This window comes from Callospermophilus lateralis, chromosome 5 (assembly GCF_048772815.1).
Source record: "Callospermophilus lateralis isolate mCalLat2 chromosome 5, mCalLat2.hap1, whole genome shotgun sequence".
Lineage (NCBI taxonomy): Eukaryota > Metazoa > Chordata > Mammalia > Rodentia > Sciuridae > Callospermophilus > Callospermophilus lateralis.
Window position 1 is genome coordinate 63,119,096 of NC_135309.1, and position 72,089 is coordinate 63,191,184.

The following is a 72,089-nucleotide window of genomic DNA, read 5'->3' on the forward strand; positions in this document are numbered from 1 at the left end:
CTGAGGCTCAAAGCGGGCTCACGCATGCCAGGCAAGTGCGCTACCGCTTGAGCCACATCCCCAGCCCCTGAACCAAGTTTCAAACATTTTCCTTCTTTCACACTCCTCACCCCCTCCCCACCTTATTGAGTCTTGAACCAGTAAAAGCTTCATTTTTTTTTTTCTTCTAAAGGCAGTCTCATGGCTAACTAGAGCCTACCTTTCCGGTGGGGATTATTTGCTATGGGAATCAATTAGGTAAAATATTGCTCCAAACAGGTGAAAACTAAATATATGGAGTAAATATTACCTTAAAAATGCTGGCTGAGGCAGGGCAAGTCACTGATTTGGGACAATAATTGGATTATGATTTGCAAACCTACGCACAGACAAATGTATGCACTAGAAGGGCATGGAATGTGTTGCCTCTGCAACTTTGGGAGCCCCGAAGCCAGGAGGTTTATAAGCCCAGGCAATGTGGATGGCAGCCAATGCCCGCGGCCAGAAAGTCTCACAGAGTATTACCTGCCCCAAGGGGACATGCCAACTCCCTGCACAGGTGGAGCCCCAGAGGGCCAGGCCTGCAAAATGAAAGGGAAAAATGATACATAGATCAAAGGCGAGGATGCCACGGGTGGAATTTTGCGTCCCGAGAGTGCACAGATGAAGAGCAAGGACACAACTTGGCTGAGTTTTCCTTTAGTCCCTTCCATCATGATGGCCTTCCTGGTGAGCCTCAGCCTCACACCCCTACCTCCCCACCCCCGCTCCCCATGCTCCCAAGCAGGCAAAGAAGGAAGACAACTAGCCTTTATTAATTCTACAACACTCCGCTACATTTTTTCTTTTTACTTCCTCAATTAAAAGCTGAATTTGAACCAGCAACCCTCTGCCTATAACCCTTATGCCAAATACTCCCTCTTGAAATCTGATTCTCCGCAGGGGTTAACAAAGTGTAAATCACTGTCTTACCAACAGGTTCTATTAAGGAATTTTCTCATTCTCTCCCACTCTTTGAATAATTTAATTATCTATCCAAAATTAAACAAAGGATTTGAAGGTTTAATTATACTTTTTAATGGATTATTTTTTTTGCCAGGGGTAAATCTGGCAATTTTTAGGTTAAGAAGCTGGCAATGTGAAATATTTTATTTCAGTATTCTTGTAATTGTCAGATCACAAACCTGGCTTAGCTATCAAAGCAGACCTGCCTTATAATTAAATTAAATAAAAATTTAATTAACTGTGCTTTAAATTCCTAAGCAAGTTAAATCAAATAAAAGCTTTAATAAGTATGTGTACCACTTCTTACAACCTTTTGAGCTCCACTTACAAAAGTTATTAAATTTTTTTCTTTTTGTTTGTCTGATTTGTAAATGTGTATATACAATGGTTATATTTACATTTTGACTACATTACAAGATATCAAAATTGGCATAAATTAATGAGAGCACTCATAATTTAAAATTAAAATAAAAAATGGATCTAAATGCCTTTAATTCATGTGATTTACTAAGGTTTAATTTAAACTGGATAATCATATGAAAATAAATATGCCTTTAAAATAATTAATGCAATTTTTCCAGCTGGTTAAATATTTAATATAGTTGCTTTAATTTCTTTAATATTTAAAACTTATGTCCATTTACTTCTAACAATCTTCTTCAACAGGAAAGATAACTAATATTGTTATCTACATTTGCTTGATGTCCTAAATTTTACAGTTAAGAATAAGTAAATTAAATTTAAGGCAAATGGAATTAATTATATAAATATTACAGGATATACTTATTTAACGGGAGCAATTGCCAGCATCTCATTGTGGGGGGTTCTTATTTCTGCCAAGAAGGGTGTAAGCCACTCTAAAACTTAAAGTCTCAAATAATTAGTGAAGAACAAAACACAAATATTCAGAAATATATTTATAAAAGCGAAGACCCTGATAGATCTAGTCCACATGGTGCTGGAACTAGACACAGAAAAGATGGCTCTGGTGGTTTATTTAAGGGAGTATATCAAAGGCAGGGGTAAGGTTTCAAGGGCAGAGTCCTGCTTCCTGATGTCTTGCATTCAGCAGGTTGATTGACATCTTGGCAGGTCACACCCATCTCAGGTGCTGTGTTGGCCACCACAGAGTGGGATAGAAATTCACACTGTCCCTGGGAAATTGACCAGAGAAAATGTCCACTGGTAATTCCTAGACACCAGTTGTTTCTTCCACTAGACTTCAGTGCACAGTGACCCACATGCAACCCATGGATGGCTCATGACATTAATTGATCTACAAAGTTAAAATGCTGATAAATAGAACATTAAATCTCTTAACTTCTTGAATTCCAGTGGGTAACATACTTAAACATTATTGGTGTTTTCATAAATTGTTTAAAAAAAAAGAAGAAAGATTTAAAATTGCATTACATCATCACTGAAAACAAGGTTAATAAGAGTTAAGTCCCAACAGGTATAATTCTGTATACAAAGGGGTCCAAAGTTTTAACTGCATTTCAATTACAGATTTCATCGTATTGAAATGAAGTAATGTGTCTAAATTCAGAAATTTACAAAGGTTGTTTCAGAATGTGAACAAAAAGAGGGGTCAACAGATAGGAAAGGGGCCCAAAGTTTTAACTGCATTTCAATTACAGTATTTCATCTTATTGAAATGAAGTAATGTGTCTAAATTCAGAAATTTATAAGGGTTGTTTCAGAATATGAACAAAAAGAGGGGTCAACAGATAGTAAAAAGGAATTAGAAGGTTCTAGGTATAAAACTATATTTAGTAGAAGGAAAAAGACAGTGTTTATGGATTAAAACTTTTAGTGTGGTGAAATACAAAGTTTGAGTGCTAACAACATGGTATAAATAAAGAACTAAGTTGATTTTATATATATAAACAACCAGTTAAAGCTACTTTCTCTAAGATCAAATATTGATGTGCTGATGGGAACCAAAGTTGAATCTATGCACTGAAATGAAAGGACTTCTTAAAACATTAAACTACTCACAACATTGTGTCTGTTAAGTTTTATTCTTTAGAACAATTAGTCTTAAAGAAATTAAGGCTTATTCAAATTTGATTAAACAATAACTATTATTTTAAAGTACCACCTTAACATTCCAGATTTTAAATTTTTCTTTAAAAGCTAAACTTGATTAATATGAAAATATCTATGTAATTACAACAATTATTAAGTTGTTATATATCAATTGTATCTCTTATTTCCCAAATATATGTCTTTAAAGTATATGACATAAAAGAACATTTTACCAAGCTGATGCTCTCCAAACTAAAGTTTTTACAACAATGATCTGTTACCAACTTATATAATAATAACAAATTAATTGAAAATTTAATTATGTCATTTAATATTTTATAATTAAATAAATATGTTATAAAATTTTATGTTGCTCTATACTCTGAGAAGTAAACTTAACTATATTTCTAAAAGGCAATTAAGAGACACTAACTTATTTAAAGATTAGCAATATAAAATTTAAAAATGTTTTGACACCTTCCCTCAAGAGAGGGTTAAAAGTTCTCTTGTCTGTTTAATGTTTCAAATATAATATTAAATTCTGTTAACTAATTTATATTGATCAAAAAATTAATTATATATAAAAATGTATAGAATAATATTCAAATAAGAAACTAAGATTAGTTTCAAAATTAAAACACCTAACTTTTGTCAAGAGACCCATTTAGAAAGATTAAGAAGTATACATAGAATCTCTTAAAATTCTACTATTCATAGATAACTACTATTAACATCTAGCACATAGCCTTTTCTATTCATGTATTTGTTTTCTATGCATGTATTTACAGATACGCATATTTTATGAATATAGAATCATATTAATATTACTTTCAAAACTCATAAAATTATTTAAATTACACATAATTAATATTATTTTACAATATCATTGTCAATGCCAGATTTTTTATCATATAGTTCATTTGTCCAAAACCCTATGATGAGTATTTAAATTATTTTTCCTACCTAAAAACAGCTATTAATAATATTCATACAGGGCTGGGGATGTGGCTCAAGTGGTAGTGCATTCACCTGGCATGCATGTGGCCCAGGTTCAATCCTCAGCACCACATACAAACAAAGATGTTGTGTCCGCCGAAAACTAAGAAATAAATATTTAAAAAATTATCTCTCTTTCCCTCTCTCTCTCTCTCTCTCTCTCTCTCTCTCTCTCTCTCTCTTTAAAAAAAAAATAATATTCATACAGCTTTATCTCTATACATAAAAAAAATCTTAGCATAAACTTCTTAAAATATCATTGCTAAATCAATGGCATATAAAGTTCTAAAGCTTTTTAAATAATTTACTAATTACTGTCCTATATTTGAGTATTTGAAGTTGCTCATTCCCCATACTTGGATCAACACTATATTTGGTGAAAATGGAAATTTTACTTAAATGGTAGGTAAAAAGCTACTTATTCTTTTATTTCATTTTATTATTATTACTAATATGCCGCAGGCTGGCTGCAGCAAAATAACCGGGGGGGGGGGGGGGGGGGTGACGAACAACTTGTGTACATTGATACAGCAGGAGTGGGAGCCGTTTATTGTAGGACAGGAGGGGTATATATACATTCCACACAGCTTATCTTAATTAACATAAACTAGATACAGCAGTCAACCAATAAGGAATCTCCACACTTAATGGCTTGCTGGCATTACTTCACAAACCACTCCCCCTGGCAAAATGCCAGGCGCCATCTTGACTTGTTTACAGACCCTATCACTAATAGATGGAAGATTTTTTTCCTGTGCTCCCTAAACATATGTAGTTATTATTTTTTTTTCATGGTATCTATTCATATCTTTTGTGTTCCTTATAAAAATCACCTCTCTTCAAAGTCTACCTCTTATCTCATTCCAGGTTGAGATAATCATTCAAGTTCATTTAAAGTTGAGTTCAAAAGATAAATTTTTATTATACAACTTGCTGTATTACTCATATTAAAAAATACTATATATAACTAATTAAAGATTTAAAATTATACAAATTTATATTCTTTAATACATAGCTATTATAATAATTAAATATATTTTACTCTTGTTAATTTTATATTTTCCTTACAAACCTTACAACTATTGTTTGTTAATGCCTTTGTGCCAGTTCTAATATAACAAGTTAATTTAAGATAATAAGGCTATTACCAATAAGACAAACAAGTTGTAAAACTGACTTTCAATATCTATAATGACCCCATTTTATAATTCTGTTGCTACTAGAGACAAAATCAAATCATACATTTGGTAAAAACTAGGCTTTCTTTTACTATAATGCCCTCTTCAGCTTAATAACATTGACTTTAATGATCTCACATGCTTACCAAGTAATTTTACTAATTTTTTTGTCCAATTAAAAATATTTACTAAGTCACTTTTTATTGTTTAAATACTTGTAGGATATTAGGTTAATTAGGAATTTAAGGCTAATGATGCTCCTACTTATATCTTTTTTTCTTCAATTTTAAATAATAATAAAAAACAGAACCATATATATCCCCAATACATTTCACAAAATTTTTTCAATTAAATATCACAAAATTATTTTTGAAGAATTTTTTACATTGTGATATTAAAAGTCTCACTGCTGGACTGGAGCTGTAGCTCAGTGGTGGAGCGCTTGCCTCATGTGTGTGAGGCACTGGGTTTGATCCTCAGAACCACACAAAAATACATTAATAAAATAAAAGTACAGTGTCCATCTACAACTTTAAAAACAAGTCTCACTGCTGCTGAGCAACACATGGAACAATAGAATAAACCAGATTCCATAATACTGCAGAGTAGAGGCTATACTTATATATTTTCAGAAAAACCAACCTATCATTGTGGAGACAACTGAAGAACTAACACTTCAGACTGAAGAGATAGCTCAACAACAGGGAGGTAATAAGACTCCAACGATGATGTTTACAGACATGCTGACTTTGAGCTGTCAGGTAAGTAGAGGCAATGAAGAGACTCACTGGACTCATTGGACCCATTTCCCAGATCCACCTTTAATGCACCCAGCAATGCTGGCTGGGAAATCCATCCCAGTATTAATGATACTTACATGATGAGATATTTCATAGGTAAACATATTACACTTATTTATGCTGCCAGATTTAATTATACTAGCTACAGTGGAAATGTAACCTATATATTGGTCCCATTTTAAACATGTTGGCTATTTAAAGGTAACTTTTGAGGAAAAGACAGCATAGGGAGGATCTAATCCATCCAATCATTACTGGCCTTTGGAACTTGAGATTATATGTCCAGACAGTTATTCAAATAAAATTTTCCCATAATAAGCCAGTCATTTCCATGGAATATCCACCAATATGTTACTACCCTAATCATTCTGCAATAGAATTTGGCACCTTTCCTGAATGGATGAAATGTGCAAACACCTTGCCCGTGCAACATAAATTCTCTAGAAGTGGTGGATAAGATTTGGATTGATCTTCAAAAATTGGTAAAACACAATTATATCAAGATGTTGCTTCCTACAGAAAGTCCAAAGCCAGGGGGGCTTAACATGGCAGCACTGCCACTAAATGTGTTTTGCTTTTACTTTCTCTTGAAAAGAATTTGCAGGCAACCATGTTTAATTTGAATTTTTAATATAGTAGGAGATCTAAGAAGCTAGGAAAATAATTGAGTTATCTAGAACCATTTTCAAAATACTTTTGGAAAAATAAGATTATATATACAATCATTCTAATTTTTTGAAACTCCATGTGATTCAGACTATTCCCTATTGTTTGGCTATTACTTTGCTCTACTAATAACCATGTAAAGGAGACCAAATTAGAGCCCAGCAAAGTGATTGATGTTACTCTAGAAAGATTGGTAATTTATCTTTGGATTTATAGCAGCTATTTCTTATTTGATAATTCAGGTTCTATATAAATGTATTCTTTTAGGCTTGTATCTATTCCCATATTCACTATATCTATGGATATAATCCATTCTTTCTCGATGCTGTGACCCCTGGAAGTTTTGTTGGTAATTTTCTAACTTTCAGGGAGAATGATATTCAAAAAGATTTCTGGCATTTAATTGTTGCCTCAGATTTTCTCCATCTTACAGATGGCCCCTTACCTAACTTTATAGGCAGGAACTACAAGAAGGGTTCCTGCTGTAGCCTGCAACATTCAATCCTCTTATGCTTTAATTACTGGAAATGTAAGTGTAAGAAAAAAATGATAGATATTGTGTAAATTGCAAGAAATGTAATCTAACTAAGCTCATTTCTTAATAATTTGGCTCAAAATATTTCCAAAGCCCTATACAGTTATGTAAGTATAGATAAAAAGATTGAAACTAAATGAAATGTTTTAAGAGCTACTGTTACAAATATTGGTAATGAATTTTTTACCCTCTAATTTGAGCAAAGGTTTAAATGCCATGCTGACTTATAAGTATGTTTGTGTTACTGTAGCCAAATATCATGCTTCCCAGTGGGATTGGGAAAAAATTTAAAATCATCTAATGGGCATGTGGTATAATGATAATAATATCTTCAACTTTATAGAGATACATCATAGCACCCAGGATATTCAGAAAAGCAGCATCTATCTTATGGACCCTGCATCTCTGGCTGATAAAATACTTTGTGAATTAATTGGCTTTGATCATGGAAACATATTGAAACATTCTGCATGGTACATTATTGGAATAATATTTTTGCTACTAATTATTTTTTATATAATGATAATAGGTTGTCATACCCTCAGAAAAAGGATCTGGGAACTCAAAATAACAGCCCATTACTTGCATTTAAAAAATAAAGAAGATGGATGTGTGGGAAGCCATTCTTGAACTGTGCATGAACTAAAATGATGTTGAATCAATTGGACAGAAAAGCCTGGTATCGGAAACTCCCAGCAGCAATCCTGCTGGTTTGAGAATGCCTGGTTCATGTGGCTTTCTGCACAAATGGGGCTCCATCACAAGTTCAGCACAGCACCAGAGATGGGGTGACCCACTGGAGTCACACACTCTCTTAGAGATGGGTGTGGCTTGCCAAAATGCCAATTAACCTATTTACTGCAAGACCCCTCCTACACCAAGAAGCAAGCTCCCAAGACTCCTCCTGCTGAAACATTATCCCTGACAAAGAATTGGTGCCCTTCTTTAGTTGTTCAGTTCTAGCTCCTATCAGAAGTGGAAAACCTATCAGGCACTCCCTGCTTTATATTTAATTTTTGGCTCTGTCTCTATTTCTTATTAATTGTTTCAGAGTTTTTGTTTCCAAGGAGGCTCACACCTCCTGAGCAGGAACCTATCTGGCAGGGTGCTGGCCACCTCGCACCTTCACTCTTGTTTTTGATGTTTTTGTGAGAAGTCTGTTAAGTCTGAAAGGCTATTTGAGAGTTAAATTGATATTACTAGCTTTCTAGAAGGTGTAGTAATTAATTCCATTGAGAAAATAATCATAGATGATTTTCAAACTCAGAAATCTAATTGAAAAAGTACATGATGAGTATTTTTATAACTATTGATTCCAATTGGTGGGTGGTACATGGGCTTCTATATCTACACATACACACAACTCTCCCTCACCCTCCCCTCCTTCTCTCTCTCTCTCTCTCTCTCTCTCTCTCTCTCTCTCTCTCTCTCTCCTTTTTCTCTCCTTTCTCTCTCTCACACACATACACACACACACACACACACACACACACACACACACATTCCCATATGGATTATTTTACTGAACTCCTCTCCTTATTGGCAGAGTACTTTCTTGCCAAAATCCACATGTTCAAAAAGGCGTTCTGATAGTTATTCATAGGGTGGACAGTATTATTAATTTGTTTGGGACCATCCCCATTCTACTAATGAAAGTTTTGTGACCCAGAAAGCCCCTCCCATGATAAAAAAGGTTCCAGTTTTCAGAGACAGGTATAGAAATTTTGGAGAAAAGTATAAAACTGGCATAGTATAATGACAACACTTTTAAAAATCTTAAATGGATATATAGATTATATGGGCTTTTAGGCATATAATTAATTCCTATTTAAATTGTTACTGTTTTCCTCTGATCATTAATGTTAGTAATCATGATTTTTAGTTGAATAATGAGTACTCTGTTACAGTATCATTTTAGCTGACATGATTAAAGTATGCAAATTAAATGCATTGAAGTTGTGAGCTTTACCCATTCATCCAACTTTTCCTGTGATTATTATTATTTATCTAGAAAACATATTTGAAAATATTTTTTAAAAAATTATTCAAATTCTTTGAACGTTTTTTTTTTTTGGTGCGTTTAGTTATACCCAACATTAGAATTCATTTTGACAGAGCAATTCAGTCACCAATGCTTTCCCTCCTGCCTCTACTGTTAGTATCTTCTGGAAATACATTGCACCACACACACATACACCAAAAAAAAAATTATCTGAATTTGATAAACTACAAACCCATAAGAAGCTCAATGAACCCCAAGCATAACAATTATGAGAAACATTGCAATGAAAGATATCATATCAGATTGTTGAAAATTAGTGATAGAAAAAGGAATTAAGGAAAATGAAAAAAAAATATGTAAAGGAAAATGGAAGGATAAGGATGATAACAAACTGAATGTTTTTTAAAGTTTTATTGATTTTTTTAAAATACAAGACAGCAGAATGCACTACAATTCTTATTACACATATAGCGTACAATTTTTCATATCTTTGTATATAGAGTATATTCATACTAATTCATGCCTTTATACATGTACTTTGATTTTTTTTGCATTACAACTCTTATTACACATATATACCACAATTTTTCATATCTCTGTTTCTATATAAAGTGTGTTACACCCAAATCAAGTCTTCATACATGTACTTTGGATAATGATGTCCATCACATTCCACTGCCATTGCTAATCTTCTGCTCTCTTCCTTTCCCTCCTACCCCTCTTCCCTATCTAGAACTCATCTAATCCTCCCATGCTCACCCTCTGTACCCCACTATGAGTCACCCTCTTATATCAGAGAAAACAATTGGCATTTGTTTTTTGGGGATTGGCTAACTTCACTTAGCATTATCTTCTCCAACACAATCATGTATCTGCAAATGCCATGATTTTGTTCTCTTTTAATGCTGTGTAAAATTCCATCGTGTATATATGCCACATTTTTTAAAATCCATTCATCCACTGAAGGTCATCTAGGTTGGCTCCACAGTTTAGCTATTGTGAATTGTGCTGCTATAAACACTGATGTGGCTGTGTTCTTGTAGTATGCTGTTTTTAAGTCCTTTGGGTATAGTCTGAGAAGAGGGATAGCTGGGTGAAATGGTGGTTCCATTCCCAGATTTCCAAGGAATCTCCATAGAGCTTTCCATATTGGCTGTACCAATTTTCAGTCTCAGGAGCAATGTCTGAGTGTACCTTTTCCCCCACATCCTCTCCAACACTTATTGATGTTTGTCTTCATAATAGCTGCCATTCTGACTGGAATGAGATGATAGCTTAGAGTAGTTTTGATTTGCATTTCTCTGATTGCTAGAGATGATGAGCATTTTTTTCATATATTTGTTGATTGATTGTATATCCTCTTCTGAGAAGTGTCTGTTCAGATCCTTGGCCCATTTGTTGATTGCATTATTTGTTTTTTTGGTGCTTAGCTTTTTGAGTTCCTTATGTATCCTAGAGATTAATGCTCTATCTGATGTGTGAGGGGTAAAAGTTTGCTCCCAGAATGTGGGCTCTCTGTTCACCTCACAGATTGTTTCTTTTGCTGAGAAGAAACCTTTTAGTTTTATTCCATCTCATGTATTGATTCTTGGTTTTAATTCTTGTGCTATAGGAGTCTTATTAAGGAATTTGGGGCCAACTCCCACATGATGAAGATTAGGGCCTACTTTTTCTTCTATTAGATGCAGAGTCTCTGGTCTAATTCCTAGGTTCTTGATCCATTTTGAGTTAAGTTTTGTGCATGGTGAGAGATAGGTGCTTAATTTCATTCTGTTGCATACGGATTTCCAGTTTCCCCGGCGCCATTTGTTGAAGTGGCTATCTTTTCTCCAGGGCATGTTTTTGGCACCTTTGTCTAGTATAAGATAAATGTAATTTTTGTGGGTTAGTCTCTGTGTCCTCTATTCTGTACCATTGGTCTACCAGTCTGTTTTGGTGCCAATACCATGCTGCTTTTGTTCCTATTGCTCTGGAGTATAGTTCAAGGTCTGGTGTAGCGATGCCACCTGCTTCACTCTTCCTGGTTAGAATTGCTTTAGCTATTCTGGGTCTCTTATTTTTCCAGATGAATTTTATAATTGCCTTTTCTATTTCTATGAGGAATGCCATTGGGATTTTGATTGGAATTGCATTAAATCTGTATAGTGCTTTTGGAAGTATGGTCATTTTGATAATATTGATTCTGCCTATCCAAGAGCAAGGTAGATCTTTCCATCTTTTATTGAAATCTTTGATTTCTCTCTTTAGGGTTCTGTAGTTTTCATTGTATAGATCTTTCACCTCTTTTGTTAAGTTGATTCCCAAGTATCTTATTTTTTTTTTTTGAGGTTATTGTGAATGGGGTAGTTCTCCTCATTTCCTTCTCAGAGGCTTTGTCACTGATATACAGAAATGCCATTGATTTATGGGTGTTGATTTGATATCCTGCTATTTTGCTGAATTCATTTACTAGTTCTTGAAATTTTCTGGTGGGGTTTTTTGGGTCTTCTAGGTGTAGAATCATATCATCAGCAAATAGTGCTAAATTAAGTTCTTCTTTTCCTATATATATCCCATTGATTTCTTTCATCTGTCTAATTGTTCTGGCCAGTGTTTCATAAACTATGTTGAACAGAAGTGGTGAAAGAGGGCATCCCTGCCTTGTTCCAGTTTTTTCTTGCTTCAATTTTTCTCCATTTAAAATGATGTTGGCCTGAGGCTTAGCATAGATAGCTTTTATGATGTTGAGATATGTTCCCGTTATCCCTAGTTTTTCTAGTGTTTTGAACATAAAGGGGTGCTGTATTTTGTCAAATGCTTTTACTGCATCTATTGGGATGATCATATGATTCTTATCTTTAAGTCTATTGATGTGTTGAATTACATTTATTGATTTCCATATGTTGAACCAACCTTGCATCCCTGAGATGAATCCCACTTGATCATGGTGCACAATCTTTTTGATATGTTTTTGTATTTGATTTGCCAGAATTTTATTAAGAATTTTTGCATCTATGTTCATTAGAGATATTGGCCTGAAGTTTTCTTTCTTTGATGGATCTCTGTCTGGTTTTGGGATCAGGGTGATATTGGTCTCATAGAATGATTTTGGAATTACTGTCTCTTTTTCTATTTTCTGAAATAAATTGAAGAGTATTGGTAATAGTTCTTCTTTAAAGGATTTGTAGAGCTCAGCTGTGTATCCATTCAGTCCTGGACTTTTCTTGGTTGGTAAGCTTTTCATGGCTTCTTCTATTTCCTCACTTGATATTGGTGTGTTTAAATTGTGTATATCTTCCTGACTCAATCTGGGCAAATCGTATGACTTAAGAAATTTGTCAATGCCTTCAATGTCTTGTATTTTATTGGAGTATAGGATTTCAAAATAATTTCTAATTATCCTCTGTATTTCTGTAGTGTCTGTTGTGATATTACCTTTTCCATCATGTATGCTGGTTATTTGAGTTCTCTCTCTCCTTTTTGTTAGCATGGCTAAGGGTCTGTCAATTTTATTTATTTTTTCAAAGAACCAACTTTTAGTTTTGTCAATTTTTTTCAGTTGTTTCTTTTGTTTTGATTTCTTTGATTTCAGCTCTGATCTTAATCAGTTCTTGCCTTCTACTGCTTTTGCTGCTGACTTGTTCTTCTTTTTCTAGGGCTTTGAGATGTAATGTGAGGTCATTTATTTGTTGACTTTTGCTTCTTTTAAGGTATGAACTCCACGCAATGAATTTTCTTCTTAGTACTGCCTTCATAGTGTCCCAGAGATTTCCATATGTTGTGTCTATGTTCTCAGTTACCTCTAAGAATTTTTTAATCTCCTCCTGGATGTCTTCTGTGACCCATTGTTCATTCAGTAGCATATTGTATAGTCTCCAGGTGATGGAGAAATTTTTATTTTGTCATTGATTTCCAATTTCATTCCATTGTGACCTGATAAAATGCATGGTAGTATCTCTACATTTTTGTATTTGCTAAGAGTTGCTTTGTGGCGTAGTATATGGTCTATTTTAGAGAAGGATCCATGTGCTGCTGAGAAGAGTGTGTATCTGCTTGATGCAGGTTGAAATATTGTATATATGTCAGTTAAGTCTAAGTTATTGACTGTGTTATTGAGTCCTATAGTTTCTTTCTTCACCTTTTGATTGGAAGATCTATCCAGTGGAGAGAGAGGTGTGTTAAAGTCAGCCAAGATTATTGTGTTGTGGTTCATGGTTCAAAGACTCTTGAAATTGAGAAGAGTTTGTTTGGTGAATGTAGCTGCACCATTGTTTGGGGCATATATATTTATGATTGTTATGTCTTGTTGGTGTATGGTTCCAGTATGTAATGTCCATCTTGAGCAGTATGTAATGTCCATCTTTATTCCTTTTGATTAACCTTGGCTTGAAGTCTACTTTATTTGATATGAGTATGGAAACCCCTGCTTGCTTCCACAGTTCATGTGAGTCGTATGACTTTTCTCAAGCTTTCACCTTCAGATCTGTGTATGTCTTTTCCTATCAGATGAGTCTCCTGGAGGTAGCATATTGTTGGGTCTTGTTTTAATCCAATCTGCTAGCCTATGTCCTTTGATTGGTGAGTTTAAGCCAGTAACATTTAGGGTTACTATTGACACCTGGTTTGTATTTACAGCCATAGTTGTTTATTTTTGTTATTTTACTTGAATTGGTTTTCCTCTTTGATTAGTTTTTCCTTTAGTGTACTACCTCCCTCTGTTGATTTTCATTGCTGTTTTTCATTTCCTCTCCATGAAATATCTTGCCAAGGATGTTTTGTAGTGCCAGTTTTCTAGCTATAAGCTTTTTAACTTTTGCTTATTGTGGAAGGTTTTTATTTTATCTTCAAATATAAAGCTTAATTTGGCTAGATACAAGATTCTTGGTTGGCACCCATTATCTTTCAGAGCTTGAAATATGTTGTTCCAGGATCTTCTAGCTTTCAGGGTCTGTGTTGAAAAATCTGCCGTTATCCTAATTGATTTTCCCCTATATGTAATCAGATTCCTTTCTCTTGTGGCTTTTAAAATTCTCTCTTTATTCTGTATGTCGGGCATTTTCATTATAATGTGCCTTGGTATGGGTCTGTTGTTATTTTGTACATTCAGCATCCTGTAGGCCTCTTGAATTTGGATTTCTAATTCATTCTTCATGTTTGGAAAGTTTTCTGATATTATTTCATTGAATAGATTGTTCATTCCTTGGGTTTGGACCTCTATGCCTCCCTCTATCCAAATAACTCTGAAATTTGGTCTTTTTATGCTATCCCATATTTCTTGAATGTTCTGCTCATGGTTTCTTATCATTTTTGCTGTGTCTTCTATGTTCTTTTCAAGATGATTTATTTGATCTTCATTGTCTGATGTCCTATCTTCTAAGTGGTCTATTCTGTTGGTGATGCTTTCATTTGAGTTTTTGATTTGGTTTATTATTTCTTTCATTTCAAGGATTTCTGTTTGTTTGTTTTTAGAACCTCTATCTCCCTGTTGAGGTGATCTTTTGCTTCTTGAATTTTTTTATGTAGCTCATTGTGGAAGTGATCTTTCACTGTCTTTATTTGTTCTCTTTTGTCTTCTTTGAGATCCCAAAACATTTTAACCATGTATATCCTGAAATCTTTCTCTGTGCTTTTTTCTGTTCTAGCTGCCAATCCTTCTAATGATGTGTTGTTTTGGTTTGTTTGTGGTACTTTCTTCCCTTGTCTTTTCATGTTGTTCATGTGTCTTCCTTTCCAGCTCTGTGGATCTGGTTTGTTATTGTTTTTACCCTATAGATTTGTAGTGCTCTTGTAGGGATCTTAGATTTCTCCTTTGTGGGGAAAGACAATGTTAATAGATCCCAATATCAACAATACTTCACCCTTGAACAAATTGTTATTAAGACATTTACAGTTTAGTTTCGATGTCCAGAAATGTTTGATTCAATTATTATTTAAAATATAATCAGGGCAGGCCCCAGCCCGGCCCGCGGCAGCGGCTCCAGCTCCAGGCCTCGGGTGCCGCAGCCATGGCCCTGGTGACCCTGCAGCGCTCGCCCACACCCAGCGCCGCCTCCTCCTCGGCCAGCAACAGCGAGTTGGAGGCCGGCAGCGATGAAGACCGAAAGTTAAACCTCAGCCAGCCTCTGGTGAGCCTGAGCGCCATGCCGCCCCCGGGGCAGGACGCCCTGCTTCCTCGCCCTGCTTCCTCGCCCTGCGGTGCAACCCCGGGGCCGGGGAAGAGATCCTCGCGGTGGGCTTCCTGAGCTCGGTGAGGAACATGGAGGTGTACGTGGGAGAGGAGTACTGTGGCACCGGCCAGGGCCAGGGCGCCCGCCGTCCTGGAGGGCAGGAAAATGTTATTTTCTACAAAAAACATCTAAAATTGGAAACTTCCACATATGCTTGTAAAATAAAGTTGCTGTCCTTTGGTGAAAAACAGTGTGTGTTCATCAGTAAGGTTGTGGTACACATGAAACCAGTTTCAGGAAATTCTTCACCAAGCTCTCCTGCTCTAGGATCAAGGATAGACCTTGACAAGGTCCAAACCATAATGGAGTCCATGGGGTCAAAGTTATCACCTGGAGCTCAGCAGCTAATGAGCATGGTTAGGTTTCCACAGCAGAACTGTATTCCCATTGGAGAGCAGCTTCAGTCAGTTTGGGGAACTACCGGGTACAAGCATTTGATTGCACTCCAGCCATCGTCCACTTCAGGAGCCTTGGACAAGTCATCCTCCACACCTTTCCCTTTTAGAACTGGATTGACATCTGCAAACAGGACTGAACCCTTACAGGCTTTCATCGATAAAAACACCAGGCCACCTGGGGAAGGAAATTCCACCAGCCGCGACAGGTGTAAAATTGTGCCACAAAACCATTCCCTTCTTTTCTTTTTTTTTTTTTTTTTTTTAATTTAAAAAGCCATCAGTTTTTTTTTTTTTTATTTAGTTTATTTTTTTATTTATTTTTTTTTTGCTCATAGAACTTTTATTTATTTATTTACTTTTTTTTTTTTTTAATTAATTTTTATTGTAGGTTGTTCAAAACATTACGTAGTTTTTGATATATCATAATTCACACTTTGATTCAAGTGGGATATGAATTCCCATTTTTACCCCATATACAGATTGCAGAATCACATCAGTTGCACATTGATTTACATATTGCCATTCTGGAGTCTGTTGTATTCTGCTGCCTTTCCCATCCTCCGCTATCCCCCCTCCCCCCTCCCCTCCCCTCTTCTCTCTCTACCCCCTCTACTGTAATTCATTTCTCCCCCTTATATTTTCCCTCCTTTCCCCTCACTTCCTCTTGTATGTAATTTTGTATACCCCTGAGGGTCTCCTTCCATTTACATGCAATTTCCCTTCTCTCTCCCTTTCCCTCCCACCTCTCATCCCTGTTTAATGTTAATCTTCTTCTCATGCTCTTCTTCCCTACTCTGTTCTTAGTAACTCTCCTTATATCAAAGAAGACATTTGGCATTTGTTTTTAAGGGATTGGCTAGCTTCACTTAGCATAATCTGCTCTAATGCCATCCATTTCCCTCCAAATTCTATGATTTTGTCATTTCTTAATGCAGAGTAATACTCCATTGTGTATAAATGCCACATTTTTTTTATCCATTCGTCTATTGAAGGGCATCTAGGTTGGTTCCACAGTCTTGCTATTGTGAATTGTGCTGCTATGAACATGGATGTAGCAGTGTCCCTATAGTGTGCTCTTTTTAGGTCTTTAGGGAATAGACCGAGTAGTGGAATAGCTGGATCAAATGGTGGTTCCATTCCGAGCTTTCCAAGAAATCTCCATACTGCTTTCCAAATTGGCCGCACCAATTTGCAGTCCCACCAGCAATGTACAAGAGTACCCTTTTCTCCACATCCTCGCCAGCACTTGTTGCTGTTTGACTTCCTAATGGCTGCCAATCTTACTGGAGTGAGATGGTATCTTAGGGTGGTTTTGATTTGCATTTCTCTGACTGCTAGAGATGGTGAGCATTTTTTCATATACTTGTTGATTGATTGTATGTCCTCCTCTGAGAAATTTCTGTTCAGGTCCTTGGCCCATTTGTTGATTGGGTTATTCGTTATCTCATTGTCTAATTTTTTTAGTTCTTTGTATATTCTGGATATTAGGGCTCTGTCTGAAGTGTGAGGAGTAAAGATTTGTTCCCAGGACGTAGGCTCCCTATTCACCTCTCTTATTGTTTCTTTTGCTGAGAAAAAACTTTTTAGTTTTAGTAAGTCCCATTTGTTGATTCTAGTTATTAACTGTTGTGCTATGGGTGTCCTATTGAGGAATTTGGAGCCCGACCCCACAGTATGTAGATCATAGCCAACTTTTTCTTCTATCAGACGCCATGTCTCTGATTTGATATCAAGTTCCTTGATCCACTTTGAGTTAACTTTTGTGCATGGCGAGAGAAAGGGATTCAGTTTCATTTTGTTGCATATGGATTTCCAGTTTTCCCAACACCATTTGTTGAAGATGCTATCCTTCTTCCATTTCATGCTTTTAGCCCCTTTATCAAATATAAGATAGTTGTAGTTTTGTGGATTGGTTTCTGTGTCCTCTATTCTGTACCATTGGTCCACCTGCCTGTTTTGGTACCAGTACCATGCTGTTTTTGTTACTATTGCTCTGTAGTATAGTTTGAAGTCTGGTATAGCTATGCCGCCTGATTCACATTTCCTGCTTAGAATTGTTTTTGCTATTCTGGGTCTTTTATTTTTCCATATGAATTTCATGATTGCTTTCTCTATTTCTACAAGAAATGCCGTTGGGATTTTGATTGGCATTGCATTAAACCTATAGAGAACTTTTGGTAATATCGCCATTTTGATGATGTTACTTCTACCTAACCATGAACAGGGTATATTTTTCCATCTTCTAAGATCTTCTTCTATTTCTCTCTTTAGGGTTCTGTAGTTTTCATTGTATAAGTCTTTCACCTCTTTTGTTAGGTTGATTCCCAAGTATTTTATTTTCTTTGAGGATATTGTGAATGGGGTGGTTGTCCTCATTTCCATTTCAGAGGATTTGTCGCTGATATACAGGAATGCCTTTGATTTATGCGTGTTGATCTTATAGCCTGCCACTTTGCTGAATTCATTTATTAGCTCTAATAGTTTCTTTGTAGACCCTTTTGGGTCTGCTAGGTATAGAATCATGTCATCTGCAAATAGTGATAATTTGAGTTCTTCTTTTCCTATTTTTATGCCTTTAATTTCTTTCGTCTGTCTAATTGCTCTGGCCAGTGATTCGAGAACTATGTTGAACAGAAGTGGTGAGAGAGGGCATCCCTGTCTTGTTCCAGATTTTAGAGGGAACGCCTTCAGTTTTTCTCCATTCAGAATGATGCTAGCCTGAGGCTTAGCATAGATTGCTTTTACAATGTTGAGGTATGTTCCTGTTATCCCTAGTTTTTCTAGAGTTTTGAACATAAAGGGATGCTGTACTTTGTCGAATGCTTTTTCCGCATCTATCGAGATGACCATATGGTTCTTATTTTTAAGCCTGTTGATGTGGTGAATAACATTTATTGATTTCCGTATATTGAACCAACCTTGCATCCCAGGGATAAATCCTACCTGATCATGGTGCACAATTTTTTTGATATGTTTTTGTATCCGGTTCGCAAGAAGTTTATTGAGGATTTTTGCATCTAGGTTCATTAGAGATATTGGTCTGTAGTTTTCTTTCTTTGAAGTGTCTTTGTCTGGTTTAGGAATCAGGGTGATGTTGGCCTCATAGAATGAATTTGGAAGTTCTCCCTCTTTTTCTATTTCCTTAAATAGCTTGAAAAGTATTGGTGTTAATTCCTCTTTAAAGGTTTTGAAAAACTCTGCTGTATACCCATCCGGTCCTGGGCTTTTCTTAGTTGGTAGTCTTTTGATGGTATCTTCTATTTCCTCAATTGATATTGGTCTGTTTAGGTTGTCAATATCCTCTTGGCTCAATCTGGGCAAATCATATGACTTAAGAAATTTATCGATGCCTTCACTATCTTCTATTTTATTGGAGTATAAGGATTCAAAATAATTTCTGATAATCTTCTGTATTTCTGAAGTGTCTGTTGTGATATTGCCTTTTTCATCCCGTATGCTGGTAATTTGAGTTCTCTCTCTTCTTCTCTTTGTTAGCGTGGCTAAGGGTCTGTCGATTTTATTTATTTTTTCAAAGAACCAACTTTTAGTTTTGTCAATTTTTTCAATTGTTTCTTTCGTTTCGATTTCATTAATTTCAGCTCTGATTTTAATTATTTCTTGTCTTCTACTTCTTTTGCTGTTTTTTTGCTCTTCTTTTTCTAGGATTTTGAGTTGAAGTATTAGATCATTTATTTGTTGGTTTTTTCTTTTTTTAAGGAATGAACTCCAAGCAATAAATTTTCCTCTTAGAACTGCTTTCAATGTGTCCCATAGATTCCGATATGTTGTGTCTGTGTTTTCATTTATCTCTAAGAATTTTTTAATTTCCTCCTTGATGTCTTCTATAACCCATTGATCATTCAGTAACCTATTGTTCATTCTCCAAGTGATGCATGATTTTTCCTTACTTCTTTTATTGTTGATTTTCAATTTCATTCCATTATGATCAGATAATATGCATGGTATTATCTCTACTCCTTTATATTGTCTAATAGTTGCCCTGTGACATAATATATGATCTATTTTTGAGAAGGATCCATGTGCTGCTGAGAAAAAAGTGTAACTGCTTGATGTTGGGTGGTATATTCTATATATGTCAATTAAGTCTAGGTTATTAATTGTGTTATTGAGCTCTATAGTTTCCTTATTCAACTTTTGTTTGGAAGATCTGTCCAGTGGTGAGAGAGGTGTGTTGAAGTCTCCCATGATTATTGTATGGTGGTCTATTAGACTCTTGAACTTGAGAAGAGTTTGTTTGATGAACATAGCTGCACCATTGTTTGGGGCATATATATTTATAATTGTTATGTCTTGTTGGTGTATGGTTCCCTTGAGAAGTATGTAGTGTCCCTCTTCATCCCTTTTGATTAACTTTGGCTTGAAATCTATTTTATTTGAAATGAGTATGGACACTCCTGCTTGTTTGCGAAGTCCATATGAGTGATATGATTTTTCCCAACCTTTCACCTTCAGTCTATGTATGTCTTTTCCTATCAGATGTGTCTCCTGAAGGCAGCATATTGTTGGGTCTTGTTTAGTGATCCATTCTGCTAGCCTGTGTCTCTTAATTGGTGAGTTTAAGCCATTAACATTTAGAGTTATTATTGAGATATGGTTTGTTCTTCCAGCCATATTTGTTTATTTATGTTACTAAACATGGTTTGTTTTCCTCTTTGATTATTCCCCCCCACCTTTACTGTACTACCTCCCGCTGTTGGTTTTCATTGATATTTTCCATTTCCTCTTCCTGTAATATTTTGCCGAGGATGTTTTGAAGAGCTGGTTTTCTAGCTGCAAATTCTTTTAACTTTTGTTTATCATGGAAGGTTTTAATTTCATCTTCCATCCTGAAGCTTAATATCGCGGGATACACAATTCTTGGTTGGAACCCCTTTTCTTTCAACGTTTGAAATATGTTATTCCAGGATCTTCTAGCTTTCAGAGTCTGTGTTGAAAGATCAGCTGTTATCCTGATTGGTTTACCCCTAAATGTAATCTGCTTCCTTTCTCTTGTAGCTTTTAAAATTCTCTCCTTATTCTGTATGTTGGGCATCTTCATTATAATGTGTCTAGGTGTGGCTCTCTTATGATTTTGCACATTCGGCGTCCTGTAGGCTTCTAGGATTTGGGATTCTGTCTCATTCTTCAAGTCTGGGAAGTTTTCTCGTATTATTTCGTTGAATAGATTGGTCATTCCTTTGGTTTGGACCTCAATACCTTCCTGTATCCCCATGACCCTTAAGTTGGGTCTCTTTATGTTATCCCATATTTCTTAACCATTCCCTTCTTGAGAATGATCTTAAAAATGCAGTATCTTCTTTCTTACCAAAGAAAGCGAGTGACGGCTCATTGCCCAACTCTGAGTTGCTGCCCTTTCTCCAAAATCTGTGCAGTCAAGTTAACCATCTTCGCGTGGGACATAACGCCAAGTGGCAGGAAAACGTCTCCAAGCCCCGTGAGGGCATTGTTGGTGTTGCAGTGGAAGAACAGCCTATTTGCTCCTACTTGGAAAAGATTCTTTCTAAAAATATGGAACTGATGGAAAAGAAACTTGTGGACTACATTGATCGGCGAATACTCCAACTCCAGGAGCACATAGATGATAAGATTACCTTGTTAATGGACTTCCTGCAGAATCCCAACTCCCCGCCCAATGGGCTGCCTTTGAGACATTATGACTCTAGAGAAAGACTTTCCAATGGAGAAAGATATGCTCTCAGCATACGATGGCCTGCAGATATTTATTACCTATTTATTACAAAGCCCAAACCTAAAAACGTTTATGAAAAGCAGTATCTGATGTCCTCCGAAGGATCATCGGCTTACATAAAGTGACCTCAGTGTCCATTTTTACTGCCCTTGTTATTGTAAATCCAGTACTGTACACCAAGAGGTGACCCCATTGTCCTAAGTTATTCTTATTTGCAGTGTTTTTCACTTACAGATTTTTAATGTATTCTTGTGTGTTAAATGTTTAAATGATTATGGATTTCTAATGCAGTTCATTGGTTTGTATTGTATGTTTTTGAAGTACTATTTTAATTTGTACAAAGACCTTATTTAATAGTTGAAGAGTATGAAAAAATGCTTACTTGACTTTTTTCCCCCTAATTGATTGTTCTTGGAAAACCAGGTGTTTTGACCTGAAACATTTAATTTCAGATCACCAACATATATTTTATGTTGTTTACTTCACATTTCAAAAATGGATGTCATGTATGGTAAATGAAAGATCATTTCTCATTGGGGCCATTGATTTTATGCTCTGTCACATTTTAACAGCAGATAGGAAAGTGAAAAATGAAAACTGGCCCATTCTTTGTTAGGATTGTTACTTGGATGCAGTGTTTGATGTAAAATGGAAGAAGTTGTCTTGTCTTACCTCAGTAACCCAGAACACATAATGAAGCCTGCTTTTCCAGCTGATACAGGTTCTTTTTCCCAGGCCTTCCTAGCTTATGTTGAGTATGAACTGCTGAGGGTCTGCATTGAAGTATTAGAGCACATGAGTCCACTTCTGTCTGGTAGACTTGATTCTTCAGAAACTAGCTGGGCATAGTGGTGCTCACCTGTAATCCCAGAGACTCTGGAGGCTGAGGCAGGAGGATTGCAAGTTTAAAGCCAGCCTCAGCAACTTAATGAGGCCCTAAGCAACTTAGCAAAGACCTAGCCTCAAAAAAATAAATAAATAAATAAAAGGGCTGGGGGTGTGGCTCAGTGGTAAAGCACCCCTGGGTAAATCCTCAGTGCCAAAAAACAAAACAAAAAACAGATACAAATGTATATATGTTGAAGAGTGATATATTTGAATGTAAAAATAAATGCATTCACTCTGGAAGCTACTTGTTTGGAATAAATAGAAGAATTTTCTTTTTATTTAAAAAAAATTAAAAATAATAAAATATAATCAGTAGTTTCATAAAAATGTTTATAGATTCTGGCGGTGGACAATGAACTGCTGGTCAAGTGTAGGGCAATAAGATGTTCAAATAGGGGCTGGGGATGTGGCTCAAGCGGTAGCGCGCTTGCCTGGCATGCGTGTGGCCCGGGTTCGATCCTCAGCACCACATACAAAGATGTTGTGTCTGCCGATAACTAAAAAAGAAATATTAAAATTCTTTAAAAAAAAAAAAAAAGATGCTCAAATAGTGATCTGATCTGATCTGATAGCCACACCCACCAAAAATGATGAGGAAGCTTTTCCAAGATGAAGTTGGTCTGCTTCCATCACAGGGTGTCTGATGAGGTGGGGTGTTGTGGGCGATGGCCTTGTACTGTGGATAGGCAGCATCTGAGTGACATGCATGGGAACAGAGCCCCAAACTGAATGTTTTTAAATAATCAAAACCAATTTTCAATCTAAACTGGATTTCTTTCTTCTTCTTTTTTTTTTTTAGTATCTTTTATATTCTGGATTTTAATCCCTTGTGAGTATAATAATTTGCAAATATTTTCTCCCCTTTTTCAGGTTGTCTCTTCATGGTTAGGTTGATTGTGTTCTCTGTTGCAAAGAAGCTTCTTGTTTTTAACAATTTCATTTCACTGTCTATGCTTTTAGGTTATTACTCAAAAAAAAAATCATTGCCTATACTTATGTTCTAAAATGTTTGCCCTGTATTTTATTTTAGTAGTTTCATGGTTTCAGGTCTTATATTTAGGTCTTTGATTCATTTTGAGGTTATTTTTTATATGATGCGATAGGGTCAATTTTCATCGTTGCCTATCACTATCCAATTTTCCCAGTACCACCTATTGAAGAGGCTGTCCTCTCTGCCATGTATGTTTTTGGTTTCTTTGCTGAGAATGGCTGTGATGTGTGGATTTATTCCTGATGTCTATTCTGTTTCACTGGTCTTGTTTCACTTTTTATGCCAATACCATGATGTCTTGGTTACTATCTTCCTTTAGTATATCCTAACATTGGATATTGTTCTTCAGCTTTGTTCTCTTTGCTCAAGATTACTTTGGCTGTTTGGGGTCTTTTGTGCTACCATATGAATTTTAGGATTTTTTTTCTAGTTTTATGGAAAATGTAATTGATATTTTGGTGGGGATTCTACTGAACCTGTAAATATCTTTGTGTAGTGTGGATTTTTTAAACAACCCTAATTCTTCTGATCCATATTCATAGGTCACATTTTTTATATACTTTCTTTTTTTAATATTTTTTAGTGGTAGATAGACACAATATATTTATTTTTATTTATTTATTTTTGTGTGGTGCTGGGGATAAAACTCGGGTCTCATGCTTGAGAGGCAAGTGCTCTACCACAGAGTTACAACCCCAGCCCTCACGTACTTTCTTCAACTTTTTTCATTGGGTTTTGTAATTCATTATAGAGGTAATTCACTTCCTTCATTTTTCTTCTATTTTTTTCTCCTGCTTTCCCTTGTTACTGGGAATTGAACCCAGGGGTACTTTGCCACTGAGCTACATTTCCAGCCCAATTTTATTTTTTATTTTTTCAGGGTCTCATGAAGTTGCCCATTCTGTGCTTGCACTTGCTATCATCCTGGTCAGCCTCCCAAATCACTGGGTTTACAGGCATGCAACACATGCCCAGTTGTCATTCACTTCTTTAAGTTTATTCCTAGGTACTTTTTTTTACAACTATTGTGAATAAATTTTTTGTGATTTCTTTCTCAGCAAGTTCATTATTGGTGTTCAAATGTAATTGATTTTTGTGTGTCAATTTCAAATCCTGAAACTTTGCTGACTTACTTTATCAGTAAAATCAAACAGTATTTGAAGGAGTGTGTAAGTTTCTTTATACATACAATTATGTTGTCTGTGAACAAAATCAAATTGACTTTGTCCCTGCTTATTTGTAGGCTTGTTATCTGCTTCTCTTGCCTAATTGTTCTAGGTAAGACTTCAAGTACTATATTAAATAGAAATTGTGAAAGTGGTTATCTTTGTCTTGTTACAGATAGTAGAGAAAATGATCTCAGCTTTTTCTTTATTTGGCGTGCTGCTGGCTGTGTTGTTGTTGTTCATATTCTTTGCTATGTTCCGGTATGCTTCTTATATACCGGAATTGTTCAGAATTTTTGTTACAAAGATATATTGAATTTTATCAAATAGTTTTTATGCTTCTAAGAGATAATCATCTGACTTTTGTCCTTCATTCTGCTGGTGTGATATGTATTGTGTTTATTGTTTGATTTTTCTATGTTGAACCATTCATACATCTCCAGGACAAATCCTGCTTGATTGTGGTGAATGATCTTTTTAATATCCTGTAGGATTCGTTTGCTAGTAGTATTTTGTTGATCATTTTTGCATATTCATCACAGATACTATTTAATAGCTTTCTTTTTGTTTTTGTGTCCCACTTTTAATAACAAGGTAATTCTGGCCTCATACAATGAATTTGGAAGAGCACTTTGCCTTTCAGTTATTTATAATAATTTGAGAAGAACTGGTACTTGTTCTTAAAGTTTAGTTGAATCTGCAGTGAAGCCATATGGTCCTGGATTTTTCTTCTTTTTTCTTTTTTTTTAAATATTTATTTTTTAGTTGTAGTTGAATACAATACCTCTATTTTGTTTATTTGTTTTTATGTGGTGCTGAGGGTCACACCCAGTGCCTCACACATGCCAGGCAAGTGCTCTGCCACTGAGCCACAGCCCCAGATCCCTGGACTTTTCTTTGATGGGAAAGTTTTTCTTATTGATTCAATATCATTGTTATCAGTCTACTCAATGATTTTCTATGTCTTCATGATTCAGTGTTTGTAGTTTATATGTGTTTTTAAATCCATCTATTTCTTCTAGTTTTCTAATTTGTTAGCATATAGTTTTTCAAAATAGTCCTGAATTATCCTTTGCATTTCTGTGCTATCAGTTGTAATTTCTCCTTCTTCATCTATGATTTTATTTATTTGGATATTCTTTCTTTCTTTATTAATCTAACTATAAAGATTTGTTGATTTTGTTTGTCTATTCCAATCAAAAACACAGTCCTTCACTTTATTGATCTTTGCATTTTTATTAGTCTCTATTTCATTTATTTCTGCTTTGATATTTATAATTTCTCTTGTATGTTGCAGTTTAGATTGTTCTTGTTTTTCTAGTTTCTGGAGGTTTATGTTAGATTATTTCTTTGAAGTCTCTTTTTATGTAAGCACATATTGCTATAAAACTCTCCTAGTGCTGATTTTGCTGTATCTTCTAAGGTTTAGTGTGTTGTGTTGCCATTTTATTTGTTTCTAGAAATTTATAAATCTTCCTTTTTCAATGACCCATTGTTGATTTGATATTATGTTGTTTAGCCTTCATGAATTAGTGCAAAAGTTTCTTTCATTATTGATTTCTAGTTTTACTCATTTGTGGTCAAAGAAGATATATTAAGTTGCCGAGATTTAGTTTGTGGCTTAATGGTCTGTCTTAGAAAGTGCTCCATATGCAGACGAGAGGGATGTATATTTTTTAACTGTTAGATGAAATATTCTGTAAATGTTTTGTCAGTCCATTTGTTAATAGTATAGTTTAACTCTCATGTTTTTGATGAATCTTTGTTTATATGACCTGTTCATTAGTGAAAGAGGGGTCTTGAAATCCTCAGCTGTTATTATATTGTAGCCTATCTCTCCTTTAGCTCCAATGTTTGCCTTATGAACTTGGATGCTGTGGCATTAGATGCATATATATATATACATTTACAATTATTATATTCTCTTGATGTATTGATCCTTTGATCATTCTATAGTGCCCTTTCTCTCTTTTTACACTTTTTTCTTGGTCTATCTTATCTAAATATGGGTACTCCTGTTTGCTTCTGTTTCTGTTTTGTGGGATATCTTTCTCCACTCCTTAATTTTTAGTTTGTATATGTCTTTGTGAGTAAAGTGAGTTTCTTTGGGGCAGCATATTGTTGGGTCTTTTGTTTTAATTCATCCTGCCATTCCATAAGTTTTAATTGGGGACCTTAATTTGTTCATATGCAGGGTTACTATTGATATGTAAAGACTTATTACTGTCATTTTATCATTTTTATTCTTCTTATTTGCACATCCTTTGTCCTTTTCTTCTTAGTGTTATCTTTGTGGTTTGGTGGTTTTGTGTATTGAAAAGCTTTGATTCTCTTGTCTGCTTTTGTGTTTTCTCTTTTGTGTGCCTGCTCTTTTGTATTGTTTTATCTTTTATCTTTATCTTTTGTGTTTTTTTTCTTTTGTGTGTTTTTTCTCTTTTGTGTGTCTGTTCTTCTAGGTGAGTTTTATAACTTCACATGTTTTCATATTAACAGTTATCTTCCTTCCTCTTTTAGATATAGGACTCCATTAAACATTGTTTATAAAGCCAGTCTGGTGCTAATGAATTCCCTCTGGTTTTTGTTTTGGCAATGGGATTGAACCCAGGGCACTCTACCGCTGACAATTTTATGTTTTATTTAGAGACACGGTCTTGCTAAGTTGCTTAGGGCCTCACTAATTTGCTGAGGCTGGCTATGAACTTGCAATCCTCCTGCCTCAGACTCCCAAGCAGTTTGGATTACAAGCATGTGCCACCATGCCCCGCAATCCTCTCTGGTTTTTCTTGTCTTGAAAAGTATTTTCTGAAGGATAGCCTTACTGGGCATAATTTTCTTAGTTGGCGTGTTTTTTTCTTATTAAACATTTTAAATTTATTATTATTAACTTTCAATATATCATTCCATTATCTTCCAGCTGGTAATGTTTCTACTAAGAAATTTACTCTTCATCTAGTGGGGGGGTTCCCTTAAATGTGACTTGGCACTTTACTTTTACTGTTTTCATAATTCCTTCTTTGTCTTGGGTTTTTGAGAAAGTTTTAGGATATATGCTCAGATAAGACCATTTTTGGTCAACTCTATTTTGTGTCCTTTGAGCCTCCTGGCCCGGGATATCCTTGTCTTTCCTGTGTTTTAAGACTTTTTTGTGTGTATCATTGCATAGGATTTTTATGCCTTTTTCCTTCCCTTGGCCTTCTATAAACCTCAAAATTCAGATATTTGGCCTTTTCATAGTGTTCCATAAGTCTTAGAGGCTTTCTTCATTTCTAAGCATATTTATTTTCTTTTTCCCTGTGTCTGATCAAGTAATTTCAGAAGACTTGTTTTCAAGTTCAGAAATACTTTCTTCCACTCCATTTAGTCCTGTTGTTAAGGCTCTTGATTATGTTTTTTTTTATTTGCCTTATTGAGTTTTTTACTTGCCAGATTTTTGGGTATTTTTATGATCTCTATCTCCTTTTAAACTTTCTCATTTATAACATAAATTGTGTTCCTGATTGTGTAATTCTCTTGATTCTCATTGAACTTCCTTAGGATTGTTCTTTTAAATTCTTTTTCAGGAATTTTGTCCATTTCCTTTTCTTTGGGGCCTGTTGCTAGAGTATTATTATGTTTCATTTTCACCTGCTATTTTATAATTTTGGGTCCCTACTTTGATATTTGTTTATCTCATAGATCAGTTGTTTCTACCAATTTTATAGGGTGCTGTTAGTAGTAAAATTGCTTTCTACTGAAAAAGTCACAGGGTATATTGGTTTGTAGGCTACAATGACTTTGGTTCTGGTTGCATGGCATAGTATAGATTCCATGTATTTTCTTCTGCTATAATTAAGGATTTTTTAGGCTTATTGAATGTGACAACCAGGTCAGAAAACCTGGGTGTCTTTGCATGACATATGGGAAGGGGCACTCTAGCTTAAGAAGGTGTGGTGCCCACAGAAGTGAGGTTGGGCACTTGCTTTGTGACCACTTCAGTGGAATCAGGCAGAGGCAGCACAGTATGCATGCATGGTGGCAGGACTGAGCCTGTCAGTTTTTGTGCGCCACATAAGTTGGGGGTCACTCCTACATCCTTGGGTATGTGTGGTGATGTAGTACAAACATTCAGTAACAAGAAGTACCACTGAGTCTCCAGGACAATGGGGCATGGATACTCCAGGAGACCCTGGAGAGGTATGATTTAGCTTATGTGACAGTGTGACTAGGGTGCCTGTGCAACATGGCATATAATTGTGAGTCTCTAGAAGCTGTGTTGGTATTATAGTTTGAATCTTCGGTGTCCCCAGAAAATATCATGTGTTAGGCAATCTGGGAATATTCAGAGATGAAATGATTATATGAGAGCTATAACCTCATTGGTGGAGTAAGCCTATTATTATTATTATTATTATTATTATTATTATTATTATTATTTCTTTGAATGGATAAACAGGAGGATGTGCCCTTAGTCTAATTGGAAATCCACCTGTTTCTTAAATATATCTCTTTGAGGAGAACTTCAGCATCATCAGACACTGTTTTAAGGTAAAATATATATATATATATATATATATATATATATATATATATATATCGTAATGTAACTTAGTGGTAAAGTGCTGGTAAAAGGCCCTGGGTTCTACCCCTAGTAATGCAAAAAAAAAAAAAAAAAAAAAAAAAAAGTAAAGTCATAGTCTAATGTAAAGACCAGAGCAAGAACACACCCACACACCCATTAGTTGAACAGAACATCTTCAAATATTTCAAAAGTATTTTTGGAGATTTTCAACAAACTTTGGAATTGTTCCAAAGGAACATGCAAATTCTCAGCCACAATCTGCAAGGATGCGTCATCCCAAACCAAAAGGTCTCAATAGTAGTTGAAGCCTGCCTTCAGCTTCTCCACATCATTTGTCACTGGTGATGCCCTCCACAGGCAAGGTGGCCAATATTTTAGACTTCAATTCTTCTAGCCAGGTAAACTGCTTCAGAAAATACCGGTTTCTTAAAATAGCCCTATCAATAATCTTCAGCAGGGAAAGCATAAAATCGCGGTGCTTTTGAACAAGCAGATCCTTTAGGAGCTTGTCTTTCAAGATCAGGAAATCATACTTAGAAGGATCACAATTGGATATCAAAAACATTTGTGGTTTATCCATGTTATTACTCTTAAAATTTATCACACACTCCTCTCGGATCTGCTGCAGGACTTTTTCTCTGTCAAAGGTAGTTGGCTTAGATATCTCTGCATTTTTTAAATCACAGTCTACCTCGGTTCTCACAAAGTAAAAATCCTTCTTCTTAATTTTGATTGTCTTGGCCAGGTTCAAATCATTTTTCTTGAAGCGTATAGCAGAAACAATAATGAAGAAGTCATACTCCCTAAATTTTATGTTCTCCAGATAATGTTTTGGCTGGAACTTAGTGATTCCAATCCCAGGCAGGTCCCAGATTATCACATTGGGAAAATCTGGGTGTATGTATGGAGTTCTCTTCATGGTCATCTCCACCACCCCAATAAGAGCTGCATCTTTTTCTTCATGACCAATCCCTCTCAGGGCATTGACGAAACTTGACTTCCCTGCCCCAGACTCCCCTGTTACAGCAATGTTGAGTTGGGCATTATTATTTTTTTCCAATACACTGTTGATTGCAAAGGTTGCCTCCACAATGTTCCCTTTTTTAGTTGCAACTCTATCAAACTGATGGTTTCCTGAGAAATGATTTTGTTTTCTACCTCCAAGTTCTTCAAATGTGCAGTAAAGCTGGAGGCCAAATCATGGTGCTGATCATGAGCAGGAGTACCACAGAACTGTTGACCCATGACTGTGTACAAGTAAAGTAACTGAAAGAAAGAGGAAATTTGAAAGGGTTACTATGCCAGAAGAATGCCTTTGAGCTTTGGTCTTACCCAAAGTGCTGCAAACTCTGCCATTTCCCTCAATTATGCCCTGAAACAGATCAATTTTCATATCTTTCTGGTTTTTTCTTATTTGAACTCTTTACTATGGAAATATTTAAACTTAAAGTTAAGAAGTCTTTTAGAATCAATTTGCCAAAACATGGCTTAATCATCATTCATCTAATCCTACTAGAGGATGCAACCTAATCCAAGACATCACATCATTCCATGCATAAATACTTCAGTACATTTCTTCAAACTATAAAGAATTTTGATTATCAAATTTCATAACATTACCACACATTACCACATAATCATCATCAGAACACAACCAGTTTCAAATTCCTTAATAACCATGTAGAATTTTTTTAGTGCTTATTGTTTTACACCATTGGCTTAAATCAAAATGTCAGTAAAGGCCAGATGCTATATTGGGTTGATAAAATTGTAAAGTTGCATTGGTTATCTTTTCATGGGTCCTTTTCTTGTCTTTGTTCATGAATCATTATTAACTTGCAATAATATGAGGCTTCCTCATTCTTCAGGTCCAAGTTTAAGCCCATTAACTCAATGTTTCAGCATTTTGAGCTTTTATTTTAGTACCCTGTTTTCTTTTAAATGTCTTATTTTATAAAAGTAATTTAATTGTACAAAGTCTTTTAGGAAAATTAGAATTTGGGAAGAGCTTCAGAAAAACTCACAAGCTGCTATACTTAATGATATGAAGGTCATTTCTTTCAACAAGTTTATTGAGATGCCACTTGCATATAACAACTACATGTTAAGTTGTACAGCTTCATGTTCTGATATATGAATACATGATGACCTGATAATCACAATCCACCTAGCACAGCCATCACCTCTATGTTGTTACCATTTGTGAGTGTGCCTCTATGTGTGTATTTTTTTGTGTTATTGTTTTGTGTAGAAAGAATGCCTAGTATCTATTCTCTTAGCAAATTTCATGTGTACAATACAGTATTTCCATTATCATAATCACGCTGTACATTAGATCTCCAGAACTTTGTTCATCTTGTGAAACTAAAATTGTGTATCTTTTGCCCAACATTTTCCTTCCTCCCAGCTCCTGGCAACCATTCTCTGCTTCTATGTGTTTGACTACTCAAGATTCCACATGTAAGTGAGATAAGGAAGATCATTTTCTATGTGGTTAGCAGAACAGACCAGAGCTTCTAATGTGACCTTTGTGACTTTAGCATTATTGAACTAACACTAAAGCCTCTTGATATTGCTCAGTATGCATTAAAAAAAGTATTTAAGGAACATATAGTTTCAGAGGTTCATAATATTTTGCAAGAGCCAAAGTGAATCTTATATATGTGGTTGGGACTAAGCCATCTCAATTAACTAAGCCCAAGCAAACTTTCTGCTAAAATGAGGCCACAGGAAAGGACAGGGAGAGTGAACCATTGGAATCCATTGGTAATTCATCAACTGCTTTCGAGAACAGAGCCATTGTAAGAAGTCTCAACCTGCTTGTCATTACAAAAAGACACAGATTTTGGAAACTGGTCCTAAAGGTCACCAGCATTGATTTCAAACATCACAGTTAAGACCCGTGGACAAACATAAAATAATATTTTGGGAAGGAAGAATGGAGAAAATTGTGAAGCAAGAGTAAAACATCTAAATATACTCTCCTTGTCCACTGCAGATCAAATGTTTAGGCAAGGAAGTACAGTTTACTCAGTACTTTGATGCATTGATTTATGGATATGTATCAGACTTCTGTTTAAACACACAAATAGAAACACAAATGGTATAATGGCCAAAAATAATATTTGGATTGGGGAAAAGAAACCTAATAGAAGAGGCTTAAAGAATATGAATAAAATAAAAAATAAATTTCTTCCTAGTTTGTAGCCTGTTGCATCTAACTTGTTCAACAAACTGGCAATATTTCTTTGAGATATTTTCCTGAGGAAAAACCCTACCTATTGAAATTTTGAATGGTAAAAGAAGATTGTGCTTAGTTATTTGCCTGGATCACATCTCCTGACTTGAGGATAGCAAAACAAGCATTTCTTGACAACATCTTTCTTGACATACTGATACAGGTTCTTTGTCCCTTGACAGAAGAAAAACAGGAAGAGATGAGCACTTATTGTTTTATCACATTGGCAAACAGGTTTAATTAAGCCAGTTCTGGTACCTTTCAATTCTGATTATTGCTTGGACTTCCTGAACGCTCTGGGAAGAAGCAGTACAAGATAGATATAGGCATTATTGACAATTTTTAACAAATGAAGCAAATATAAAACTCTTAGTCTCTTGGAATTCTAGTCTCACCTCTTTGGCTTTAGAAAGAAGCAAAGTCACCCAAGTGTTAAAAGGTATTTCAACTTCAAGGAAAGTTTACACATATGGTGATGAGGAGGTAGTCACAAGACTTGGGTTCAGCTCCCCAGCAAAATTTATTGCATGGGCTTAGAATTCATTCTCAGGCACAGTGAGAATTGGGGTTCCTCCTTGTGTGTTGTTAGAAGATGGGAGAAAGACTGTTTTTAGAAGATGGGAGAAAGGCTCTTTTGAGACACTGAAGGTGAGGATGAGATTACAAATCTCCATAGTTTCAAATTTCTCTTCAGTGAATGTCTTTATGGGATGGTCTTCCAGTTACTCTTCCTCCATATAAGCATGGAAATATGAGGGTAGAAGTAGACCTGGATCCCTAATAGGAAGATGAGTTTACATTTGTGAATTGATATGTTAAAATTGAACAATTTCTGGGATACTCTGTGACATTTTGATACATGTACACACTATGAAATGATCAAGTCAGGGTAAGCATATCTATCTCCTCAAACATTTGTCATTTCTTTGTGAGTAAGCATTACAAATGCTTTTTGCATTATATGGTACATTAACACTATCTGTCCTGATTGTGCAATAGAACACCAGATATTATCATTCCCATCTAACTGTAAAGTACCACTTGACCAACCTGCTGGAAGCAGTCCAACTCCATCTTCGAAAACCTTCTTCACCATTTTTTGTGGGTGTGGCTATCAGATCAAATCACCATTTGAGCAGCATATCATCCTATACTTGACCCCCAGTTCATTGTCCACCGCCAGAACCTATAAACATTTTTATGAAACTACTGATTATATTTTAAATAATAATTGAATCAAACATTTCTGGATATCTAAACTAAACTGTAAATGTCTTAATAATAATTTGTGCAAGGGTGAAGTATTGTTGATATTGGGATCTATTAACATTGTCTTTCCCCACAAAGGAGAAATCTAAGATCCCTACAAGAGCACTACAAATCTATAGGGTAAAAACAATAACAAACCAGATCCACAGAGCTGGAAAGGAAGACACATGAACAACATGAAAAGACAAGGGAAGAAAGTACCACAAACAAACCAAAACAACACATCATTAGAAGGATTGGCAGCTAGAACAGAAAAAAGCACAGAGAAAGATTTCAGGATATACATGGTTAAAATGTTTTGGGATCTCAAAGAAGACATAAGAGAACAAATAAAGACAGTGAAAGATCACTTCCACAATGAGCTACATAAAAAAATTCAAGAAGCAAAAGATCACCTCAACAGGGAGATACAGGTTCTAAAAACAAACAAACAAACAAACAAACAGAAATCCTTGAAATGAAAGAAATAATAAACCAAATTAAAAACTCAAATGAAAGCATCACCAACAGAATAGACCACTTAGAAGATAGGACATCAGACAATGAAGATCAAATAAATCATCTTGAAAAGAACATAGAAGACACAGCAAAAATGATAAGAAACCATGAGCAGAACATTCAAGAAATATGGGATAGCATAAAAAGACCAAATTTCAGAGTTATTTGGATAGAGGGAGGCATAGAAGTCCAAACCCAAGGAATGAACAATCTATTCGATGAAATAATATCAGAAAACTTTCCAAACATGAAGAATGAATTAGAAATCCAAATTCAAGAGGCCTACAGGATGCTGAATGTACAAAATAACAACAGACCCATACCAAGGCACATTATAATGAAAATGCCCGACATACAGAATAAAGAGAGAATTTTAAAAGCCACAAGAGAAAGGAATCTGATTACATATAGGGGAAAATCAGTTAGGATAACGGCAGATTTTTCAACACAGACCCTGAAAGCTAGAAGATCCTGGAACAACATATTTCAAGCTCTGAAAGATAATGGGTGCCAACCAAGAATCTTGTATCTAGCCAAATTAAGCTTTATATTTGAAGATAAAATAAAAACCTTCCACAATAAGCAAAAGTTAAAAAGCTTATAGCTAGAAAACTGGCACTACAAAACATCCTTGGCAAGATATTTCATGGAGAGGAAATGAAAAACAGCAATGAAAATCAACAGAGGGAGGTAGTACACTAAAGGAAAAACTAATCAAAGAGGAAAACCAATTCAAGTAAAATAACAAAAATAAACAACTATGGCTGTAAATACAAACCAGGTGTCAATAGTAACCCTAAATGTTACTGGCTTAAACTCACCAATCAAAGGACATAGGCTAGCAGATTGGATTAAAACAAGACCCAACAATATGCTACCTCCAGGAGATTCATCTGATAGGAAAAGACATACACAGACTGAAGGTGAAAGCTTGAGAAAAGTCATACGACTCACATGGACTGTGGAAGCAAGCAGGGGTTTCCATACTCATATCAAATAAAGTAGACTTCAAGCCAAGGTTAATCAAAAGGAATAAAGATGGACATTACATACTGCTCAAGATGGACATTACATACTGGAACCATACACCAACAAGACATAACAATCATAAATATATATGCCCCAAACAATGGTGCAGCTACATTCACCAAACAAACTCTTCTCAATTTCAAGAGTCTTTGAACCATGAACCACAACACAATAATCTTGGCTGACTTTAACACACCTCTCTCTCCACTGGATAGATCTTCCAATCAAAAGGTGAAGAAAGAAACTATAGGACTCAATAACACAGTCAATAACTTAGACTTAACTGACATATATACAATATTTCAACCTGCATCAAGCAGATACACTCTCTTCTCAGCAGCACATGGATCCTTCTCTAAAATAGACCATATACTATGCCACAAAGCAACTCTTAGCAAATACAAAAATGTAGAGATACTACCATGCATTTTATCAGGTCACAATGGAATGAAATTGGAAATCAATGACAAAATAAAAATTTCTCCATCACCTGGAGACTATACAATATGCTACTGAATGAACAATGGGTCACAGAAGACATCCAGGAGGAGATTAAAAAATTCTTAGAGGTAACTGAGAACATAGACACAACATATGGAAATCTCTGGGACACTATGAAGGCAGTACTAAGAAGAAAATTCATTGCATGGAGTTCATACCTTAAAAGAAGCAAAAGTCAACAAATAAATGACCTCACATTACATCTCAAAGCCCTAGAAAAAGAAGAACAAATCAGCAGCAAAGGCAGTAGAAGGCAAGAACTGATTAAGATCAGAGCTGAAATCAAAGAAATCAAAACAAAAGAAACAGTTGAAAAAATTGACAAAACTAAAAGTTGGTTCTTTGAAAAAATAAATAAAATTGACAGACCCTTAGCCATGCTAACAAAAAGGAGAGAGAGAACTCAAATAACCAGCATACATGATGGAAAAGGTAATATCACAACAGACACTACAGAAATACAGAGGATAATTAGAAATTATTTTGAAATCCTATACTCCAATAAAATACAAGACATTGAAGGCATTGACAAATTTCTTAAGTCATACGATTTGCCCAGATTGAGTCAGGAAGATATACACAATTTAAACACACCAATATCAAGTGAGGAAATAGAAGAAGCCATGAAAAGCTTACCAACCAAGAAAAGTCCAGGACTGAATGGATACACAGCCGAGTTCTACAAATCCTTTAAAGAAGAACTATTACCAATTCTCTTCAATTTATTTCAGAAAATAGAAAAAGAGACAGTAATTCCAAAATCATTCTATGAGACCAATATCACCCTGATCCCAAAACCAGACAGAGACCCATCAAAGAAAGAAAACTTCAGGCCAATATCTCTAATGAACATAGATGCAAAAATTCTTAATAAAATTCTGGCAAATCAAATACAAAAACATATCAAAAAGATTGTGCACCATGATCAAGTGGGATTCATCTCAGGGATGCAAGGTTGGTTCAACATATGGAAATCAATAAATGTAATTCAACACATCAATAGACTTAAAGATAAGAATCATATGATCATCTCAATAGATGCAGAAAAAGCATTTGACAAAATACAGCACCCCTTTATGTTCAAAACACTAGAAAAACTAGGAATAACGGGAACATATCTCAACATCATAAAAGCTATCTATGCTAAGCCTCAGGCCAACATCATTTTAAATGGAGAAAAATTGAAGCAAGAAAAAACTGGAACAAGGCAGGGATGCCCTCTTTCACCACTTCTGTTCAACATAGTTTATGAAACACTGGCCAGAGCAATTAGACAGATGAAAGAAATCAATGGGATATATATAGGAAAAGAAGAACTTAATTTAGCACTACTTGCTGATGATATGATTCTACACCTAGAAGACCCAAAAAACCCCACCAGAAAATTTCAAGAACTAGTAAATGAATTCAGCAAAATAGCAGGATATCAAATCAACACCCATAAATCAAAGGCATTTCTGTATATCAGTGACAAAGCCTCTGAGAAGGAAATGAGGAGAACTACCCCATTCACAATAACCTCAAAAAAAAAAAAAATAAGATACTTGGGAATCAACTTAACAAAAGTGGTGAAAGATCTATACAATGAAAACTACAGAACCCTAAAGAGAGAAATCAAAGATTTCAATAAAAGATGGAAAGATCTACCTTGCTCTTGGATAGGCAGAATCAATATTATCAAAATGACCATACTTCCAAAAGCACTATACAGATTTAATGCAATTCCAATCAAAATCCCAATGGCATTCCTCATAGAAATAGAAAAAGCAATTATAAAATTCATCTGGAAAAATAAGAGACCCAGAATAGCTAAAGCAATTCTAACCAGGAAGAGTGAAGCAGGTGGCATCGCTACACCAGACCTTGAACTATACTCCAGAGCAATAGGAACAAAAGCAGCATGGTATTGGCACCAAAACAGACTGGTAGACCAATGGTACAGAATAGAGGACACAGAGACTAACCCACAAAAATTACATTTATCTTATACTAGACAAAGGTGCCAAAAACATGCCCTGGAGAAAAGATAGCCTCTTCAACAAATGGCGCCGGGGAAACTGGAAATCCGTATGCAACAGAATGAAATTAAGCACCTATCTCTCACCATGCACAAAACTTAACTCAAAATGGATCAAGAGCCTAGGAATTAGACCAGAGACTCTGCATCTAATAGAAGAAAAAGTAGGCCCTAATCTTCATCATGTGGGAGTTGGCCCCAAATTCCTTAATAAGACTCCTATAGCACAAGAATTAAAACCAAGAATCAATACATGAGATGGAATAAAACTAAAAGGTTTCTTCTCAGCAAAAGAAACAATCTGTGAGGTGAACAGAGAGCCCACATCCTGGGAGCAAACTTTTACCCCTCACACATCAGATAGAGCATTAATCTCTAGGATACATAAGGAACTCAAAAAGCTAAACACCAAAAAAACAAATAATGCAATCAACAAATGGGCCAAGGATCTGAACAGACACTTCTCAGAAGAGGATATACAATCAATCAACAAATATATGAAAAAAATGCTCATCATCTCTAGCAATCAGAGAAATGCAAATCAAAACTACTCTAAGCTATCATCTCATTCCAGTCAGAATGGCAGCTATTATGAAGACAAACATCAATAAGTGTTGGAGAGGATGTGGGGGAAAAGGTACACTCAGACATTGCTCCTGAGACTGAAAATTGGTACAGCCAATATGGAAAGCTCTATGGAGATTCCTTGGAAATCTGGGAATGGAACCACCATTTCACCCAGCTATCCCTCTTCTCAGACTATACCCAAAGGACTTAAAAACAGCATACTACAAGAACACAGCCACATCAGTGTTTATAGCAGCACAATTCACAATAGCTAAACTGTGGAGCCAACCTAGATGACCTTCAGTGGATGAATGGATTTTTAAAAATGTGGCATATATACACGATGGAATTTTACACAGCATTAAAAGAGAACAAAATCATGGCATTTGCAGATACATGATTGTGTTGGAGAAGATAATGCTAAGTGAAGTTAGCCAATCCCCAAAAAACAAATGCCAATTGTTTTCTCTGATATAAGAGGGTGACTCATAGTGGGGTACAGAGGGTGAGCATGGGAGGATTAGATGAGTTCTAGATAGGGAAGAGGGGTAGGAGGGAAAGGAAGAGAGCAGGAGATTAGCAATGGCAGTGGAATGTGATGGACATCATTATCCAAAGTACATGTATGAAGACTTGATTTGGGTGTAACACACTTTATATAGAAACAGAGATATGAAAAATTGTGGTATATATGTGTAATAAGAGTTGTAATGCAAAAAAAAATCAAAGTACATGTATAAAGGCATGAATTGTTATGAATATACTCTATATACAAAGATATGAAAAATTGTACGCTATATGTGTAATAAGAATTGTAGTGCATTCTGCTGTCGTGTATTTTTTAAAAATCAATAAAACTAAAAAAATGACCATGATAGAAGTTTAAAATTTTTTCATATTCCCATTGAAAAGTAAAAGGTCAGATCCAAATGCTTTTAAAAGTTTTATAAGAAATTAACATCAGAGGATATAAACTGCAAATATGTGTGTGTATGTGTCAGTGTGTGTGTGTGTGTGTGTGTGTGTGTGTGTGTGTATAGATTTAAAAGAGAGGAAAAATCTAAAACGATGCTACTTAATTCATTTTAAATCCGATATAACACTGAGGGTTAAATTGAATAAATAAGAGAAAATAATAGATCATATTGCCTCTAATTTTTTCTGAAAAATCTTTCTAAATAATAGCACTAGCTACCTGAAAAATACATACATACATGTATACATATTATACATACATGTAAGTCCAGTAGAAATATATATACAGTCTACTGATATTAGTGTGACATTTTAGAAAAAGAAGAAAGCAAGATGGTTTTCTAAACAATATTTAGCTAGCTTAGGTTTGGCATCTTTACATTCTCTTCTCCCTAAAACTAAATCTTCTAAGACTTCCCATGTCAGCACATGGCCCCCCATCATTAATTAGGGAAACACATTGAAACCCTTCAGTAAATTTTCATCCTCATATTCCTATATAATCCTCCATTAAATTTGTAAACAACCTTTTTGATTATTTCTCCAAGTTTATTCACTTAAATCATTCATCATAAAGCAGCCACGTGACCTGGTCCAAGGCACTATCATTTCCGGCCTGGAATACGTCATTTGACACTTTACTATTTTTTATCCCCTTGTTCTTACCAGCAACATTTATTTTCAAACATAGCCAGAGTTATTCATTAAATGTGTAAGTTAGATCATGTCACTCCTCTCCTTAAAGCCACCACAGGGATTCTCATTTCACATACATAGCACACCTGCCGTACACACCATAGCTTTGAACTCTGGTAGGACATCTGGGCCCCTTGTTTGCTGCATTCCAGCCACCCAGTCTTTACTGGCCCATGTTTCTATCCCAGGACTTTTGCAGTAATTTACTGTCCCCATTTCCTAGATTGGTCTTCCCTTGTCTGTCCCATGGGTCATTAATCCTTCACCATCCTCTAAGCTCTTTTCAACTTATATGAGGTTTGTTGAATTTTATATTCTTATTGAGATCTGACCTTGTACCTGTCCCCCTCATTCATCATTCTTTTTTATATATCCCTTTTCTCCATAACACACATCACCAAATGACTTGATATTTTTATGTACTTACTTAATTACAGTACAATTAAACATCCAGGGTGGCAAGATGTGTTTTTGCTTTGCTCACTCCTCCATCACCAATATCCACAGAAATATGATGACTTACTATTTATGGAATGAATAGACTAAATGAGGAAATCACTAAAATGCTCTCATGAACTGTTAGGCCTATTCTCTGGCTCTAACTGGTCCATGGCCATGAAGCTCCTATCGAGAGTGGGTGCCAGGCTTCTTAGGAGAACCAAACAACATCCTACTACAAAACAGGGCCTCTCCTTAGAATCAACAAGTACCATGCAAATGATCCAACACTCGAACAAAGAGATTCAGTCCACAGGCAACCCCTCTGCCCTCTCTGTTCTACAGTGGGGAATGGATAAAGCTATACAGGAAATGAAAGCCACAGAACACTTCATTATGATGACAGACACAAGGTGCTTGTGTTTCAAAGGAAGGGCTGCCACACACCTACCCAAAATCAACACTAAATGTTTGCTTAAAAACCAAAATGAGACAAAATTGGGAAAAAAGCAGATACATGATATGCAAAACCTCTGTGGATGTTTTGAACCAAATTAAGTTTGGTGGCATCCACATGCATCTCAATGACTTCTGTGAAATCTTAAATGATGTCTAAAAAAAAAAAAATTTCCAGTGGCCAGAGGCCCACAAGTACATAAACATCAGGAGAGCATATGCGAAATATTACAAGAGGAAGAATAAGTGCTCACTGGGTCAGCCTTACAGTTAAATTAGGACATTGAGGCCTGGATATTGGGAACATGAATAAACAAGCAAGATGCTCCCTGGGAACTCTTCAATACAGAATGAGAGAACAGATCTTCAGGAGAAGGTACCAGGACACCATGCCAGAACCAATGTTAAAGAACATGGTCAAGATAAAGACAGGAATGTGCCTCTGGCAATGGTTCCCTAGCAGGATAATTTTGAACCCCTGGAGACACTTGGCAATCTATGTAGAAATCTCTGGTTGTCACAACTGGAAGGTGAGATGCTACTGACATCTCTTGTGCAGAGATCAGGGATGTAGCTCACTGTCCCACAACATACTCTGAAGTATTATCAGGCCCCAGATTTCCATATTGGGATGAGTGGAAATCCTTCCTTTCCTCCTTCAGGGACCTTATAGCATAGCATAGTCCTGGGGTGGGCTGTGCAGGGTAGAGTCATGATTTAGGAAGAAATTACTTTCACATTTATATGAAGTCTGGTCAGGGAACTCCTTAATAGTGGTGCCAATTTTTCTGCTTGAAACCAAGGAAAACACCCAGAAATGTGAAGGAATCTATCCAATCTGTTGGACTGAAGGGGAGGACAGTGATGTGAGGATCTACTGGGAACTGTGCAGACCTCATATGGCCAATCAGGGATTTTATCCTCATACTAATCCCCAGAGAAAATTGGAAGAAAAGGAGGATAATAAAGAACATGATGAACCGCAGGGGCATAAAGCAAGCAGCCTTGAAACATGGCCCCTGAGTGGTGTTTGTTAAGCCCACTGAAAAGTATCCAGTGAGCTCTGCAACTCAGGGGTGGATGGGCCCACAGCGACCCTGGAGGTCATGGGAGCAGTCTCACAGCATCTAGAAATAGCCAAACTGGAGTGGGAAGAATCAGTTGCTGACTCATGAACAAAGCCCCAGGGTGAGGTCATTCTGACTGTTAACCAGAAAGATGGGGATAAAGAGAATAGAATAGAAGAGATTCTAAATCAGCAAGTAACACAGGAAAAAAAAAAGAACCATAGCCAGATTCACTAAGGAAGGAAACAAGAACCCTCCGGCATGTCCAGAAAGTCACTAAGAGCACATTGTGTTATGAGCAGACTTCGTTATTTTTTCAGTCTTCCTCTCTTTTATCCTCTACCAATTCCCTGTTTCAATGACACTCCATAGTCTGCTTTAAATGTCTTGTCCACTATGAACACAAGGGACAAGGATTTGCACTATCAATCATTTTAAAGGATTCATGTCTCAATGACATTATTTTGCCATTTTTTTCCTGACTTGCCTGACTTTTCTTCACAAGAGATCATTAGCATTCCTACTCTACATTTTGAAAATGAAAGACTCCCCAGTCATAAATGTTCTACAGTTAGTTATAGCAAAGTTGCCCCTGCTCCAAGTCTAGCTTATGCTGCAATGGAAGGAATAAAAAGTGCTGAATTAGAGTTAATAATATAAGAATAGGGAATAAAAGAACTGAGACAGAACCAACCTCACATATTCTGTGGTGATATTCCCTAATATATTCTGACACATACATTTTCAACCATTCTAGAGGTGGGTGCTAGAGACAGAACAAGACTAATGGAAAAAAAAAAAGACATTTCACCAAGTAAAAAATATCCAAAACATTTGCTTTAAATTTGCCTGAACTTCAGTGATTAACTATGACTGTTCATTAGCCCATCCTACCTCCCTTCCATCAAGGCTCCTTAGCTTCCAAGTTGAGCATCTCATCCCTCCAGCCCGTGCTCCTAAATGTTTTGGTAACCAAAATTTTCTTAGAGAAAAGAAATATTTTGGGTCGGAAGTCACCTGAATGGCCTTGCTGGATTAGTAGAAAATCCTGTGTCTGGTTGACGGCATACTGTTGTTTAAGGCTCTGTAGCTCTGATAGGCTCTTCTGAAATCTACCTCTTCTCATTCTGTGCAAAGTAACACACACAAGGTGGCTGAACAGGGCTTATATACTCACTTGGCTTCTCTCCCTCTTTCTATGTGATGCTGACCAATCATGGAGGAAGTTGGGAAAGTCCCATTTCTGAATCAACTGTTTTCCCAGAACACAAAAGTGAAAAAAAAATTTGTCTTTCCAGGAATTCAGTCAGTTCTGAGAAAAGAAAGTTGAACAGTCTTGAGATCACAAGTAAGCTGTCAGAAATTTAAGGCTTGACAAGAGAGGAGAGCACAGAGAAGCAACTTAATAACAAGGCTAGAATAGGGCTTATATACTCACTTGGCTTCTCTCCCTCTTTCTGTGTGATGCTGACCAATCATGGAGGAAGTTGGGAAAGTCCCATTTCTGAATCAACTGTTTTCCCAGAACACAAAAGTGAAAAAAAAATTTGTCTTTCCAGGAATTCAGTCAGTTCTGAGAAGAGAAAGTTAACAGTCTTGAGATCACAAGTAAGCTGTCAGAAATTTAAGGCTTGACAAGAGAGGAGAGCACAGAGAAGCAACTTAATAACAAGGCTAGAATACCTTCCATGGTCCCTGATCATTTTTTCTGATCCCTGACTCCACAAATGCAGCCTGAACTGAGAGTCACATCAGCTGTCTCACCAGAGACACTCCCCACTCCCAGCCTCTGTGACAGTAACCCTGTTCCTGATTAATGTGAGTTTATTTCACTCAGACCTCATCACTATTTTATAAACATTAGGGAGTGTTGTAAAATGGATGTGAGAGTTTGGGGTGAGGCAGTCAGAAGACAGAAAGGATGGTGTTGTGGTTTGGATGTGAGGTATCTCCCAAGAGCTCTTGGGTGAGAGTGCAAAAATACTCAGAGGTATAAGGGATTATATTATGAGAGTTTGAACCTAATCAGTATTATTCCACTGATATGCATTAACTGGATGGTAGCTGTAGGCATGTAGGGTGTGGCTGGAGGAGTAATTCACTGAAGATGTACCTTTAGCGTTTGTATTTTGTCCTGGATGAGTGGAGCTATCTCTGTTTCCTGGTTGCCATGGCCTGAACTGTTTTTCTCCTCTCCTCCATGATGTTCTGCCTCATCTTGGATCCAGAGCAAAGAACTCTACTGATCATGGACTGAACCTCTGAAACTATGAACCAAAATAAACTTTCCCTCCTCTACATTATTTTCATCTAGTCTTTTGGTTACAGTAATGAAGGAATAAAGAAGCTGACTAAAATTGACAGGGAAGTCAGTATGGATGAAAGCATACAGCTCAGCCCATAGTGCACATGCAAACCCTCATTCCTAACAATGACCTTTCGTTCTCAGTAACTCCAGGAGGGCATAGTGCTTTTCCACACATTTTCAGTTAAAGCAATTAAGACAGTCTAACAATTAATTAAGTTATTTGCCCAAAATCAGACAGAAAAGAGATGGAAGACTTCTCAAACATTTTAAATTAAAACTTCTCGAAGACTTCTCAGACTTTCAAATCTCTGTCATTTAGCCTACAGCTTATCGAGGATGTCTATTTATTAGACAATTATTTAAAATGGCCCACTTCAGGCATTTTGTTTTAGTGATGAAAAGTAAGTAATACAGTCATAAAGATGTTTCCCAAAAGGAGAGCAATGTAAACACAAACCAAGAGTTTTACCAAGGAGATAGAAAATATTTAAAAGTACCAAATACAAACCAAAGAGCTGAAGAACTCAAATATTCACCAGAAGGGATCAACAACAGGTGAGATCAACAGAAGATGGGATTAGGGAACTTGAAGATGGTTCATTGAAAGTCAAAAATCTGAGGGAAAGAAGAAAAGAAAATGAAAAACTAAGAAGGGACTTGTGGAATATCATCAAGAAGAAGAAAAGACGTCTGACTGGAGTTCTAGACTAAGAGACACAGAAAGGGACCAAAAGTATTTTCAAAGAAATAATAGAAAACTTCCTGGTAAGTCTGGGGAGGAAAACTGAAATTGTGGTCTGGAAAACTCAAAGGACACTCAACAGGAGAAATAATCTAATACTCATGATATGAAAATCCAATTTATCTTGAATATGAAGGTTAAAAGAAAAAATATTTAAAACAACTACAGCTCAAATAATGTGTTAAGGAATACAAATTATTAAAACATGTAAAATGTGATGTGGTCATTCTGGTTACTGATTTGGTCAATTAGTCACTTGGCTAGTCGTGGGGGGTAGAGATGCAGAGTCAACACACAGACACTAGGAGCTGGTGAGAAGCTGGCTGGTGACAACAGCAGTCGATATCCAGCAGCCCATTTATTTTTGGAATGTATACAACTATTATAGGGTTTGGGTGGGGCATGCCTGCCAATCATACAAAAACAAGATAATATCCATAAGTTAATCATCTTATGCCTAATGTAACCACACTATGAGGAAGCTCTAAATATTGCTGTTGTGGTAGAAAGAAGTCTGGAAGGGTCTTTGTCCCTAGGGGAGGGGGCCTTCTTAAGTCAGGGGTTTCATTCCCTGAAGCTCCTGGCTATTGGTTTCCTGGCCTGGTAGTTTGGCAATGCTAATCACAAGTGCTGAGGATGTGGTTTCACTAACGGCTTGCAGGAGTGGAGCACCCCATCCTGCAGGAGTTCCTGTCAGGCCTGAATGAGCGTAAATTCTTCGAGCACTCCGAGTTGCTCATAGCTGCTAGCTGTAAACTGAAAGTTATTCCAACAATGTGACATGAAATGGGGGGTAATAAAAGATATGAAGATAATTAACAGGCACTATGATAAGATGCCTAAAGATAACCACAAATAAGGGATCCTTGACAGATACACAGAAGATTAAAAGAAAGGATTCAAAGCATATCACTGCATAAAATCATTAAATAACAAAGGAAGACTGCTAGAAAGGAAACAAGGAATGAAGGACCTATGAATCAGCAGGAAAATGAATTTTCTTTCTTTCTTTTTTTTTTTTTTTTTTTTTTTGGTACTGAGGTTTGAATCCAGGGGTGCTTTACCACTGAGCCACATCCCCAGCCCTTTTTATTTTTATTTTGAGACAGACTTGCCAAGTTGCTTAGGCCTTGCTAAATTGTTGAGGCCAGTCTCAAACTTGTAAACCTCCTGCCTCTCAGTCTCTAGAACAGTTTTTTATATGACAGTAGTAAATGCATAGTTATTAATAATTACTTTAAAACAGATTAAGTTCTTCAATCAAAACCATACAGTGTCTGAATGAGTATTTTTAAAAGACCCAATATTATGTTCCCTACAAGCGACTTGCTTCACATTGAAAGATATTTTCAGTGTATGGACACTGAAAACAAAGGGAGGAAAAAGAAATTCCACACACATCAAACCAAAAGAGAGCAAAGGTAGTTATATTTATATCAGAAAAAGAATGGCTATTAAGTCAAAAGCAGTTAAAACAAACAGGGTCATGATATAATGACAAAATGCTTAATTAATTAATAAAATAATAATTATAAACATATAGGCATTTAACATCAGAGCACCAAAATATATAAAGAAAATAATAAAATATCTGAAGGAACAAATAGATATCAATACTCTACTTTCAGCAATAGGTAGTTCATCTAGATAGAAAATCAACAAAGAAACACTGAGCTTAAAGAACACTTAGACCAAATGGACCTACCAGACAACCAGAATATTCTCTCTAATAGGCACAGAAACACACTTTCTTCTCAAGTGCATGAAGAACATTCTCCAGGATCATACATTAGATGACAGAATATATCTTAGGTAATTTAAGAAGAATAGAATCATACCAAGTACCTTCCTGACTACAGTGAAAAGAAACTAGAAATGAAACGAGTAAATTTGGAACAGTCAGAAATATGCAAACATTAAGCAATATTCCTGAGCAACAATTGAACCCAAGCAAAAAGACGGGGAGTCAAAAAATATATTGAGACTGGCAAAATTGGAAGCACAATATAACTAAGGTTGTGGGATACAACTGTGATAGTAGGAGCAAATGTGACTCCATTTTGTTTTATGACTTCATCATAACAACCCTGCCAAGTAGAAGAGTCGTGACTGGGGCAAAATGTTCTTTTCCTTTTTCTATAGAAACCTTTAAGAACACAAAACTACCTAATGGGGTATTGTTTCTGTAACTAGGGTAACGGGGCTCTGTTTCTGTGACTGGGGTGAGTAGGATAACTGTGATTGGTTAGGTTTCCCTCCGCTTGACGGCACTGTCCCGCTTCTGTAACCTGGCTTGCTTGCATTGGCTAGACCCCCCACCCCCAACATCCCTTTTGCGGTTTTCAGGCTTATAAGGAGTGCCCTTGCAATTGTTCAGGGCTGATCAGGGGAACAGCTTTATGTTCTGGTCAGCCGCCACCGGTGTGCTTCAATAAAGGCTTGATTCGATTATATGTGAGTGGTCTGGAAGTCAGTTTATGAAACCCTGGGATGAAGCTTTAACTATAACACAACAAAACTGTTATCAAAGGGACATTTATATCAATATCTATGTGTTTAAAAAGAAAGATTCTAAATAAACAACCTAACATCATGCCTCAAAAAGAAAAACAGAAAAATAAGAAACCAAGTCATGAACATAACAAAAGAAAGAAAATAACAAACATTAGAATGACTAAAATAGAAAACAGAGAAATAATACACAAGGTCAACAAAATTGAAGTTCACTTTTTGAAAAAATAAGCAACAAAATTTCAGCAAGATTAACAAAGAAAAATACAGACAATGTAAATAAAATCAGAAATAAAAGGAGAGACATTATAATTGATAACACAGTAATACACAGGATCATAAAGGAAGAAAATGAGCTATTACATACCAATAAGGTGGATTAAAATTAGAAAATACTTAAATTTTTATCCAACTGAGTCAAGAGATAAAGACCCTAACAATGAAATATAACAATTTGTAATAATACTGGAGTAGATTATTTCCAGTTTTCTTTTTTATTAATTTTTCTTATTGACAAATAAGTATATTAATGGATTGACAAATATTGACAATTTATCTTAATTGACAATTATGCATATTAATGGTTTACAATGTAATATTTTAACCTAAAATCTTTCCAACAAAGAAAAGTCCAGGACTGGATGGATTAATTGCTGAATTTTACCAGACTTTTAAAGAAAATCATATACCAATGCTCCTCAAACTATTCCATAAAATAGAAAGGAAGGAATTCTTCCAAACTCATTCTACAAAGCTAGTATTAGATGGCTAGCAAAACCAGGTAAGGCCTCCCCAAAAAAAGGAAGAAGGAGGAGGAGGAGGAGGAGGAGGAGGAGGAGGAGGAGGAGGAAGAGGAGGAGGAGGAAAAGGAGGAGGAGAAAGAGTAGTAGGAGGAAAGAAAAGAAAGCTAGATACCAGTATCCTTGAGGGACACAAATGCAAAATTTCTCAATAAAAATTTGAAAATCAAGTTCAACAGCATATTTAAAAGATCATACTCCATGAACAATTTGATTTCATTTCAGGGTTGCAAAGGTGGCTCCACATATAAAAATCAATAAATGTAAATACAGCACATAAATAGAGTCAGTGATAAGGCTGCCACCCAGAGGCCTGCTGCACATGTGCCTGCAGGTTTAATTGCACATGACCACTTCCATCCAGGTCCTAGAGGTCCGTTGTCAGGGTGCCTGTGAATTTTGCTCTACCTGAGTCTTCCTGCTGGAAATGCTGGTGGCTGCCATCCTGCTGCTTCTTCACAAGGTCACTCCTCTATGTGTGCACATCCATGGTTGTCTCTTGGCAAGTTGGAATGGTGTTGAGATCTGAGGACTGCAACATAGCTGAGCCTGGTGTATCTGAAGCACAGAGCCATCTGATATTAAATGGGTCTACATAGGTTGCTCTGGGCCTAGCAGTCCCATGAAAACTTGGAGACTGGGGGCATTTTTCCAGGGATTGGAGAAGCACAAGTTGGAGAGGCTGGAGAGTCATGCTATCCCCAGCTCCATGAGTCCCTGATATGGGGATGAATGAATATGACTACATTGGGTCCAAAAGTTGGAAAAGGGTGAGACAGCATCTTGCTATCAGCTCACCTAGCCAGCCAGTTCAGCACCCAATGGATGGGAGCTACCATCAAACTCCAGACAACCCCCACCTATCAGCAGAGAAGGGAAGCTGAGAAACCTTTGGATGCCAAAAGGAAACAGTCATTCAATTTTCCATCAACATTCTTTTTTTCCCTAATATCTCTACCATATTTGAAATTAAGTGTTTTTTATACATCAGTTTATTGAGAACTAGGATATATTAATAGCATTTTATAGTTTTGTTGTGATATATGTATACATATATTTGTATATATATGTGATATACATATATATATATATAAACTTTGTATATATTTTTCCTCTCACTTATCTATTTCCCTGGATTCTCTTTCTCTCTTTTCTCCTGCTAACAGCCAATCTCTATCAATTTCTCTTTCACTCTTCCTGTAAATTTTTACTTCTATCTTCTGTCCTCCTTCTTCATAAACATCACATTCTACACCATTTCTGTTCTCTCTTTGTCCACCATTTGAAAATTTAAACCCTTTTTCATACCTATTGATATTGTAGACAATAATTGAACACATTATTTCTGTTTATTGCAACAAAATGGTAGATGTCTTAATAGGAGATATAAGGGTTAATGCTGTATATTGTTTATATTGGGTGCTATTAATATTGATCTCCCCTTATCAACTCCTTTAAGGTGAGGTACTGGAAACATTCAGAGAAATTATACACTAAGGGAAGAACATGTACTGCCTCAGATCCATATGGCTAGATGGGAAAACACAGAAACAATATGAAAAAACAAGAGAACAAAAGTCCCCAAGCAAAAAGATGCTCCAATAATAGAAGCCATCAACAACAATAGAAAAAATGTCAAAGAATAAGTTTTTAATGTACATAAGAAAATTTATCTGCAAAGTTAAGAATGGTATAAGGAGGGAAGTCAGAGAGAAAATACAGGAAATGAAAGACCACTACAATAAAGAGGCAGAAATTTAGAAGAAAACAAAAACAAGTCGAAATCCTCAAAATGAAGGAATTAATACACTAAATTAAAAAGTCAATGGAAAGCATCAACAAACTAGACCCCTTGAAACCTCAAGCAATGAAAACAAAATATATAATCTTTTAAAATAATATTGATCATACAGAGAAGATAGTAAAAATCCATGAACAGAACTTCCCAAAATTGGGGGATAACATAAAAATGCCAAATTTAAGATTTATTGGGATAGATGAAGAAACAGAGATACAAACCAAAGGAATGTACAATCTCTTTTTTTTTTCAGTTGTATTTGGACATTTATTTATTTATTTTCATCTGGTGCTAAGGATTGAACCTAGTGCCTCGCATGTGCTAGACGAGCGCTCTACCAATGAACCACAACCACAGTCCTGCACAATATTTTAATGGCATAATATTTTTAAAAATCCCAAGCCTAAAGAATGAAATGGAAAATCAAATACAAGAGGCTTACAGGGCCTTAAATCTACAAAATTACAGCAGACCCACATCAAAGCACATTATAATGAGAATGACTAATATAACAATAGAATCAAAAAGGCCACTTGAGAAAAAATCAAATTATGTATACAAGAAAATCAATTTGGATCTCAGCTGATTTCTCAACACAGACCCTCAAAGCTAGGAGGTCGTGGAATAAAGCTCTGGAAGAAATGGCTACCAGCCAAGAATCTTATATCCAGCAAAATTAAGCTTCAGATTTGAAGAATAAATAAAAATTTTTCATAATAAATAAAAGTTAAAAGAATTCACAACTACAAAGCCTGCACTGAAGAACATTCTCAACAAAATATTTCATGAGGATAAAATTTAAAAAAAAGAAACGTGGACACCAGCAAAGAGAGGAAGTACACTAAAAGAATAGTCAATTTAAGAAAAACTAAGTCAAATTAAAAAAAATAAATTAACAAAAATGTCCAGAATACAAATAACATCTCAATGATAACCTTGAATGTTAATGGCCTAACCTCATCAATCAAAAGATGTGGACTGGCAGATCGGATTAAAAACAAAACCCAACAATATGCTGTCTCCAAAAGACTCACCTCACTCTTAGTAAATTCAAAAATAAATGGAGATAATACCCTGCACTCTATCAGATCATAATGGAATGGATTTATAAATCAACCATAAAATAAAAAATTGATGAAACTCCAACATTTGGAAACTATATAGTACACTATTGAATGATGAATGGAGGGCAGAAGAAATCAAGGATGAAATTAAAAAATACTTAGAGGTAAATGAGAACACTGATACAACATATCCAGACCTCTAGGATGCTATGAAGGCACTTCTAAGAGGAAAGTTCATTGCTCATTCATTATAATGAGCTCATTCATTAAAAGAATAGAAACGACCTAACATTACATCTCAAAGCCCTAGAAAAAGAATAACAAATCAATACCAAAAGCAGTAGAAGACAGGAAATAATTAAAATCAGAGCTGAAATCAATGAAATTAAGACAAAAGAAATAATTCAAAAAGCTGATTTTAAAAAAAGTTGGTTCCTTAAAAAAATAAATAAAATTGATAAATCCCTAGCCATGCAAATGAAGAGAAAGAAAATTTGAATTACTAAAATTTGTGAGGAAAAATGAAATATCACAACAGATACTACTGAAATGCAGAAGTTAATTAGAAACTATTTTTGAAAATTTATACTCCAAGAATCATTAATATCATTTTGCAGCACAATGGATGGAAACTAAAGGACATTATGTTAAATGAAATAAGCCAGACACAAAAAGACAAATGCTGCATGTTCTCTCTCATATGTAGATGCTAAAAAATGTTTGTCTGAACAGTGGATAGTGATTGATAGAGGTTAGAAAAGGGAAAGGGGAGTGACAATAGAGGGAGGCTGGTTAATGGGTACCTAAACACAATTAGAAGTCATAAATTCTAGTGTTCTACATCATAATGGGATGACTAAAACTCGTGATAACCTATTACATATTTTGTGAATAACCAGAAGAGAGGAGCTTGAAGGCTCCAAACACAGTGTAATGATAAAAAATGGGAATGTTAATTGACCTGATTGGATCAGTATACAATGTAAACATGTATTGAAACATCACATATGTAATTGAGTTGTATATTTGTAACTCAATATGTAATTGGGTTACATATTTATATGCCTCATAAATAATGTAACTATTATACACTAATCAAAATAAATTTAAAAAATTTGTTTAAGGAAATGGAGGTGCTAACTACCCTGATTTGATCATTACCTATTGTATTCATGTATTGAATTATCATATTCTACACCATAAATATGTACTTTAAAATAATAATTAATAAAGACATTTTTAAAACTTAAAAAAACAGAAAATTTATACTACAATAAAATAGAAAATCTTGAAGACATATACAAATTTCTAGAGACATATGACCTACCCAATCTGAACCAGGAGGACACATAAGATTTAAAGAGATTAATTTCAAGTAATGGAATAGAAGATGCCATCAAAAGTCTACCAATCAAGAAAAGCCCATTACCAGAAATATTCTCAGCCAAGTTCTTCAAGATATTCAAAGAAGAATTAACACCAATACTCCTCAAATGTTACCTGAAATAGAAAAGGAGAGAATCAATAAATATAATTTATCACATCAATAGACTTAAAAACAAGAAACATATGATCATCTCAAAACATGCAGTAAAAGCATTTGAAAAAAATATCGCACCTCTTCATTTTCATAACACTAGAAAAACTCAGGATAGTATGACCATACCTCAACAGTGTAAAAGCTATGTATGCTAAACTCAAGGCCAGCATCATTCTAAATGGATAAAAATTGAAAGTATTCCCTCTAAAAACTGAAACAAGACTAGGATGCCTTCTTTTACCACTCCTATTGAACATCACCCTTGAAACTCTAGTCAGAGCAAGTAGATGGGAGAAAGAAATTAAAAGGATACGAATAGGAAAAGAAGAACTCAAACTATCACTATTTCCCAATTACATGATTCTATATTTAGAAGATCCAAAAATCAGGCTAGGGTTGTAGCTCAGCGGTAGAGTGCTCACCTTGAATGTGGAAGGCACTGGGTTCAATCCTCAGCACACATAAAAAATAAAACAAAGGTATTGTGTCCATATACAACTAAAAAAAAATTTAAAAACAAATCCAAAAATCTTCTCCAAAAAACTTCTAGAACTAATAAATGAGTTTGACAAAGCAGTAGGACATAAAATCAACACCCATAAATCAAATGCATTCTTTTATATCGGTAATGAATCTACTGCAAGAAAAATTAGGAAAATTACCCTATTCACAATAGCCTCAAAAAAATAAAATATTGGTACTCAATCTAAAAAAAGAGGTGTAAGACTTCTACAATGAAAACTACAGAACACTAAAGAAAAAAATTAATGAAGACCTTAGAAGATATAAATACCTCCCTTGCTCTTGGATAGACAGAATTAATAGGTCAAAATGGCCATACTACCAGAATTGTTATACAGATTTAATGCAATTACTATTGAAACCACAATGACATTCTTTATAAAAATTTAAAAAGCAATCATGAAATTTATTTGGAAAAAAATAGAGACTTAGAATAGCCAAAGCAAATCTTAGCAAGAACAGTAAAGCAGGAAGTATCAAAATACCAGACCTTAACAAAAATGGCATGGTATTGGCACCAAAACAGACACATAGCACAGTGGTACAGAATAGAAGACACAGAGACAAACCCACATAAATGCAGTTAACTCTTACTAGACAAAGGCACCCAAAAAATTCACTGGACAATAGATAGCCTATTTAACAAATAATGCTAGCAAAATTGGAAATCCACCTGTAACAAAATGAAATTAAACCCCTATCTCTCATCCTACACAAAACTCAAATTTAGACCAAAAACATAGGAACTAGAACAGAGACCCTGTGCCTAATAGAAGAAAAAGTAGGTTCAAATCCTCACCATGTTGGCATAGGATCTGACTTCCTTAACAAGACCCTTAAAATGTAAAAAGTAAAATCAAGAATTAATAAATGGGATGGATTTAAATGAAAAAATTTCTTTTCAGAAAAGAAAACAATCAATAACTTGAAGAGAGAGCGTACAGAATGGGAGAAAATCTTTACCACACACACCTCAGAGAGAGTTCTAATCTCTATAGTATATAAAGAACTCAAAAATGTAAATCCAAAACACAAATAACCCAATCAATAAATGGGCTGAGGAACTCAACAGACACTTCACAGAAGAAGAAATATAATTGATGGGCAAATATATGAAAAAATGTTCAACATCTAGCAATTAGACAAATGCAAATCAAAACTACTCAAAGATTTTATCTCATTTTACTCAAAATGGAAATTTATGAAGAATACAAGCAACAGTAAATGTTGGTGAGGATGTGGGAGGAAAGCTACCCTCACTCATACATTGCCGGTGGGACTGCAAATCGGTGCAACCATTATGGAAAGCAGTATGGAGATTCCTCAAAAACTTGGAATGGAACCATTATATTCAGCTAGCCCACTCATTGGTTTTTACCCAAAGGACTTAAAATCAGCATACTATAATGATGCAGCCAGATCAATGTTTATAGCATCTCAATTCATAATAGCTAAACCATTGAACCAACCTAGATCCCTCCAAAAGATGAATGGAAAAAGAAAATGTGGCATATATATACACAATGGAATACTACTTAGCCTCAAAGAAGAATGAAATTATGGCATTTGCAGGTAAATGGATGGAGCTGGAGAATATCAGGCTAAGTGAATGACAGCCTAAGCCAATCCCAAAGAACCAAAACTAATTGTTTTCTCTGATATTCAGATGCTAATTCATAATAAGGTGAGGGGTGGCTAGGGAAGAATAGAGTTACTTTGGATTAGGTAGAGGGGAGTAAAGGGAAGGGAAGGGGTATGAGGGTAAGAAAGATTGTGGAATAAATAAGACATTATTACCCTATGTGCATATATGACTACACAACCGCTGTGATTCTATATCAAGTACAACCAGAAGAATGGCAAATTATACTCCATTTATGTGTGATATGTCAAAGTGCATTCTCCTGTCATGTATAACTAATTAGAACAAATTTTTTTAAATGTATAAGTAAAAAATAGTATCAGTGATAAAAGTCACATGATAATCTTAATACATGCATTAAAGACCTTTTACAAAATTCAATAATCCATCGTGATAAAAGCCCTGAAGGATTATGTATGGAAAACTCATACCTCAACATAATCTATGCTAGCATATATCCATAGCAAACCCGTAGTCATCACCACAGTGAACAGGAAAAAATTGAAAGCATTTCTTCTAAAATCAGAAACAAAGGGGTGGGGTTGTAGCTCAGTGGTAGAACACATGCCTAGCACATGTGAGGCACTGGGTTCAGTCCTCAGACTGCATATAAATAAATACAGGTATTTATAATAAATCTAAAAGAAAAAGGTGTGTGTACTCTCACCACTCTTATTCTCTAACACAGTACTTGAAATGTTAGTCAATGCTTAAAAGAGAAATACATAAGAAAATAGGAAGTGAAATTATTCCCATTGGCAGATGATAGAATGCTATACTAAAGATTCCACTAATAGACTCTTGAAACTGATTTTATATCCTGCTACTTCGTATCAGTAAAATACAGTAGCAGGATACAAAATCAACATACAAAAATCAATAACTTTTCCTACAGAAATGACAAACTTGCTGAAATCATTCACACAGAGAAAGATAAGTATTGCACATTTTCTTTCAAATGTGGAAACTTTAAAAAAAAAAAAAGAAAGAAAAAAGATGATCTACAAATAGAAGATGGACTATTAGGAAGGAGAAGAGGACCAGTGGGGAGAGAAGGTCATAGGGAGGGTAGATTTCAACCAAGTATAATATATGAATGTATGAAACATCACAGTGAAACCCATTGATTAGTACAATTAATACGATTGAATGACTATAATTTTTTAAAATATATACTGACCTAAACCTCTCTGATTTAGCATGGAGAAAAGCACACCCTATTAAGGAAAGAGCCACCAGGGGTCCTTAGTGCCACCTGAGAAGGAGCTACTGAGGATTTATTCCCAAATTGACTTTCATTGTGGGATGATGGAGTCTTTCAGGATTTTCTTAGGACAGTCTTGGTGTCCTTGGCGAGTGTCTATCTCAAAGAAGCATCTGTTTCATTTATCTCAAGTAGTGGGTGATAGAGTTACCTCACAGTGAGAGGTAGCTGGAAGGCTAAGAAATTCCTTCAGGACTCTACAGGTCATGCAGGTCAATTCCCAGTCCCTTTTGCTCAGGTCCTGCACATCATGGGACCTTATGATTTTCTTATAGTCTGTGAACATCCTCCCATTCTTTGTCCCACCTGCCAAAGAGATTCATCATCCAAACCAAAGAACAACTGGCAGGCTGTCAGACACTCAGTCACTTCCCAAATGCCAAAGGCATTCTGAAGAGAATGTGTGGTTATTTTCTTCTGCAGAGAAGTCACTTTGTCATTAGTGATCTTGTCATATTTTGAAGAGTTTATGGGGAAGTGCATTTTCAATATGTCTCTAAGCCTTGGTGCATTCGTGTGAGAAACATTTGGAGCTGAAGACCAGAAATATGGGAGGTTCACATACCCACCTCTTTTGAAGATTTTCAGAAATATTTTCTCTGATAATCTCCAGTATCTACTTTTCTGTGAGAACACCCAAGCTGAGGTCTATGTCCAGTTGGGGGTCCAGACAATGCAAAAGTTCTTTCTCATGTCCTCGATGGTTTTGGCAGGTATCACATGATACATTCTGAATCAGATATTATTACTGTGTAGCGATGATGAAGAAGTCTTACTGGTTGACCTGCATTTCCACCAGATAGTGTTCCAGGGTTTCAGTGAACTATCCAGTGCCAGGCATTTCCCATAGCACCATATTTGGGAAAAGCACATCTAGGTAGTTTGACTACCCCCCCCCACGAGTGGATCAAAGTCCTCCCTGGGATCATGATGACCTATGGTGTGAAGCCCACTGATGAAAGTGGACATATCATTGCCAGAGTCCTCTACTACAGCAAAGTTAATGAGTGTCCTGGACACGATCTCCAGAGACTCCATGGTGGCAAAAACACCTTCAGCAAATTCCCATCACCTAACATTTTCTCAGTGTTCACAGCCTCCACCTTGGATAAATTACCCCAGTCCCTGTGGTGTGGCAAGCAGGGGTTAAGGATGTAGACGACAGAGGGTGAGGAAACCAACAGGAACATTTTCCTATTGGTGAGCAGTGAGTGGGGTAACCTCCAAAAACAGCAGAGTGAGCGAGTTAGAATGGATAGGCTTGGCAAAGCACACAAGAAGCATCAGACTCAGTGTCCCTAACCCAGGATTTTTATCTACCTGTGAAGGTCACAGCAAAGACAGTTGGAACAAAAACAAAGCAATGGAAAAGAACTCATTCAAGAAACATGCCCATTCCTTGAGGGGAGGTAGAAAGACAGAATCCTTGAGTAACGCCCTGAGGCTTGGGCCTCCAATAACCAGCCTCTAAAGAAGGCACATGGTAGTAAGAGGACTGGAGCAGAAGAATTAACTCAGTCTCAAAAATAAAAATTAAAACTCCTCTCTCATAATATAGGTCTGCTCCTTCATAATTTTCAGTACTCACTGCATGACCACTAAAACTACCAGGAAAACAATAGTCACCTATACATGTCTCTACTCTAGGTGGCACCAAAGAACCTAAAACAGCTGCTTGAAGGTATGGTCAGTCTTGCTTAACATTTAACCTACTTCATCAGGCAGGAGAGCACACATGCAAGGTAATTTTGAAATCATGCACTATATGTGAAGTAATCAGCCTTCTTTTGACCTTCATGAAGCTTCCATCAGATTGTCATAGTGGAGGGAAGAAGGAAATCTGCACAAACATTCTGCTCTTATTCATGGCAGCAACTAAATAATTGATGATCATTGCATTTCCCAAAACCTGGTCCTTCCCTTTTGCTCATGCGGCTGAATATATTTGTGACTGATTAAAAGATGACTCAACCCCTAAAGGGGTCTGGCACGCCTGTTTCACACATTCAAATATGAACACATACTTACACACTTACCATGCTCCAGACACATCAGTGCACCCTGCAACAAAAGCTTGGTGTGTGCCCTCACCCATACCCAACCATGTTCATTCTCACGCCAACACACAGTTGGCATATTCATATGCACACTCACTTGCATTTCATGCCTACATCCATATAGACTCATTCACACTGACACGTTTGCACATTGTAACATACTCAGGTTGACACATGTAAGTTCTGCTACATATGCACTCATTTCATCCTTGTTGCCTACACTCACCATTTGCTCAGTCAGCAAAAGGTTCATTTACTCCTCAGAAACATTCATTCACACACTTGTTCATGGTGACACATGCTCACACAAACTCATGTTTGGTGCAAACATACCCACTCACTCATACACACAGAAACACTCATGTAGACTAATGTGTTCACTCATCCACATTCATTCATGCTCAGTGTACATGATGCCCACACACTCTCATATGACACATGCTCACATCCTCACACAAATACAGGTTTTTCCTCCTCTGTGCCTGGGACAATGAATTTACCCAGTATTTGGCTTCTATTAGATGTTCCTGTAAACAAAGAATTGGGTCATCTTTGAGATGCAAGGAAATGGATCAGAGGAAATGGATTAGCGAGCTGCTGTTCTTTGGAATATGCATGAATCTTCCATTTCTTGGTGTGTCATTATCTTGCAAAGATTTGTGACCCACAAAATGGCAAGAGTAGCAGCTGCAGGTTGACTTTCCCTGTGTCAGACTTCCTCTGTGACTATAGGAAGCGTCTCAATTGTAACAGAGTTTACTTAGGTTTACAATAACGACTAGTTTCTTCTCATCCAATATTACTTAGATATGTTTGGGTTTTTTTTGTTGTTGTTGTTTTTTTTTAGTGAATCCACAAAAGTTAACTTTTGGAATGTAAAGGAAAGTGTGTAGGACAGTTATCAGGTTGGAGTGGAAGTCCCTCAGCAGCCTGGAAGGAGCAGTAGGGCTGGCTTTTATGTCTGTGTCTGCACAAATAGCCTGTGGGTTGGCTAAGGTGCAGAGCCAAGTGCCCCCTCCCCTGCAACATTACTCCTAATATGTGCACGGGGAGTGCATGAAAGTATAGATGGGGCTCAGGCCCTTGGCTGAGCTATGTTTTCAGCTAAATAGTCCCAGAAAGTATTCCTTCATCTGTTGTTAACTGTTTGGCATATTAATGCACATGTGGGCCTTGGCTCTAGCCCACTCGTATTCCTCCTATTGCAGAGCACACTCTACTGGGTACCAGCAATTGTGGGATATTGATGTGTGTGGAAATCAGTGTAAAGTCCTGTGGTCATCCTTGCATGTCCACAGGTTCTGCATTGGTGGATTCAACCAACTGCAGATTAAAAATATTTTTCAAATAAAGGTTATGTTGTTGCTGGCAGGTATTACATGGTCAGACCTTGTCATTATTCCCCCAAACAATATAGTGTAACAACTATTCACACAGCATTGACATTGTGCTAGGAATTATAAGTAATCTAAATTTAAAGTATACAGGATGCTGCACATAGGTCATATGCAAATACTATACCATGTTAGGTAAGGGATTTGGGCATTCACAGTGATCTCTAGAACAAATTCCCCACAGATACGAAGGGATGGCTTACTTATCCAAACTGTTTCTATGGTTGTGTCTGTGAACCAGCACAGCATGCCCAAACCTGTTTTTTTTACCTGTTAACTGCCACTGATCCCTGTAGAGGAGACCCTTAGACCTGCAGACCTAGTCCCAACTTTCTCTCCCTCGATCATTATTAATATAACCTATTATCCTATGCCCTTGGTGGGGGCCTTACCAGCTGCACACTGATGGCACTGAGCTTCAGTTATGGGACCTTCTGTGGTCGTGCCTACCCAGGCCCATGCAACACTTCCAGGCATGGTTTGGTCTGAATCATAGAGATCAGAGTGTGTGCCACATAGTGCCCCTGTGCCTATGGGTCTGTGTTCATGAACCTGCAGGAGCACTGACCTGGAGGTTCAGGAGAGATCGCCAGAACACAGCCTGGAGGCAACCATCCCTAGGCTCTCCCCTTTGAGTATCCTGCCCAAATGTTATTCCTGGATTCTCCCCTCTAGACAGAGGCTAAGGAGTCCTTGTGAGGAGGAAGAGGCCCTTCTGAAGGAACCCAGGAGCCAAGTTGAACTAGGAGGGGCAGCCATACCCAGAGAGAACTGGACACCATAGGAGCATCCTACTAAGTTCAAGTTCACTGAGAGAGACTTCCAGTAAGGATGCATTTCATAGAGGAACCAAGTATACATGCACACAAATGGGTAACATTTGTCACAAAACAATTTGCCTTATATCCACCTCATATTCTCATCTCTTCTACTCCATTCTTTTGCATTTCATAAATGTTCTTTAATGTGTTTATTTGTTTTTTAATGTTGTGCAGAATACACTAACCTGATTTCATGAGCCAAGGCATGCAGAATGAAGAGCACAGATTAGTGGATTCTACATGCAAGTTTACATATTCTTCATTTCTTGGCCAATTATCCATATGGCCCCCAAAGAATACTTAGAGTAGGACCTGGGATTAGCACAGTTGTGGAATCTGGGCATCAGACGACTTCATAAATGGAGAACCCATTGTAAACCAAGTCCCAGGGTTTTTGCCTTGTTCAATCACTATTATAAAAGGCTGCGGGAAAAATCAGTATAATAATTTATTCAGAAACAGCATAACAAATTTCCATAGGATCAGTGGGGTATGTGCTGGGCAGGACATTTTCTGAACATGATAAAAACTGCCAGGCCCCTTCTGTTAATACACACACATACACATACACACACCCCAAAGTCATCTACAAAGGAAAGATTAAGTGCTCTGTGGTAAGGGCAGGACTCTCCACTGCTACTTTGACACCTAATCTCTGAAAGTCTGCCTCCCAGGTGTTACACATTGGTGGTCCCGCCTGGCAAACTGATTGATGTACTATTTAGGCTACATTGCCTGGCGCTGATCCTGACCTCCAGATCACATCTGAATGTTGAATATCAAGAGATTCCAACTTAGCATCTGAGGAACATGAGTGGCATAACAAAGAAATGCCCCTCAGAAAACTACTAATGCCAGGACCATCCAGGTGGGAGGGGCACTGTCTCCCACTCTCATGAGTTGGTAGAGTTTAGGACAACAAAATGTCAGAAATGAGATCTGCTCTGAATTGGTCACTGGAATGAAACAAGTCAGATAGAACCTAAAGCTCACTTATGTTGGTTCCTAGGACTTCATCGCTTCAGGTCTTCAGAGGAGCCTGTTTATTTGCCAACTTGTCATCTTATCAGCCCTCTCACTTAAGCTTCTATGGTCCCTCATAGAAGGTCAGTAGTGACACACCCTTCCCAAATCAGGAGGCCATTGGGGCCAGACTGCCATGTAACATGTAAGTGACACTTTTCCTCCTTTTGACAACTGCTCTTCCTCTCCATATCCCCCTATCTTTGGCCCACACTCCATACCCCCCATAGAGATCCGAAACTGTGGAACCACATAGCAGAAGATGTAGAGGAAGAAAAAAGATCTGAAGCTGACTCCTTTTGATCCTTACTGCTAATTTCTCAGTGTGAGGTAGGACCAAGCCTGGCCAAGGTAGATTCTAGTGTGACAAGGGTCTACTCTTTATTTCTTAGGATGTGTGATTCCCTGAGTCAGCCGTGGAGAGAGGATGCTCCCTAGATGATATTTCAGCCAACTCTTAGGGAGGGTACATCTTCTGACCACAGCAGTGCTGAGGGTGTAGTGATGAGGAGGAGTTGAGTTACTTGCAGTGGCTCCAGGCAGATCCCTCAGCTCTGTCTCACTGTGTCCCTGGTGCCCAATGGCAGCTCTCCATAGTCAACAGGAGTGTGGGTGGAACAGAGATCCCAGCCTGACCAGCACTCCTGGAGGGAAAAAGGCCCCAGAGCTGAGCAGCCAGGAGAAGAGGCTCCCACTGGCATTTGCACTGACACCAGAATCCATCCACCCACGCAGAAAACAACTGTGCTTACTGAGAGCAGTCCTCTTCATAGGACTCTGTGCCAGGTGGCCTCTGTGCTAGGTGGCCTCTGTGTCATTAAAGTCCTGGACCTGGCCCAATTGACTTTTTGCCCTTCATGCTACACTGAGCCATCTAACAGGGTGGCTCACAGAAACTTTGAGTTTCCTATTCCTTGAAATACCTGCTATGTTGGGAAAAGAAGAAAACATGTCTACTTTCACTTCCCAATCCTATTAACATTGGAGGCTTTCAAGGAAAAGCCAAAGACTTTGTTAATTGTCCAACATCCTCCCACTTTATCATCCCACATCAGGCTTTCTCTTCCACTGTTTGCAGAACAATCCAATGTGAGGCTCACTCTGTCACCCCCACCTGAGGAGAGATTGGGAATTCATAATGTCTGCATTGGGCCTGGGAGCCTTTGCATATTAATCAGCAGTGATGCTTCAGGGCTGTGGGAGTCACATTATGAAAACCTCTGAGGTGCCCTGTGACCCAAGGGCCCCATGCAGGCTTCACTCCCCAGGGCCCCTACAGTTCTTGCCACCACCGACCAGCCCCAGTAGCCACAGGGTTTTGCCAGCCCTTCTTCCCTCCTTCTTGTGACAGCAGCCAATATTTGGGTTAATGCTGTGATGGTGGAGTAGGGTTGGCTATCGCAGGAGGGGTTCCTGATGAAAGGATGGTGTCTGACCCCTTCCTCTCTTGTCTGCATATACTCTTGTCCTTCCACCTGCAGCCAGGAAACATTACAGCAAGAAGGTCCTGGCCACATGTGGACCTCTCAATCTTGGACTTCCCAGACTTCAGACCTTAAGAAATAAATTCCCATTCTTTATAAATTAAAAAAATAAATAAAAAGTCCTATCCTGGGGGCCCTTTGAGGCAGTGCCAAGGGTAACTGGTCTTTCTTCCTGTGGCACCTGCTGAGCTGCTGGCTGCTTAGGGAGTGCTGGGGGTGGGGGTGCAGCCCAACAAGCACTGCATGTGTCTCTTGCTCCTACTGGAGCTCAATTATTTCTCATGAACTTAATTTCTATTGTAAAGCCTTCTGTCTTTTTCAGGCTTCACATGATACATTTGCATGATCAGTCTTTGAAAATGAAATTGATTGAACTGTAGCTAGAGGAAAACTGAACGCTGCTCCCATAGTTGTTCTAGGAAACACAGTTAAGAACATGTGTCCCTTTGTTGTGTCTGGTTTTAGTCAACCACCCCCCACCAGCTCTGAAATAGCCTGTTACTCCGAGTCCCTGGTTGGATCTTTTATCACAGAAATCTGTTTCAGACAGTCTTTATGGGATCCTTCTGGCTGGAACTCAGTCAACACTTTCCTGTTCAGCTACTGCTCCTAAGGTAGAGAGCTGATTTACTATGTGTTCCTTATGAATTTTGCTCCAATATGGAATTAAAAGCAACTGGGTCAGGTCCAGGGCTTTCAATGACCATGAGATCACCTGGCGGATCCCTATAAGAGGATTGTTTTCAGTAAGTGTGGTTGTTATCTGCTTGTTTGGAACAGGTTCTGCTGTCAGTGCAAATGACAGTGAGCGGCTCCCCTTCCCCTGTCTGCTCAACTCTGGAGTCTTTTTCCCTCCAGGAGTGCTGTTGAGGCAGGATCTCTGTTCCACCCACACTCCTATTGACTGAGGGAGAGCTGCCATTGGGCACTAGGGACCCAGGGAGAAAACTTCTCTATGTGTCTGAACTTATCTGTGGCCCCAGAGCTCATTTGGGTATTGGACGTTGACAGTCACTCTGGACTGAGAACTAACACATAAGGACACAGTTAGGGGGGAAAGAGGCTGCAGCAAGTTGGCTCAGGCAGCAGGAATCTCAAAAATGCCTCCTCTGAGCATCTGGACAAAGGCCAGTGGTACTTCATCTTCTGCACCATTTATTTGCCTCCTGTTGTTTCTACCATGAGAAAGTGAAACCCTGTGCAATCCTGCTTTTTCAGAGACAGAGCTGATTCCAGAATAGAAATCAGAAACTGTCCTCATTTGATACCCTTCCCACAGATGTCATCTGGAGATGAGGATCAGTACCAGGCAATGTAGCCTAGAATAGTACATCAATCAGTTTGCCAGGCGGGACCACCAATGTGTAACACCTGGGAGGCAAGTTTTCAGAGATTAGGTGTCAAAGTAGCAGTGGAGAGTCCTGCCCTTACCACAGAGCACTTAATCTTTCCTTTGTAGATCATTTTGGGATGTGTGTGTGTGTGTGTGTGTGTGTGTGTGTGTGTGTTAACAGAAGGGGCCTGGCAGTTTTTATCATGTTCAGAAAATGTCCTGCCCAGCACATACCCCACTGATCCTATGGAAATTTGTTATGCTGTTTCTGAGTAAATTATTACACTGATTTTTCCCTCAGCCTTTTATAATAGTGATTGAACATGGCAAAAATCCTGGGACTTGGTTTACAATGGGTTCTCCATTTATGAAGTCCTCTGATGCCCAGATTCTACAACTGTGCTAATCCCAGGTCCTACTTTAAGTACTCTTTGGGGGCCATATGGATAATTGGCCAAGGAATGAAGAATAAGTAAACTTGCATGTAGAATCCACTAGATCCACTAGTCTGTGTTCTTCATTCTGCATGCCTTGGCTCATGAAATCAGGTTAGTGGCTTCTGTCCAACATTAAAAAACAAAAAAACAAATAAACACATGACAGAACATTCATGAAATGCAAAAGAATGGAGTAGAAGAGATGAGAATATGGGGTGGATATAAGGCAAATTGTTTTTGACAAATGTTACCCATTTGTGTGCATGTATACTTGGTTCCTCTATGAAATGCATCCTTATTGGAAGTCTCACTCAGTAAACTCAAGAAAATGCTTTCTATGGTGTCTGGTTCTTTCTTGGTATTGCTGCATTGTTGAACTTGATCCCTAGGTTACCTTCCTAACGGCCTCCTCCTCTTTCACAAAGACTCTTCAACCTCAGTCTAGGGAAGAGAATCCAGTGATATCAGTTGGGCAGGATACTCAAGGGGAGAGTCTGGGGACACTTGCATCCCAGGCTGTGTCCTGATGATCTCTCCTGAATCTCCAGGTTGATGATGCTTTGTATTGCATTTTTTAATTTGGTTTATTGTTTCCTTCATTTCAATGATTTCTGATTTTTTTTGCCCCCAAATATCTGCCTCTTTATTGAATTGATCTTTCACTTCCTTTGTTGTCTCCCTGATTTCATTCCTTATACCATGCTTCACTTCACAGATCAGTCTAACTGTGTATATTCTAAAGTCCTTCTCTGACATTTCTTCCAATGTAATGTTGATGGATTCTGTTATTGGAGTATCTTGGATTATTTGGGGCACTTTTTCCCCTTGCTTTGTCGTGATGTTTGTGTTTCTATGCATCCTGCAGTATGGATCTGAGGAAGGAAAGTTTCTACCCTGTGGACTTATGATATCCCTGAAGGTTTCCATTACATCACTGTTTAGGGGGATACAAACAACATTAAGACAAATAGTTACTACTGTGATGTCTACACTGTTAATTATCACAATAAACAGAAATTATATGATTAGTTATTTCCTACAATACAGCAGCAAGTTTGCAAAAGTGTTTACAGTTTCAAATGGTGAACAGGGAGAGAAGAGATGTGATATAAGATGTGATGACTATGAGGAAGGAGGAGAGAAAAGAGAAGTAAAAGATTAAAGGAAGAGGGAAAGAACAATAGAAATTGTCAGTGGAAGAAAATAGAGAATCAAGAGAAACAGATTGTAGAAAATATATATATACATAAGTGAAATTTTTTAAAAATTAAAAAGAATACATTACAAAACTAAAATACACTAATCAAACATCCTAGTTCATGGAAAACAAATTCATGAATAATAACTGGCTTCAGAAATGCTAGAAATGAGAAAAAAAATATGATGATGTATAAATGTACATGTACCATCAAGGTCACATCAAACAGAAAAAGAAGAAAAGAAAAGAAAGCAATATTGATGAAAAGTTAAAGAAACCTTTCCATTGGAGCTTAGAATATTCTCAGCTTCTCTTCTCAGCAGTTTTCCATGGGGTCATCTGGGGTGTGATGCTCCACCCTCTGGATTGCTGGAGTGACAGAGGTAATCCCCTAGGCAGAGTCCTGGAGGCAGGGTTTAGGCTTAGATGAGCTCCAGGCTCTTTGCTGAATACCAATTGTTCTGAAGATGTTAAATGGGGACACCTCCAGTGCCCAGTGCTTGCTATCCACACTTGAGAACTTTACCCCAGGGATTTTCCCAGGTTCCACTCATGTGTCACCTGCGGATCCCATGTTTCCTTGTCTGGGGTTCACTCTTCAATCAGTTTCTCAGCCCTCGCCCTTCTGAGTTCCTGGCCAGATGTGTCTCTCTCAGGCAGTCCTGCAAGCAGTCACAATGGAGGAGGGGAAGAACCAGGTGGGATTCTGAGGCCAGTTGTCCCCTGTGTAAACCTCTCTCCATGTTTGATTTTCTCCTGGTCACTTAAACACACTCTATGCTGTGCAGCGTGTGTTTCCTGAGCCTGTATTTCAGACCAAACTCAGGTTTGCCAGGAATCAGCTTCCTCAGCTGCAAAATAGTTCCTCCCTTTGTCGTCTGCACAAACCTGGGGAGAAGGCGGCTTCTTTCCCTGCACACAGACATCATGCAGCACATCTTTCAGGTTTAGGCAATAAAGTCCTTGATTTCTAAATGCTCTGTACCCACATGTCTCTATTCAGATTCCTTTAATTCCCTCATGGCTCTACTATGCTCATGAGGGAATTTTCTGGCTGCACCTTCTGGCCTGACTGTGGCAGCACTGTGCCAATGGGGATTTTTTTTCTTTTTTTATTATATCCAATCTCTTCAGCCCCTGGTCTACTTTGAATGACCACTTTAAATTCGAGTAAAGTCCCACTGCCTTTTAGTTTTTGCTCAATCACCTTAAAAAGAAGCTGCCTGTCTGCTTTTTTATCATGCCATGGAGCAGCCAGGAACACAAACTTATAGTATCACTTTTAATTAGTGCATTATAATTATATATAAAAGCAGGATTCACGGTGGTCTACTCATACATGGACATAAAATAGCATAATTTAGTAGATTTCATCCCCCCAAAACTATGGCATCTTTTCCTTTCTTTCCTCTTAATCTGCTTCTTCTACTCCATTTGGTCTCCTATTTTCATGAGATCCCCTTTTTTCTTTCTTCCCAGTCTTTTTTTTTTCTTTTTTATTTTTCTTCCCAGTTTCTACATATATAAGAGAAAACATTTCAACTCAGGACTTTCTGAGTTAAGTGAAGCTTCCACCCATTTTATACTTCCCATTGGGGATTAAATTAACTCAAGAAACCTTGGAAGACACACTGAACATACTTACACCACAGCATCTGGGTATGTCCCACTTTACTATTTGCAGACACTTCTTTGTTGGTTATGATAACAGATAATGCAGAATCATGCTTGCCTGTGTATTTTGGTACTTACACAGTGTAACCACAGTGGGCATTGAGCCAAAGGGATTAGAAAAGAAAACCTAGTGATTGAGTAAGAAAACGAAGTAAGCCCGGAATGGGAAATTTTGCCTGGGACTTGGGGTCAGGAAATTATAGAACTTGGATTTAGAGAGAACCATAAATGATTGTAAGAATAATGAGACAATTATCTTAGCATCATCCCAAAAGTGTGAGACAACATATGGAGGCTTTTGACAAAAAGAGTGAAAATACAAATTTTTAAATCTAAACTTGTTGGCTGCCTGGAAAAATAGTCTGATAATAAATAATAGAATTTTAAATTTTTATCTATTGAAATCAGTGCTTGGGCTTAAGGTAGTAATTCAGTGCTAGAGCACTTGCCTAGCATGTGTGAGGCACTGGGTTCGATACTCAGGACCACATAAAAATTAATTAATTAATTGTGTAATTAAATGAATGTATTGTGTTCACCCAAAATCAAAAAGAAAGAAATTAGTGCTTACTTTACATTTATTTAGCTGTGAGGAATTATTTATATTCATGAAAGTAGAGAACATAAGTGTGCTCATAGGGAAGAACAATACGTGAACATATTTTATATACTCCCAACACATGTTAATTCATGTTTTCACATTTAATATCCTTTCTAAAGTTAGCAGAAGTACCATCTGGGGGAGACAAGGGTGCTTGGTAAATCAGACAGAGTACTATTTCTTGCTATAACTAAAGAGTCTTAGTATGCTTTTCTCTAAACTCCCTCCCCGCAACCCCAGCTCCAGAAATAACCAACTCATTGGAGAATTACTAGAAGGAAAAGAAGAAATAATTGCAACATTTATGTGGTCATAGAGAAGTGATCTGGTAAACATGGTTACAAATAATGGAATAACATCGTGTGAAAATTAAAGCACTATTCAGTATAATGGTAAGTAACAAAAAGTAAAATACAAAATTGTACCTTTTCAGTGACACCCCCAGAATTTTTACATAATGGGCTAAGAGGTGATAAGTTACTTGGAGAATGGAACATGAATCTATAATATTTTATAGCCCTTTATATAAGACTGGGAATGGTCAACTGCTCCTACAAAATAACATGGGAAAGCTGCAAATAGAGATAATATTTTGAATATATATGCATCCAAACAAGAGTGGGAAGGAGAATAGAGAAGATCTAGACAACTTTACTTGGGGCAGAGAAATTATGGTGATCACTTTCTTTCTGTTTGTTTCTTCATTAATCACAATTATCTATAATAAAGTTATGAATGCACGTTATCATTAATGAATTTATTTCTGTGACATTTGTTCCATTTCTAGTTACAGGGTAATTTCTGCTATTGTATTTTAAATGTAAACTGTCTTCATTAGATTTACTTCTTCAACTAAACCTGTGTCTTTGGAAACCTACATTCCAAGTGCATATCTCTATACATACCTACCTAGTCCAAAGAAATACAGTTTGGGAGATTGTGTGTGTGTGTGTGTGTGTGAATGTGCACTTCTGTGTGTTTAAATGAGTAACTTGATCCACCTGAAACACAAGTGCAGCTTTTCACATTATTTGCTTAACCATCCATTTAGTGATAAATATGTTTTGTAATACACAGATGTAGAAATAACTACAAAGCACACAGAACATCTTACTGTTGTTAGGTTTCTAGAAATAGTATTTAGTATTAATTGTCACTAATGTATTGTTTTTTGCATAGCTTTATTGAGATAAAATTGAAATACAATAAAATGCATGTATTTGAAGTATGCAGTTTGATTAGTTTTGACATGTTTCAACACATATGTATCCAATACAATCAATATAAAAATATTTCCATTATTTTTTTCATTTCAAATCATGCAGACTATGTTTTCTCCATGATTTATTACTTTAGAAATCAATTACCGCAAGATATGTAGAACCCCACCCCCACATCCCAACTACTTCAAAATTAAATGGCACACTTATAAACATCTCACAGGTGAAAGAAAAGAACACAAGAAAAGTAAGTAAAAAGTGGTTTGAACTAAGTGATAATAACACCTTAAAATATTATAATACCTGAATTGAAATAGTACTCAGATAAACATTTATAACTTAAAATATTTGTATCAGAAAGAAGCTAAATTAACAATCAAATTGTTTTCAATTAGGTAGTAGGGAGGAAAAGATAAGAGTAGGAGCAGAAATATATGAAATAGAAAAGAAATAACATAGCTGAAAGTTGCTAAAAATCAAAGATGGGCTTCTTTCTCCATTATAATTAACTTTGGAGGGTTGGTCCTGAGTGGAGGGTATGTAGAAGTGGGGTGTGGCACCTGTCCATCCCCGAAAGGAGACTGCAACTCAAGGATCTCTTTTTGGGCCCTCTCATGTGATGTGAGTGCCTGGTCTTATCTCCTGATTTTATACAAAGAAAAGAAATAAGAAAAAATTAATAAAATGTTTAAAAATTGTGTCCATTGAGATTCAAAAGATTTTCAGCTTTCTTTCCCAGCAATGTTGGGTAGGGCTGCTGGGATGAGATACACAATCCTGTAGGCAGAATCCTGGAGGTGGGGTTTAGGTTTAGGTAGGCTCCAGGCTCTTTGCTGAATTCCAGTTAGTCTGAAGACTTTAAATCAGCACACCTCCAGGGCCCAGCAATTGCTGGTTCACACTGAAACACTGCATCCCAGGGATCTCCCCTGGGTTCCACTCATGTGGTTGAGGAGCCAGTTCTTAGTCAAAGGATGTCTCCTGCACTCCCCTCACATCCTGGTCTCAGGTTCGGTCTCCCAATACAATCTCTCCCACTTCTCCCATTTGAGTTCCTGGCAAAGTGCACCTCTCCCAGCTGGTCCTGCAAGCAGTCATATTGAAGGGGAAGGGGTAAAGATGGGTTGGTTTCCATGACCAGTAGTCCCCTGTGTAAATTCTTTTCACATTAAATTTTCTCCAGGTCACGTAAGCACACTCTATGTCATGCAGTGTGAGTTTTCTAGGCCTGTATTTTGGGCTAAAATGAAGTTTGCCAAGAATTAGCTCCCCCACCTGCTGCCCCTGTGCTGTGGCTGCAAAATTGTTCCTTCCTCTATCCTCTGCACACAACATACAGAAATGATGGCTTCTTTCCCACACAAGGATATTGTGGTGCACAGTTTAGTTGATCAGTGTCTTTGATCTCTAAACTCACCATACCCAGAAATACCCCCAAACTCCTAAAAATGTGGATTCCTTTGATTCCCTTGTCTCTACTTTGCTCACCCAGTGACCTCTCTTCTGGTGACTCTGGCCAGGGAAGCAGCAGTGGACCTAGGGATTTCTTCCTCATTATATCCAACCTCCACCATCTGCTTTGAATATTCAGAATTAAATTCTAATACCCCCCCCCTTTTATTCACCCAACTTGCTGAGAAGCTGCCCATTTGTTTTCTTGGTTTTATATTACATAGCAGCCTGAAAAGTAATCTTCTCTATTCCACCATCTTGGAACTCTCTGAAGTAATGAGTTACTTTTAACTTGAAACTGGAAAGATCATCTACTTTGGTTGATCATGGACCATCCAGTCATGATGATATGAATGGTTGAATGTCAGAAGAAGGTAATGTGAATGGTTGGAGATCCCTAATGGTTAAAAGCTTCTTTTTGTTTTTTTAAACCAAAACTTTTGGAGGAACATTGTAATCAGAAGTTGATGTCTGTCTTTTTAAATCCATCAACAAGTTTCTGCAGAGGTTGTGCTCTTTGTTGGTCATATGGATAAATTTAATTTGCAGTCTCTCTGCCAAGAGTTGAAGCAGTATGAAACCTTCACCAGATCTGAGCAGATAGTTGCCAGTGCCATGCTTGGACTTTCTAGCTTGCAGAACTGGGAGCTAAATAAACCTGTTTTTTTTTTTAATAAATTACTCAGTCTCAGGTATTCTGTTATAGAAACAGAAAACAAACTAAGACTGCATTGCTGAATTTTTAAAACTAATACACACATGTTTTATTTAGCATTTTAAAACACAATATGTTTATGTAGTAACACTTCTGTCACAGAGATCATGAATATTTGTACTTTAGTACTACAAAATGGAGAGATATAGAGAATGGTAATTGACTACCCAGCTTTCATTATTGTTGAACTTACCAGTGGGATAGTTGGAGACCACCACAGGTACAAAAAGTAAATGAACTCTTGGGCCTTGCACATGCCTTGACAGCCATTAAAAAGTCCCAACTTAACCCACAATTTGTCAGATACCAAATGTGCTTCATTTATTCACTCTCAAATGGTCTTGCCACGTGCTTTACAGAGAGCTAGGGTGACCTTGCTGTATCTCTTCCAATACTAGAAGGTTAACGCTGTGATTCCATTTACCTAGCATTATGTGAGAGCTAAAACTATACTATGTTACTACATAAGCATATTGTGTTTTAAAATGCTAATGGAGGAGACACTAAAATGGAAAATTCCCAGGCCCTTAACTTGCTACTTGTTCTCTCACTTAGTTCATCCATCTCACCGTTTAAAGATGTTTAAATTAGAGTATACCTAAATTCAATTCACATCCTAGACTCCAGCC

General features: G+C 36.9%; 2 protein-coding genes across 2 annotated transcripts; one reads left to right on the forward strand and one right to left on the reverse strand.

Annotated features, from left to right (window-relative positions):
• The first annotated feature begins 5,914 nt into the window (after positions 1–5,914).
• On the forward strand, positions 5,915–21,631 carry LOC143400395 (ATPase PAAT-like). The gene is made up of 4 exons (XM_077109530.1): positions 5,915–5,950; positions 15,117–15,285; positions 15,330–16,004; positions 21,108–21,631. Exons 1-4 carry the CDS (start codon positions 5,915–5,917, stop codon positions 21,629–21,631), a joined length of 1,404 nt encoding a protein of 467 aa, XP_076965645.1.
• A 7,638-nt stretch (positions 21,632–29,269) lies between these two features.
• Irgm (immunity related GTPase M) lies at positions 29,270–33,421 on the reverse strand. Its single transcript, XM_076857635.1, has 2 exons — positions 33,398–33,421; positions 29,270–30,295 (listed from the first exon to the last, which is right to left on the reverse strand). Exons 1-2 carry the CDS (start codon positions 33,419–33,421, stop codon positions 29,438–29,440), a joined length of 882 nt encoding a protein of 293 aa, XP_076713750.1. The 3' UTR covers positions 29,270–29,437.
• Between the last annotated feature and the right edge of the window lie 38,668 nt (positions 33,422–72,089).

What these genes read in the sequence shown, in the direction of transcription:
- LOC143400395 (XM_077109530.1), top strand. Translation starts at nt 5,915, where the DNA reads ATGATGTTTACAGACATGCTGACTTTGAGCTGTCAG. An exon ending in TGCTGACTTTGAGCTGTCAG is followed by an intron (nt 5,951 to 15,116) that starts GTAAGTAGAGGC and finishes AAATATAATCAG; the next exon opens with GGCAGGCCCCAGCCCGGCCC. An exon ending in TTCCACCAGCCGCGACAGGT is followed by an intron (nt 16,005 to 21,107) that starts GTAAAATTGTGC and finishes TTAAAAATGCAG; the next exon opens with TATCTTCTTTCTTACCAAAG.
- Irgm (XM_076857635.1), bottom strand. Translation starts at nt 33,421, where the DNA reads ATGGAGTTGGACTGCTTCCAGCAG. An exon ending in AGTTGGACTGCTTCCAGCAG is followed by an intron (nt 30,296 to 33,397) that starts GTTGGTCAAGTG and finishes TTTGGCCTCCAG; the next exon opens with CTTTACTGCACATTTGAAGA.